Source organism: Lissotriton vulgaris, chromosome 7 (assembly GCF_964263255.1).
Source record: "Lissotriton vulgaris chromosome 7, aLisVul1.2, whole genome shotgun sequence".
Lineage (NCBI taxonomy): Eukaryota > Metazoa > Chordata > Amphibia > Caudata > Salamandridae > Lissotriton > Lissotriton vulgaris.
The window spans coordinates 1165978780-1166050868 of NC_141695.1; positions in this window are offsets into that span (position 1 = coordinate 1165978780).

Genomic DNA, 72089 nt, shown 5'->3' on the forward strand with positions numbered 1-72089 from the left:
AAGGTAATAAGGGCACGTTGGCTAAGACAGCTTTGCAGGAATCTTGGAACCTCCCATTGCCTACAGGCCTATAGAATCCTGAAATACAACACTGGCATGCCTATTGTTTATTCTGTATCCCGTTATCATTTTTCAATGTGGTGTGGTCGTCGTGCAGTCCTAAAGGCAGTACAAGTTTAAACTACCCCTTCTTTATACTTTCCATAGACCCCGACACCTCATTTTATTTACTCTGACCTCTTAATCCATTCGACTTTATATTTCATGTCTGAGATACACAATGCCTACTAAGCTTTTTAATATTTTATCCTTTTAATTTTTTAGAAGTTATTATATTTATGTGTATAGAAATATTTCTATATTGATACATTCTAATGGATTTTAAATGTTTTATGTTTGCTTTTATGGTCTTGTGAGGCCGAAATAAAGTATCTTTTGACTTGAGATAAAACAGACATGGACCTCTAATGGGGTGCAATGGCACAGCACTCTTTCTAGTGTCCAGTTTTACCAGCCTTTTCTTACATGCCACAATGACTCCCAGACATTCATCATGACTAGAATGCGTGCCCTGGAATCAGTATTGTGACATACCACAGCCCGTCATCCTTTCCCTATTGTCACAAGCAAGAAACAAAAAAACTTAAATCATGCAATGGGCCTACTCGCTCTCAGCTTCTTGCATGTGAGAATGTTCTTAAAAAAGATATCCAAGATATCAAATGTGGGTTCATACCATGGTTATCAATATGCACCATTCTTCATAACCATTGCACCTTAATTGGACACACATAGCACCGCACACAGACATTAAGGTAAGTGCAGTGTTGTATCCAAATTGGACTATGCATGCGTTTGTAAATCACAACATATATATATATACATAAGTAAAACGAAGGTCAAGTTGAATTGCTCTTTGTGTTTCAATGCACACACCACAGCAAAACTGAATGGTGAAAAAACCTAAGAGTCAATAGGTCTTACCTTATTGTGGGAAAGCGCCATGTGATATAAAAGGAGGGGGGCACGCCCCTCTAGTCACACACTAGAATGGCAATAGTAGGGACAGATTCAACCAGAGTCAGTCAAAGCACGCTTTATTCGATTTACAAAGAAACCATAAAAAGCACATACAATACATATACATTAAAATCACATTTCATAATTAAATAATACAACGAGATGACCTAAAATTTTACTAAGCTACATCATGTCTAATACTAATAAAAGATACCTTATTTACAATAAAATGTTCAGTGGAGCTCGTTTTTTTCTAAAATAGAAGGCTTCTGCCAGGAAACTGGCCACACTAAAAGTAATGTAAATATTGCCCAACATCTGGAGGTAAATTAAGGCAGGTCTAACTTGAGTAAAACCAGCCTCCCTCAGCACAGGTAATAGATGTTTTTTCCTGGCAGCAGTATAATACTCACAAAACATCGTAAAATGCATGGTATCCTGCTCAGAAAATTTATCACAGTCACAAGGGGGTGCATCTTTCGGGTGATTCCATGAAGGGTAATAACCGAGAGAGAATTGGATTAAATTAAACCTAAATCTTGTTAATAGAAATCTGTGAAGGGGTTTTGTAACAAAATTCAAATATGGTTCCAGGGTTGGGGTAGTAATTAACATGGCATGAGCTCTTATGGATGGTTTCATCATTTCCCTTCCCTCTCTACTAAGGCGGGCCCTATCTGTAAAATGGACTTTAATCCACCTTACGTCCTCTCTCTTGATGTTACGAGGCAGTAAGAAAAGTTCCTCTCTACCCAAAGCTGAAAAAGTGTTTTTAAAATACTTCAACCAGGGTATTTTTATGGCATGGTCCAAGGACATGACGTCCTCCAGAATAAGATGGTTTAAAGTTAATTCTGGGTTCAGCCATGTCCTTGCCCATAATAAAAGAGGGGCCAAGTTCAATTTGTCTGTGATGTAACTCAACCCTACTTCCTCATGGATAGAAAATGTGGGGGACGATTTTGGCACTGAAAGCAATGTTCTAATTAGCCTGTTTTCTACCCTTTGGATTTTTTCTTGATTAACATAACCCCACAGAGCGGCTCCATAGGAGGCAATAGGGATGCACTTAGTGTTATAAACCTTCAAAAGTGCTTCCATCGGCCTGGCCCCCAGCCTTTTGGCAAAACCCAGCAAAGCAGATGTTGAACGGGCTAGGGCTAAACTCTTTGCCTTTAGCTGTGGGGCCCACGACCCCCTTTCATCAAAAAGGACCCCCAAATATGGAAAAACCGGAACCCTGGAAACCACCTCCCCCTTACATTTGAAGATTTTAGATCTTAATTTCCCTTTCTGCTTCCCCACTACCATTGTGTGGGATTTTTTCGCATTTACTTTCAGGTCAAGTTTTTCCATAAAGAGGCCAAAACTATCCAATAATGTCTGCAGACCGATGCCTGTACGAGCAATCAGTACCGCATCATCAGCGTATAGGAGGGCCGGAATCGACTGTCCTCCCGCCCGCGGCACATCTGCGCCCCCCTCCTCCAGCTGTTTTTCCAACCCATTTATATAAATGGTGAAAAGGAGAGGGGCCAGAATGCACCCCTGGCGGACCCCTTTCTCTGACCTGAAGGTCCCCGTACATCTCCCCTCATTTGTGACCCTTACTTTGGCGAATAGCTCCTGTGTAGGGAGGCTAAAAAAGCAGTTACAACAACAGAAGGTATCCAGGAGTCCCGACTCAGTGTTTTAACTCGAGACTTACCACTATGTGACTTAGACTGTGTGTTTATTCAACTGTAAACCAACATTCAGTATGCAACTTGGGCAGGAATTTTTCCATCAGTTGCCGCTCTATACCACCATTATCACATCATTTGGGTCCTCCATACCCAGGAGTTTGTACACAGAACCGGTCACACTATGAATGGTGTGAGGACTATGTGAGTAAGGAGACCGATGTCATATGTGTTTGTTAGGTGGTGTCTTGAAAGTGATGTCGACAAGGTTTACACCTGAGGGAAGCAGTGCAGTGAGGAAAAAGTGAAGGTGAGTAAAATTAGGTGGACCTGAGTAGAAAAAGTGGTTTATTGGCTTCTCTCAGACCCCTAAGACTAAAAACAGGTGAAAAAAGTAGATTTAACAAAATATCTACAGGCAAGTGGTCAACATGTTTCTGCATTTAACAGGAGTGTTTCCTATGCATTCTTCAGGACCAAGATATTGCTACTGCTTGCTTACATAAGTGAGAATAAAATTAAAAAGGGAAAAATTCACCTGAATATCAGGTGTAGAATCTCCGCCACAGTCTAAAACAAGTCACATAAGAAGAAAAGAAAAGAGAAAAACAACATGGAATTATGGAATGCACTACATACATTGCGCTATTCCTGTGTTCACGTATATTCATTTAGCACGAACATGGTAACACTCACCCAATGCTTGTGGGGAAGGCGCCTCACCTCACCTGGCAGGAGCTCAGGTAAAATAGGAGCACCGCTCTGTTAGCAAAAGAACAATAACAGGGACACTCAACCGATTCGATAGGACAAAGCAAGAAAAAACTAGGTTTGTTAAAAGTATACTCGGTATCAGACCGAGATTAAGGATTTTACGTGTAACAATAGGGGCCGTAGCGGGATATTACAATGTACGCTGCCCGTATTACTACTCGAGAAGGACTACCACACGCACTCACCTCTCCGTCAGTGTCTCCAAACGTCCCTCTGGGCTCTTCTGGGGAGGCACCGAACAAGGGAAATGGGCGGGTATATCAGTGGAGATTATCGGGCGAGTGTGATGTATGATGGGAATTGTAGTTCCTCGATAGACGTTAAACAGTGGTATTGGTTTTTTGAGGAAGACTATGTAGTGTTTATAATGACATCCATGGTATAGGTTCGTTAAGACCATCCTTGTCACTATTCAATTTGTACACAAAAAAGCAACCATGGAAGAGTCTATCCCCATCTCAAGTAGGATTGCCCATAATTTGGACCTGTTTACCAAATCGAAGGCCGAGGAGAGGTCCATAAAGGCCAAACAAAGGGAACCCTCCCCGGCCACCGCATATTTGGCAATTAAAAGGTGCAAATTCAAACATTGGTCCAGGGTGCCTCGTTTCTCCCTAAAACCATATTATATGTTCGATAGCCCACCACAGGTCTCCAAATTTTCCCTGAGTTTAGCCAGCAAGACTCTGCCCAAGATCTTAATGGCAGAGTCAAGAAAGGGAAATGGGTCTATAACACCCCGGGTCATCGGGCTAGGAAGAGCACGAGAAATGCACGTTTCCAGCTCATCCATTTTTATATTCTCCACAGAGCCTACCTCACCCCGGGCAACATTCAGAAATATTTTGGGGCAGAGGAAGCCGCTTGCCCACGCTGTAATGCGTTGGGGGCGGATCTGCTTCACATGCTCAGAGAGTGCCCCCACCTACAAGATTATTGGAGAGATGTCGGCGACACCTTGAATGAGGCCGCAGACAGAGACCTTCATTATACCACTGCTGTCAGCATTCTCCACTGGTTTCCGCACACACCTAAAAATAAGATGTCGAGCAGGTTCGTCGATATGGGCCTCCTATTAGCCAAACGGGAATTAACGAGGGGGTGGAAATCGAAAACGAGCCCGACACATCGGCTATGGCTTGCGGAATTTTTTAAATGGGCGTCGAGCGAGAGCACGCTTAGGTATCAGTTGGCGCGTAGAAGAGCAGACGAGCGGGCCCTGGAGGCGGCTATGGAGTGGGAAATTTTGGTACAGGCACTACGCGACAGCACACTAGATGACGAGGAGGATGAACGAGATGTGACGCCCGACACTACTGCTGTTCAGGAGGCACCAGCACCACCACCAGTTACACACACACGATAGGTACCTAGGACCATCTGATTGCAATCATACAGACCCAATCCATGACCGGGAACGATTGATGACACTTGGGGGGGAGGGAGGGATGAGGGGATGTGGGGGGTTCCTTCACCTGTAGTGTAGTTGGGAGTTACAGTTGTAGGCACTACAGGGGGGGAGGGGGTTAGGACTAAAAACTGAAAAGCAGACAGTGGAACCCCCCACATGCGCTGTATACTGCCCCCCAACAGTGCAGACTGTATTGCTTTGCGACTACGCCGCCCGACCTCCGGGTTGTGGGCTGAACGGCTGTGTATACCTGTTGGGGACCTCAAACCGAGAGGGAGGATTTCACGCTGATGATACTTATGTGATTGACATATCCTATGTTTGGTTCTGCAATAAAAATCATTTAAAAAAAAGAAAAAACACCCCGGGTCATCACGTTTTCCTTTTTTAAAAATTGGCACTATGATAGAAATTGCCCAGGTATTTGGAAACACCTTATCATTTGCTGCCACAAAGACTTTGGTTAATATCTTGGACCAGATTTTCGGGGAATATCTATTTAAGTCCGCAGGTACACCATCGGCCCCTGGCGCCTTATTTTTTGATGTCTCCAATATGGCCTTTAAAACTTCCTCCTCTAAAAAGACTATCGGAGGAGCGGCCTGCGCTGTCAATTGGCAGTGCTGGACTATGCCATTCTTCTCACTGTAGATATCTTTAAAGTGACCCACCCACTTCTAGTCCGGGATAACACAGTCGGTGGTTACATTTGATTCATCTGCAAAAAAAGGATGGTTAATAATTTCCCAACATTTTTTGCTGTCACGCAGGACATCAACAGAAAGAAGTCTATCCCATGCATCACTTTTGATTTCATCTTTTCTTCCCTTTAGAGTATTTTTATATTCCCTCCTCAGGCTGGCAATAAGCAGCCTATCCCTTGGTTTAGCTTTCAGTGCATGCATTAAACGGGTATGTATCCATGAGCAATCAACATTAAACGATTTTGACATATTAGAAATTTTCTTAGAGGGCATAACAGTCAAGTCCATCTTGACTTGGGCACATATGGATTCAAAGGCTTGAACAATTGAGCTATTAGAGGCCTCTTGATCCAAACATACCTCTATTTCACCCTCAATTTTAGGCGATAAGATTGCCATAAAGTCATCTGGGATCACCTTGCCCCACTTGAGCCTTCTCCCTTGATCAGAGGGCACGGGTATTGCCTGCACCTGTTGGCGACCCAACCCCGCTCGTTTAAGCTCCCCCAACTCATCTTCATTACCACAGGGTTATGATCACTATAAGGTGACTGAGTTGTTCTGTAGTTTAGTACCTTTGATAGTAGCACCGGCGTGGCAAATATGTAGTCAATTATGGACCCTTGCGGAGATCCTTTGTATGTAGGGACTCTTTCCCTCCCATCTGTATTTAGGGGTTCATAAAGGTTAAAACTGGCCATTAGAACTTCCAGGGCCTCACCAGATTTTGTATGTTCAAAATGGGGTGTGAATGTTCCAGTTGGTCCCAAATGTTCACCCAAGTGACAGGGAAAATTGCATAAATGCGTATTAAAATCACCTAACACGATAAGCTCAAGTACAGTGTGCTTATTAAGACTGAAGTTATATAAAAATGTCTCTAGGTGTGCAATTTGGTCAGTATCCATTGCCCTCTCCCGGGAATTATAAAAATTAAGTAATAAAATTGAATGGGTCGAAGAAACAGTCCATTCTACAATCAAAAGGTTAGGGGAACCTGACTCTAACTGTTTAAAAGACCCTGCGAGGTTAAGGGAAAAAAGAAAAATTAAACCCCCTTTAGCTCTCCCAGCTTGACTGGGTATCGCTGGAACAAAAAAAGTAACAAAACCATCCAACCAAACATCGCATGAGGTTTCCCAAGATTCTTGTAATGCTATGACATCAAAGGAGGTGATAAAATTGGTCCATAGCGGATCATCCTTTTTGGCTCTTAGACCAGCTATGTTCCAACTAAGGAATTTACTTGGGTGCGTGTCGATATCCTGCATAGGCCCAGAAATAGAGGCAGTTGGGGAACTCAGTCCACTGCTTGACACTCGCCTCGGCTCAGGCCTATTGGCAGGGGGCCCCCACCGTCATTCACAATCGTCTAGCCCAGAGAATGCTTCGAACCTATTCGAGGTTTCAAAAGGGGTAAAGGGCAACAAATGATTCATTCCACCTACACTTTGTGGATGGTCCATACCTCTATAATTATTCCTGTTCTCCCTATGTGGTACAATATTCCATCCAAATGGATTTGGCATTTTATAATTTGGATCCTGCCACATATATTGGTTATTAAACATCCCGGGAGGGTTTTTAGGAGGACCAAGAGGTACGTACCCCAATGGGTGTTATTGCAGGCACCTGGGATCTAGGATAGAAATAGGTTAAATCACAGCGGACAATAAGTGAGCCAGAGGACCTTGGTATCCAATTAAGGATGTGTGTCACGGCCCTTGGATCTCTAAAATTTATAATTATTAAATCCCCGTCTCTATCTTTTACTCTACTCCCCAGCCAGGGGAGTCGCCTTACATGGACAATCTCGCTGTTGATGAAACATGGGAGCGGTCTGTGTTGCCCAAGCCAATGTATAGTTTTATTTTTTAGTTGGCTAAACCCTTCCCTCTTGTTGTCTGCCAACCTAGGGACCCCCGTAAGTACCACCACGTAGGGGACTGCCTCTGGTGGTAATTCAACATGGCGGACCCTCTGATTCCCTTCTTTACCTGAGTATACTTTCCCACCTACCTCCTGACTTTTTCTAGCAACCATTGTGCTGGCCCCTTTGTTGTTATCCTGCTTACTAGTTTGGGTGGGCTGATGAACTGCCTTGGATGGATTCACCCCTTGTTCAGTACTGCTCACAAGATTACTTTGAGGCTTTAAAATCTTTTGTATAAGGGCTGTGGGCGTAGAATTTACAGCTGTAGGCGTTAGAACTTGCTTTACAGGTACTGCCAACTGTCCTGTTTTTTTGGTAATCGTTGTTTCTATGACTCCCAAACGATCCTCTAACCTCTTCAACCTCTCTAATATGGGGGATGTGAATGCCCTCAATAGATGTTCAATATTTTCGAGGGAGAGTGTTGACAAATTATCAGAATGGGGGAGAAATATTACCAGGTATTAAGTTTGGTCCGACTTCAGGCAGTATAGAGGTATTTGAGGAGGATGCTAAGTCATGTGATGCGACCTGGGCCAGGTCAGAGGGTAGGTTCACAATATTTGTGGGTACGGGAACAGCTGTCACTAATCTTCCCTTACCAAAATCAGTATGGTTGATTTTGGCTCTTTGCTGAACCCCTCCCTTCCTCTGTCTCTTGTTTGGTGGCGGCCCAACAATTTGGCCAACCCCCTGTTTCCCAAGTTTCTTTTTCCCAGATGGTAATATTCGTGTGTTAGTAGGTATAGTTTCTTTTAAAATGGTATTATCCCTAGTTCCCACAGTGTTACTTCCTTCTATGGTGAGGCACACCAATTTGGATCACACAAAAGTGCTTTGCTTTCAGTTGTATATATCTTCGTTTATTTCATTTCAGTTATTTGTACTCATTTGAGGATAGTTGACTCGAATATTAAACAGCATATCCAACTGTCGTTATCCGTAACATTTAAACATTGACCTCCAATGCATTTCGGGCATAGGTGCCCTTGGTCACGGAGAGCTGAGGAGGAAGCAAAAAGGGGGCAGTGGTGAGAGACTGTGTCGCAGTGAAGAGAGTCGGGGAGTCTAATGGAGTGATATGGTGTATGGGCTGATGCGTTATTGCTAGTGCGCGAGGCTACAGTGAAGGGTAGGGAATGTGGAGGGAAAATTACCGCTGGTGAAAAGAACTAAATAAAGATATTAAAAACATAGTATCTCATCGTCTTACTTCAAAGTTACGCGTAGCGTCTTTAGACGTTCTCAGTCGGTCATCCGTTCGCTGTCCCGGACGCGTGTGAGACAGCCTGCTTAAAGATTACACGAACAGTGATGACGGACTAGCGCCCGAGAGTTACGGGGGCCATCTTGGAGTGGTGAATGCTAAGGGGAAATGCTAAAGGGAAAACGGGTGGTGCAGAGTGGATACTGTGTGTACGAAAGGGTAAAACTAATAAACAATAAACAAAGGTGAACGTATGTGATTAAAACAGAAATAGAGAGGAAGGTGAAGCAGCAACGTAGTATAATACAGATAATATTACAAATAGCAACTAAATTCTGTACGATCATTGAGCCCGTGGGGCTTGAGAGTTTGCAGAAGATAAATCCATTCAAGTTCTCTCTTGAGTAACAGTTTAGTGTTGTCTGTGCCTTCTTTCTTAGATACGATCTCTAGGACCAAGAATTTTAATTGAGCGATGGTGTGGCGTGCTTCCATGAAGTGGCAGGCAATGTTAGATTTCTCACTTTTTAGTCTGATATTAGACTTGTGTTCGTTTAGTCTGGTTTTGATTTTTCGTTCGGTCTTCCCTATGTATAGTTTGCCACATGGGCATTTGATGGCATAGATCAGATTGGTGGAATCGCAGGTGGCGTCTACATGGAGTTTAATATTGTGTCCTTTCATGGGGTGTTGTATTTCATTGCCCCTGATTACACTGTTGCAGTGGCCACAGTTCAGGCAAGGTTGGGTGCCACGGTGCCGTTTGGTTGACTCGGTAGGTTTAGCCAATATTTCTTTAATGTTTCGGCTCCTGGTGTGGGCAAAAATTGGCGGCTCATTGAAGATGCCTTGGAAGTCGGGTTCATTTTGTAATATAGGCCAGTGCTTCCAGATGATCTTTTTGTACGCTGCACTAGCAGTGGAAAATTTAGACACAAGGACCATGCGTTGTTCTGTGTTCTTGTGAGTCTTTGTCAGGCAGTCCTGTCTGGATGTGTTGGCGACGCGGGATTGTGCGTCTTGTAGAACAGTCGCATGGGTAGCCACGTGCTCGAAATCTGTTTGACATTTCCATCATTCGTTTGTCAACCATTGTCTCATCGGATACAATGCGCTTGACGCGCAGCATTTGGGAGTACGGGAGATGTTTTTTCAGGGAGCCTTGATGAAAACTGGTAAAATGGAGAGCATTATTTCGGTCTGTACTCTTTCTGTGAAGATCCGTGACGATTCCGTCAGCCGTGTTCTTGATGTGCACATCTAAGAAGGCGATATCTGTTTCACTGATTTGCCACGTGAGTTTAATCCGTGGGTCTTTTGTGTTGGTCTCCGTCAGGAGATTGTGAAGGGATTCTTTGGTGTCTGCCCATAAGAAAAATAGGTCATCAATGTACCGTAAGAATAGTTTCGTATGTTTTATGAAACTTGGATGAGTGTATAAGTGTTTAGTTTCAAAATTCTCCATGTAGGTATTGGCGTAGGACGGGGCAGCACAGTTTCCCATAGCCATTCCTGAAAGTTGCAAAAACCACTGATTGTTGACTGTAAAGTAGCTGTGATATAGGGTAAACATCATTAATTCCATTAGGAACGTTTGCATGTCAGGGTGAATGGTGCTTTTGAGAAGGGCCTGTTCTATAGCTTCAATGCCCCCCGCATGGGGTATTGATGTATATAGTGAGCTCACATCAGCTGTGCAGAACACTAGGGGTTCATTACAGGAAGTTTGGATGTGTGATAATTTGGTGAGAAACTCTGTTGTGTCTCTAATGTAACTGAATGATTGGGTGACCAGTGGTTGTAGATATTTGTCGAGGAATTTGCCGGTGGTTTCATGGATCGATCGTTTGGTGGATACCATCGGTCTGAATGGGGGGTCCATCAAATTTTTATGAATTTTTGGGCACATATGGATCGTTGGACTTTTAGGGTGTTCCACTATCAGGTATTTTTTGGTGCGTTCTTCTATGATTCCTGATTGGTGTGCTTTGTTTACAATTTCTTTGAGTTGGTTATGATACTCATTGGTAGGATTGTAATCCAGGGCCATGTAGGTATCGGTATCTTGAATGTGTTCCAACAGTTTGTTCGTGTACATTTCACTGTCAAGTATAACAAGGGCCCCACCTTTGTCTGCTTTGGTGAGTTTTATACTCGGATTGTTGGCTAAAGATTTCAACGTGTCCCGATCCTTGTTGGTCAAGTTGTAGGTTTTTCTGGGTGCCTTGAAATTGATGTTTGCTGAGTCTTTGCGAACCAGTGTTTCAAACAAATCAATACATTTATGGCTGATGGGTGCCTGGTAGGTGCTTGGAGGTCGTAGGCCCATGAGTTCGTCTGTTTTCTCTGTGGTGGATGGGGGTAATACATTATCAAAAAAGTGTCTCAATCTCAGTTTGCGAGTGAACTTGAAGGTACTGACCTCAAGTTCCAAGAGGTTGGTAGATGTCGTGGGAATAAATGACGTTCCTTTTTCTAAAAGGTTCATTTGGTGCTGGTTTATTTGGGTTTTTGAAATGTTGATTACGAGACTTGTTTCTTTGGTTTCTGGTCTTTCTTGGCTACTGTGCTCCTTGTGGCCGGTGGACTTATGTCTTGTTCTTTTGATCTTGCTCCGCCTGAGTCTTCTGAAGGGTCTGGGCCGATCTCTAAAAAAGGAGAAGAGCTTGCTGTGGTTTGTTCTTCACTGGTGTTGGAAGCGCTTACATTTGTGCTGGTACTGGCCTGTTGTTTGTCAGGCATATTTCTGGTGTTTGGGGGTCTTCTTGTTGGACGAGTGGTCGAGTCGGTGTCAGATGAAGAAGTATCCGTTTGAGGATTAAATGGTCGATTACGACGTCTTTGGGCGTAAACATCAGCCCACGAATAGACCTCATCAAGCTTATAGTCCAGCGTGTCACGCCGGAACTTTCTGACTTTGCGTTCGTGTATTTCCTTCTGATATTTGTCAAGTATAATTTTGGTTTCATCCAACATAGTAGCAAGTTCCTCCGATGTGAGTAGGTTCTTAATTTCGTTATCAATCTCTTTCATTTCCGACTCTAATTCTTTTAGTATGCCAGCTAGTTCTTCAACGATTAGTAATATGAGGTCAAGACTGCATTTATTCAATATTCCATTCCATTTCTTCAGAAAACTCTTAGAATTTTTGCAAAGAGACGGTTTTAGAGAGATACGTAATCCACGTGGGATTCTGAGTGCCCGGTGATAGCGCAAAAGTGTGCTCGCATGGAGCTTCTGATTTATGTGTCGTTTCGATAAGTAAATTAGCTGCTTTACACATTGCTCTTTATTCCTTGTGGTGGTGGAGGGGCTGATGTCTTCCTCGATCAGCGAGTAGATTCGTTCTTTCTCCGATTCGTCGTAGGCTAATGTATGTGCTCTAGCTTCTGTGCTCTTGCTGATGTCGTCAAATTGCATGGTTGAGTGTGTGCTACCCCGCCGTAGGCGGACTTACGAATGAACAAATAGTGGGAGAGGAGGGGTGCACAACGAAAAGGTGAGTAGGTTGGTCGATAGAAGCTTCTGAATTCTGGGTGCACTCATAGGGTAGTGTTATCCGTCTGAAACACTTTAAACTATTATTGTGGTTGTGTATGCGGAGCCCCGCAGATACATCCCCTGGTGAGGCACACCAATTTGGATCACACAAAAGTGCTTCGCTTTCAGTTGTATATATCTTCGTTTATTTCATTTCAGTTATTTGTACTCATTTGAGGATAGTTGACTCGAATATTAAACAGCATATCCAACTGTCGTTATCCGTAACATTTAAACATTGACCTCCAATGCATTTCGGGCATAGGTGCCCTTGGTCACGGAGAGCTGAGGAGGAAGCAAAAAGGGGGCAGTGGTGAGAGACTGTGTCGCAGTGAAGAGAGTCGGGGAGTCTAATGGAGTGATATGGTGTATGGGCTGATGCGTTATTGCTAGTGCGCGAGGCTACAGTGAAGGGTAGGGAATGTGGAGGGAAAATTACCGCTGGTGAAAAGAACTAAATAAAGATATTAAAAACATAGTATCTCATCGTCTTACTTCAAAGTTACGCGTAGCGTCTTTAGACGTTCTCAGTCGGTCATCCGTTCGCTGTCCCGGACGCGTGTGAGACAGCCTGCTTAAAGATTACACGAACAGTGATGACGGACTAGCGCCCGAGAGTTACGGGGGCCATCTTGGAGTGGTGAATGCTAAGGGGAAATGCTAAAGGGAAAACGGGTGGTGCAGAGTGGATACTGTGTGTACGAAAGGGTAAAACTAATAAACAATAAACAAAGGTGAACGTATGTGATTAAAACAGAAATAGAGAGGAAGGTGAAGCAGCAACGTAGTATAATACAGATAATATTACAAATAGCAACTAAATTCTGTACGATCATTGAGCCCGTGGGGCTTGAGAGTTTGCAGAAGATAAATCCATTCAAGTTCTCTCTTGAGTAACAGTTTAGTGTTGTCTGTGCCTTCTTTCTTAGATACGATCTCTAGGACCAAGAATTTTAATTGAGCGATGGTGTGGCGTGCTTCCATGAAGTGGCAGGCAATGTTAGATTTCTCACTTTTTAGTCTGATATTAGACTTGTGTTCGTTTAGTCTGGTTTTGATTTTTCGTTCGGTCTTCCCTATCTTCCCTATGTATAGTTTGCCACATGGGCATTTGATGGCATAGATCAGATTGGTGGAATCGCAGGTGGCGTCTACATGGAGTTTAATATTGTGTCCTTTCATGGGGTGTTGTATTTCATTGCCCCTGATTACACTGTTGCAGTGGCCACAGTTCAGGCAAGGAGCCGAAACATTAAAGAAATATTGGCTAAACCTACCGAGTCAACCAAACGGCACCGTGGCACCCAACCTTGCCTGAACTGTGGCCACTGCAACAGTGTAATCAGGGGCAATGAAATACAACACCCCATGAAAGGACACAATATTAAACTCCATGTAGACGCCACCTGCGATTCCACCAATCTGATCTATGCCATCAAATGCCCATGTGGCAAACTATACATAGGGAAGACCGAACGAAAAATCAAAACCAGACTAAACGAACACAAGTCTAATATCAGACTAAAAAGTGAGAAATCTAACATTGCCTGCCACTTCATTGAAGCACGCCACACCATCGCTCAATTAAAATTCTTGGTCCTAGAGATCGTATCTAAGAAAGAAGGCACAGACAACACTAAACTGTTACTCAAGAGAGAACTTGAATGGATTTATCTTCTGCAAACTCTCAAGCCCCACGGGCTCAATGATCGTACAGAATTTAGTTGCTATTTGTAATATTATCTGTATTATACTACGTTGCTGCTTCACCTTCCTCTCTATTTCTGTTTTAATCACATACGTTCACCTTTGTTTATTGTTTATTAGTTTTACCCTTTCGTACACACAGTATCCACTCTGCACCACCCGTTTTCCCTTTAGCATTTCCCCTTAGCATTCACCACTCCAAGATGGCCCCCGTAACTCTCGGGCGCTAGTCCGTCATCACTGTTCGTGTAATCTTTAAGCAGGCTGTCTCACACGCGTCCGGGACAGCGAACGGATGACCGACTGAGAACGTCTAAAGACGCTACGCGTAACTTTGAAGTAAGACGATGAGATACTATGTTTTTAATATCTTTATTTAGTTCTTTTCACCAGCGGTAATTTTCCCTCCACATTCCCTACCCTTCACTGTAGCCTCGCGCACTAGCAATAACGCATCAGCCCATACACCATATCACTCCATTAGACTCCCCGACTCTCTTCACTGCGACACAGTCTCTCACCACTGCCCCCTTTTTGCTTCCTCCTCAGCTCTCCGTGACCAAGGGCACCTATGCCCGAAATGCATTGGAGGTCAATGTTTAAATGTTACGGATAACGACAGTTGGATATGCTGTTTAATATTCGAGTCAACTATCCTCAAATGAGTACAAATAACTGAAATGAAATAAACAAAGATATATACAACTGAAAGCGAAGCACTTTTGTGTGATCCAAATTGGTGTGCCTCACCAGGGGATGTATCTGCGGGGCTCCGCATACACAACTACAATAATAGTTTAAAGTGTTTCAGACGGATAACACTACCCTATGAGTGCACCCAGAATTCAGAAGCTTCTATCGACCAACCTACTCACCTTTTCGTTGTGCACCCCTCCTCTCCCACTATTTGTTCATTCGTAAGTCCGCCTACGGCGGGGTAGCACACACTCAACCATGCAATTTGACGACATCAGCAAGAGCACAGAAGCTAGAGCACATACATTAGCCTACGACGAATCGGAGAAAGAACGAATCTACTCGCTGATCGAGGAAGACATCAGCCCCTCCACCACCACAAGGAATAAAGAGCAATGTGTAAAGCAGCTAATTTACTTATCGAAACGACACATAAATCAGAAGCTCCATGCGAGCACACTTTTGCGCTATCACCGGGCACTCAGAATCCCACGTGGATTACGTATCTCTCTAAAACCGTCTCTTTGCAAAAATTCTAAGAGTTTTCTGAAGAAATGGAATGGAATATTGAATAAATGCAGTCTTGACCTCATATTACTAATCATTGAAGAACTAGCTGGCATACTAAAAGAATTAGAGTCGGAAATGAAAGAGATTGATAACGAAATTAAGAACCTACTCACATCGGAGGAACTTGCTACTATGTTGGATGAAACCAAAATTATACTTGACAAATATCAGAAGGAAATACACGAACGCAAAGTCAGAAAGTTCCGGCGTGACACGCTGGACTATAAGCTTGATGAGGTCTATTCGTGGGCTGATGTTTACGCCCAAAGACGTCGTAATCGACCATTTAATCCTCAAACGGATACTTCTTCATCTGACACCGACTCGACCACTCGTCCAACAAGAAGACCCCCAAACACCAGAAATATGCCTGACAAACAACAGGCCAGTACCAGCACAAATGTAAGCGCTTCCAACACCAGTGAAGAACAAACCACAGCAAGCTCTTCTCCTTTTTTAGAGATCGGCCCAGACCCTTCAGAAGACTCAGGCGGAGCAAGATCAAAAGAACGAGACATAAGTCCACCGGCCACAAGGAGCACAGTAGCCAAGAAAGACCAGAAACCAAAGAAACAAGTCTCGTAATCAACATTTCAAAAACCCAAATAAACCAGCACCAAATGAACCTTTTAGAAAAAGGAACGTCATTTATTCCCACGACATCTACCAACCTCTTGGAACTTGAGGTCAGTACCTTCAAGTTCACTCGCAAACTGAGATTGAGACACTTTTTTGATAATGTATTACCCCCATCCACCACAGAGAAAACAGACGAACTCATGGGCCTACGACCTCCAAGCACCTACCAGGCACCCATCAGCCATAAATGTATTGATTTGTTTGAAACACTGGTTCGCAAAGACTCAGCAAACATCAATTTCAAGGCACCCAGAAAAACCTACAACTTGACCAACAAGGATCGGGACACGTTGAAATCTTTAGCCAACAATCCGAGTATAAAACTCACCAAAGCAGACAAAGGTGGGGCCCTTGTTATACTTGACAGTGAAATGTACACGAACAAACTGTTGGAACACATTCAAGATACCGATACCTACATGGCCCTGGATTACAATCCTACCAATGAGTATCATAACCAACTCAAAGAAATTGTAAACAAAGCACACCAATCAGGAATCATAGAAGAACGCACCAAAAAATACCTGATAGTGGAACACCCTAAAAGTCCAACGATCCATATGTGCCCAAAAATTCATAAAAATTTGATGGACCCCCCATTCAGACCGATAGTATCCACCAAACGATCGATCCATGAAACCACCGGCAAATTCCTCGACAAATATCTACAACCACTGGTCACCCAATCATTCAGTTACATTAGAGACACGACAGAGTTTCTCACCAAATTATCACGCATCCAAACTTCCTGTAATGAACCCCTAGTGTTCTGCACAGCTGATGTGAGCTCACTATATACATCAATACCCCATGCGGGGGGCATTGAAGCTATAGAACAGGCCCTTCTCAAAAGCACCATTCACCCTGACATGCAAACGTTCCTAATGGAATTAATGATGTTTACCCTATATCACAGCTACTTTACAGTCAACAATCAGTGGTTTTTGCAACTTTCAGGAATGGCTATGGGAAACTGTGCTGCCCCGTCCTACGCCAATACCTACATGGAGAATTTTGAAACTAAACACTTATACACTCATCCAAGTTTCATAAAACATACGAAACTATTCTTACGGTACATTGATGACCTATTTTTCTTATGGGCAGACACCAAAGAATCCCTTCACAATCTCCTGACGGAGACCAACACAAAAGACCCACGGATTAAACTCACGTGGCAAATCAGTGAAACAGATATCGCCTTCTTAGATGTGCACATCAAGAACACGGCTGACGGAATCGTCACGGATCTTCACAGAAAGAGTACAGACCGAAATAATGCTCTCCATTTTACCAGTTTTCATCAAGGCTCCCTGAAAAAACATCTCCCGTACTCCCAAATGCTGCGCGTCAAGCGCATTGTATCCGATGAGACAATGGTTGACAAACGAATGATGGAAATGTCAAACAGATTTCGAGCACGTGGCTACCCATGCGACTGTTCTACAAGACGCACAATCCCGCGTCGCCAACACATCCAGACAGGACTGCCTGACAAAGACTCACAAGAACACAGAACAACGCATGGTCCTTGTGTCTAAATTTTCCACTGCTAGTGCAGCGTACAAAAAGATCATCTGGAAGCACTGGCCTATATTACAAAATGAACCCGACTTCCAAGGCATCTTCAATGAGCCGCCAATTTTTGCCCACACCAGGAGCCGAAACATTAAAGAAATATTGGCTAAACCTACCGAGTCAACCAAACGGCACCGTGGCACCCAACCTTGCCTGAACTGTGGCCACTGCAACAGTGTAATCAGGGGCAATGAAATACAACACCCCATGAAAGGACACAATATTAAACTCCATGTAGACGCCACCTGCGATTCCACCAATCTGATCTATGCCATCAAATGCCCATGTGGCAAACTATACATAGGGAAGACCGAACGAAAAATCAAAACCAGACTAAACGAACACAAGTCTAATATCAGACTAAAAAGTGAGAAATCTAACATTGCCTGCCACTTCATGGAAGCACGCCACACCATCGCTCAATTAAAATTCTTGGTCCTAGAGATCGTATCTAAGAAAGAAGGCACAGACAACACTAAACTGTTACTCAAGAGAGAACTTGAATGGATTTATCTTCTGCAAACTCTCAAGCCCCACGGGCTCAATGATCGTACAGAATTTAGTTGCTATTTGTAATATTATCTGTATTATACTACGTTGCTGCTTCACCTTCCTCTCTATTTCTGTTTTAATCACATACGTTCACCTTTGTTTATTGTTTATTAGTTTTACCCTTTCGTACACACAGTATCCACTCTGCACCACCCGTTTTCCCTTTAGCATTTCCCCTTAGCATTCACCACTCCAAGATGGCCCCCGTAACTCTCGGGCGCTAGTCCGTCATCACTGTTCGTGTAATCTTTAAGCAGGCTGTCTCACACGCGTCCGGGACAGCGAACGGATGACCGACTGAGAACGTCTAAAGACGCTACGCGTAACTTTGAAGTAAGACGATGAGATACTATGTTTTTAATATCTTTATTTAGTTCTTTTCACCAGCGGTAATTTTCCCTCCACATTCCCTACCCTTCACTGTAGCCTCGCGCACTAGCAATAACGCATCAGCCCATACACCATATCACTCCATTAGACTCCCCGACTCTCTTCACTGCGACACAGTCTCTCACCACTGCCCCCTTTTTGCTTCCTCCTCAGCTCTCCGTGACCAAGGGCACCTATGCCCGAAATGCATTGGAGGTCAATGTTTAAATGTTACGGATAACGACAGTTGGATATGCTGTTTAATATTCGAGTCAACTATCCTCAAATGAGTACAAATAACTGAAATGAAATAAACGAAGATATATACAACTGAAAGCGAAGCACTTTTGTGTGATCCAAATTGGTGTGCCTCACCAGGGGATGTATCTGCGGGGCTCCGCATACACAACCACAATAATAGTTTAAAGTGTTTCAGACGGATAACACTACCCTATGAGTGCACCCAGAATTCAGAAGCTTCTATCGACCAACCTACTCACCTTTTCGTTGTGCACCCCTCCTCTCCCACTATTTGTTACTTCCTTCTATACCACTGATGACTAATGATGGTGGAGGGGTCATTTCTCGTAGGAGCATGGGATATCCCTGTGATAGTTGTGAATCTTCATTTACTTGTGTCAAACCCTCTACCCTTTGCACTAGACTGTTCTCCGGTGATACGCCCCTAATCGGTTTGTTTTTAATGGATTCAATGGAACGTCGGCGCTCTGCCCTTCGTTCTGCCAGATCACATTCCCTATCTATGTCACCACCGAGCTTTCTAAAGTACGTGTCCAAAGTCCCTTTGTTGTTTCCCCCAGGGTCGGGCGACGAAATTTTCCCATGCATGGTAGCCATTAAATGAAGCTAAGTCAATGTCTATGATAAAGGTGAGCAAACAAACGGCTTACTTGACAATGAGAATGGTGGAGCAGAAAAATAAATGTTGGAGGGCTGGCCCAGCCCGGCCTCCTTCGGCCCCCGAACGGCCACAAAACGGTCCCGCCCTTGTCCCGGGCTTCTCCCGCGCAGCGGCAAAGGGACCTCCTTCTTATCAATAGGGGAGAATGGAGGACGGGTGGGCGGGGCCGGCAGGGAGAGCAGCCCAGGTGTGTCCAATGGGGCTCGCAGGGACTCCTGGTAGCTGGAGTCCCTGCTTCGCAGCTCGCAGCCCTGCCGGTAACAACACACACCCCAATGACCTCTGCTCCTCACTGACAGCTGATCCAGGTGCAGGGCGCTGCGGGACCCGTGAAGCGGGTCCGGCGAGATGTTAAGCTCCTGCAGAGATTACCAGGGTTAGTGGCAGCACCAGGTTCGGACGGGCACAAATTCAATCAGCAGTTCCCCAGGAAAGGGTCCCGCATACAATAACTCCAGGCACCCTTTTCACTCCGTGGACGGGGGGGCGGGGCCGGCAGGCAGAGCAGCCCAGGTGTGTCCAATGGGGCTCGCAGGGACTCCTGGTAGAGTCAACCTTTTACTAAAACTGAACCACCCTCTCAGATCACGCCACCCAAACCCCCTGAAACCTGCCCTACCAGGGCAATGCCAATTGGTGGCAAGACAAAAACAAACTCATACCATACCGAGGTTCCCCAGGGGAAGACAAGGCGGATACTACACCAGCAATAAAGTACTACAAAAAAAGTTGGAAAAAACTGTACTTCAAAAACAGAGCTACAAACAGCAACAGCAGCTCAATACTTGAAAGAAGATGCATTTGGTGGCTCCCTTTCTTTAGGAAAGCAAGGGAGCTTTCTGGTTTTACGAGACGCCAATAAAACGACTGATGCTGCTGTGTGAAAGTACATTTATTTTTCCTGCGTTAGCATTGTGTACTGTTGGAAAGCCTCGGTCGCCAATGATGTATCAGGCGTTTGTTCGTGTGCTAAAAAACATTGAGCAGCCTTAATCCTCTGACCTCTGTCACCTTGGAGAACCCGCCGCTCGTCAGCCCAGACGGAAACTGCCCAGTCTGGAAATTAAATTATAAATATAGATGCAATCTATTTTTCATGAGGTCCAAGATTAAATGATTGCACGCCGCGCCCTCTGTAAGAGTAAAAAGTGCAGGACTGTTCTCTTGAAGGGCCTGTATCTTTAAATCATCAGTTTCTTCAGATTCGAACAAATATCTGCTTAGTTATGACAATTTGAATTGTTTCTTATTGTCTAAAAATAGGTTCGTTGTTGCCCAATGCAACTATATACTCATTTGAATGAGCTTGAGAGGATCAGAGACTGATTAAGCCAAATAAAATAAAGCTCTGAGGGCCACATGCATCATCCCGACCTTTTGCGAATTCCAAATTGCGAAAAATAGGGAATCGCAATTTGGAATTCGCAAAATGGGATGCAGGTATATTTTCGCAAAATATTGGCGATTCGGTAAAAATCGCAATTTTTACCGAATCGCAAATATTATGCGAATTCCAAAGTGCAAATTCGCAATTCCCATTGATTCCTATGGGCCAAAGGCCCATAGGGATCAATGGGAAGGCTTTAACAAATTGCAATGTTCTTTTTGAAAATCGCTATTTGTTAATGCATTCCAAGGGTGCAGAGGGGGGTCCAAAGGACCCCGCCCTGCACCCCAGAAATGTAATTTGAAGTGCATGTTTCACACACACATGTCCTAAGGACATGTGTGTCTGAAACATGAAAGTTTAAAAAATGCATTTTTGAGCATTTTCAAAACTTTTCGCAAATTACCACGAGGTTCAACCTCGTGGTAATTTGCACCTCCTAATTGCTAATTCGCGATTACAAAAACAATCATGCATTGCTTTTAAGGAATCGCAAATTTGCGATTCCTTAAAAGCAATCGCATTTTTGGAAATCGCTAAAAATAGCGAATTTCACAAAAATGCATGATGCATCCCAAAAACTTATTTAGGAAGTGCAAACGCCCGAATTTACCGATTCGCACCGTTTGCACTTCCAAAATAGGTTGATGCATGTGCCCCTGAGTCGGGTCACATCCAATTCCAACAAGCATTTGCGATGCAATAGGTATCGCTTTTGCAAGAGTTTAAGCTATTGGCATTCTAAAGGACAATGCCTTTTATTTATCTGTTTTGATAATTAACATATAAATAAAAGGCATTGTCATTTACAATGCCAACAGATCAAACTCTTGTTTTTAAAGTTTTATATAGCGCGAACTAGACCTGAGAAATCGGGTATCAGAGCGCTTTACATGAGCACCAGTTTCGTCAGTGGCGGCTCCTCAAGGGAATGCTGCGGGCAGTGGGGTGGGATTGGGAGGGGCAGGGTGGGTGTAGTAACCTCCGGCATAAGGCCGAACAGAGTTAAGTAAATAAATAAATAAAACGAATTACATTGCATGCGCTGCAATGCAAGGCAGAGCGTGCAAGGTCATTTATTTTATTTATTTCTTTACATAACTCTGTTGGGCCATATGCTGGAGTTTACTACTCCCCACCCTGCCCCTCCTCCACCCTGCCCCACCGCCCCGCAGCAGTCCCTCAGGGAACCGCCACTGAGTTTCGTTACAGATGGACACATTCATTTTTGTTAGGCACGGGCGATTACGTTATTTGCCCAGAATCACAGGATGTTGAGCGTTTTCGCCGTGATTCGAACCCGATTACCCAGCTTCGAGGTCAACCACTTTAGCCGTGAGGCTACATCCTCTCCCTTGTAAATGCGAGACCTATTTCACTTCAAAGAAGTGGCCGCCATTGTCCCAGGCTGCTTGGAAAGTGAAAGCGTGCATGGCACGCTGAATTTTGCAGAAAAGCATGCCGTGTCTGCAGTAGAAGAAACTTGTTTAAAGAAAATAGTGCTTACAGACATAAGACATTCAGAGGAACAACAAAAGTAAGAGGGCCAGTCCCCATGGGAGGTTACAAATGAAGACAAGGCGGTACTAAGGAGGGACTAACAAGCCTATTAACTAATCAGAAGCCAGCATTAACAAAGGACAATGATACAAACCAATGTAAAATATGGGCAGAGAGTGGGCGAAGCTTCAAGTTCATACTCGAATACAGCATGTCTCGCAGAGCAGCGCATGCGCTGCCCAGGCTCAAACTAAAAAGATTTGCTTGAAATGGAAATATAAAAGTGCAGGTCCCCCTTGTCCCAGAGTACGTTTTTGGTGCAGAGAAGTGCTGGTACTCTCTCATTAAAAGCACTGGAGCAGTGCTGAGTACTATCCCTTCCAAATAAAAGAAGTGCAGGTACTGAGTACCTCATAGTACCTACCAATTTAAAACACTGGTAAGGATGAAACATTCTGCAGAGCATAACTCAGAGTGATTTTTACCCCAGTTTCTTTTTTAAAAGATTAACATGGCCCTTTCTCTTCTACCTCACCTTTTCCTGTCCTTCAATCCATTCCCATTGCTGTGCCCTGGTCTGGTTCTCCTGATGATGCTTTAAAGATGGAGGTACTCTTTTTTGGTGTAAGAGCAGATGAGCCCTGTCAGTTCTTTTGGCCAGTGGATGCTCCTCCTCTACTACTCCACACTAGCTCTGTCATATATCTTAGCATTAAGTTTGATGCTTAGCTGTCTTTTCTGGCTTAGGTTAATGGAGTGGTACGTACCTGTTTTGATCTGTTATGTGCACTCAGGAGGTTCCTATATTTTCATTATTTTTCTGCTCGGAAACTGGTAGTACAGGCCTTAATCACATCTAGTCTTGACAAAGGCAATGCACTGCATCTGGGCCTGCCTGATTACTTGATTAGTAAGCTGCAGGCTGTCCAAAATGCTGCAGCCCATACTCTTCTAGGCCTGCCTCTGAGAACTCATGTATTCCCTTATCTTAGGGAGCTGCACCGGCTTCCCATTAGGAAGTGGATCCTGGTACACATGGTGCTCCATCAGTCTGGCGCTGGGTACCTCAGAGCAAAGATCTGCTTCTATGCTCCATCCAGGCATCTGCGTTCAGCCAACCTCTTTCTGGCCAAAATCCCAAGGATTCAGCGGTTCAGAATGGAGGGAGGTTCCTTTTCATTCTTAGGACCTTCAATGTGGAACAAACTCCTTTTGGAGTTATGAAGCATTTCAGCTACCTCCCAGTTTCAGAAGTAACTGAAAACATGGCTTTTTAAGCAGGATTAGAGGTTATCTCTTTCAGTCAGTTATCACCCAGGTGCAGGGTGCCAGGATACTCCTTGGAGTAATAGATCACTAAAGAAATGCTCTTCACATTATATTACATAAATCACACCAATGCCTTTCTGTTTGCCTTTCAACACACGCTGTAGGTTGTTGGCATTTGTTTTTCCACTTGCCTGCCTTCCAAGGCAGGATCGCGACTGTGATAAGCTAGCAATGTCCGCCATCTTGGCTCTTACAGACCTCCATTCTTCTGTCACATTTTTGCCCCCATACTTTTGTGCAGAGTGGCAATAAGAGACGGCATTAGGTGGAGCTGGTTCAACCCCTTGATACGTAAACATGGGTAGCTGGATATTAAGCCCTTAAGTGCTGCCGTCGGCCAACGGTCGTCGCGAGCACTACCTTGCCAATGCTGCGCACGACCGTTGGCCGATGGGCCAGCATTCGTTCTTGGAACGTTCAGCACTGGGCGCTGAACGTTCGACGCTCCTAGGAGGTTAATTCATACAATCTGAAGGATATCTGCCACTCTTAAGATGAAGGTTGGAATCAATCTGAACATTTAACCCATTTTCCTCTAGGGTACAGCATCACTCCTGTGGACAAAACAGTCATCTGTACCCCAGCCTTTGGAGCGGCTTGGAATCCCCCAGGCAGCGGCCTTACCATACTGCCTGGATTTGTTCTTCTACAGAAGGACAGTGGCTCAGATGAGTTTTGGACTCCACCTGCTGTCCAGATGAGGAATCCATGCACTCCAATACTGGTCCTGTCCTGTCTACGAGGACCAGGGTGCACACATCAAGAGGACAGCTCCATACAGGACCACAAATCTAATTTAGGGCCTCAATTCTTGGGCAATTCAGGACAGCCAGCTATGTTTAGGACTGAGCATGGCAGTGAACAGAGGACTGTTTGCTTGCCGCTGATTGGTTGGCACTGTCAGGTCCGTCTTGCAGAAAAGCAGATAATCACCACACTTTGGCGGTATGTAGTCAGCTGACCTCACGCCTGCAGCACGCAATAACTATGCAGCCGGGTCGCCACCCAATTTCCTCTGCTACGTAGTAGTTGCAATTGTCACCTGAGTTGCTCTGCATTGTGCCATCCATGTGATCTTTGCTTGTGCTGTACTCGTCAGGATGTTACATGCAGATCAAAACGCATTAGTGGGGTATATGTCCTAGTGGCCAGAACATGTATTGTTATCATCGTTGCTATTACCGTTGCTTAACCCCTTCCATGCTGATGACGAACCCCAGCCGTCATGCACTACGGTGCTCGTGTGCTGATGACGGCTGGGGTTCGTCACGGCCCGCCCCTGTTCGTGTTGGTTACAGCACACCAGGGGAATCGCGGCCGCATGGAAAGGGTTAAAGAAATAGACTGTTTACTTCTGACATTACTCATTCTTGTGATTTTATGGCACCTCAGCAGGCGCACCGTCGTAATTTTCCTGAAGATAATGCATTGTATTCTCCTTCACAAAACTTTGATGCAGATTCCGTCGCTGTAACATTGAGAAGCATTGTTGATTGTGCCAATAGATTGAAATACAATAAACAGATTTAAACAAAAAATGTAGTCAGCTGACCTCACAGAATCTTTCCAGAAAGATGGGTGATCCCCATACCTTTGGGAGAGAACTGAGGTGAGGTGTCTGGTCTGTGTGGATTGAGAAGCCAGGCTGTCTCTGGGAATGCTGCTAAGCCTTACAGTCACCTCTGGGAGAGGGACTCATATGAAGGACCTCCAGCCAAGTGCCCTCTCACTTTCTCTTCCTGCTAACTCGCACATGTAAATTGATACTTGTATAGCGCACTACTCACCTGCAAGGGTCTCAAGGCGCTTGTACAAATACCGCTGTGGAACCCATCCTGGCTTTCCCTGTGAGGCGTCCACTCCTGGGCACCCCCAAGGTGGAGGCCAGGCATCCTTAGCGTTGTGGGGACCGTTGTGGAGATTAAGCAAGCTATTGCCCAGAGTTGCAGAGTGGGACTCTATGATTAGAATAGGCACCGAGGTGAGAATTATCAGGTCCGTGGAATTTTTTGAGCCCAAGACCCGCCGAGGCAGGGAATTGAACCCTGGTCCCAGGCTAGACCTCTGCATCAGGGTCTGCCGCTCTAACCATTGAGCCACACTTCTCCACTAATAGTGGAGAAGCTAGTATCACTGGTGCTGTGTCTACAAAGCCGCCACCACTCGGTTTTACTCAGGTTTCCAGAGGCCTTGCACTGGAAGGACTGGACCTCTCAGACTGCAGAGGTCTCAGAGCACCTACTGCCTCCCAGAACCAGGAAACTAGTGAATGCTGATTCCTTGTATGCAGGGGCATTACCAAGCCCCTATGTTGTTTAGCTGGTGCCACACAACTGCAATAAACTAAATGCAGCTGCCATCAGGGAATGCCCAGGTGATAAATTCAGTTACCTTTCAGCCTTGCGTCTGATCACCCTTCTGGGATAATCTGTGCAGCCCAGACTGTTCCCTGTTTGTTCCCACAAATTCCTGTAAGCTCGCAGGCCAGCATCGGTGTTAACCAAGGTCGCGACTCTAGTTCACCATTGAGGTTTGTCCAGAAACTGACATTTGCTCTTTATTCATGCAGATTGCTGTGGGGGGAACGTGGTCCCAGAACCATCCCTTCAAAGACGACACTTGCCTGACATGCTCAATCTTCGAGCCTCTCGTACTCTTAATAGCATCCACCCATGGTACCTCATTTCTCCATCAAGACGGCTCCTCATTTCCCCACCCAGGCCATACCTCATTGCTCTACCACCACATAGACCTGCAAATACACATTCAAGCTGTAGCTGCCTCATATCTCATGAATAATGCACCTTCCCTACAATGGCCCAAACTTATGTGATAACCAATGTGCCAAAATATGGGGATACTACCCAAGCGGGAATGAAGTAACCTAGGGTTCCATCAGTGGACTTAAACTTTCACTACCCCATGCCTGCTTGTTGGTTAATATGTTGCTGAGAAAGAGGGGTCCCAGTAAACAAACAAAGAATTATACACAATCAATCAACAAAAATCAATTGACAACAGTCTGCTAACATTGTTTTTATTTAAAATGTAGCTCAGCCACTTATTCAGGCAATTAAAGTAACATTTATAGCTTTTATAAAGTGCCCCAGTAAAGGGGGAGGGGGATTAGTGCAGTGAGTGTAGGAAGGGTAAGTGACATAAAAACAGAGCCAAAGGCTACAATCAATCAAAGATTATTAAGCTAATTCCAATTATTAGTGACCATAGGTTCCAAATTATTATTGCAACATAACATGCTTCATACATGTGCTGAATATCGTTGTTCATGGAATGAAGCTGAGAGATACACAAAACAGTTGACGTTTCGACCCCTATTGTAAAGGCAGGCAGAAGTTGATCCCTTGCATTGGGGTCTTCATCAGGACGAGAAGAAGGGGGGCACAACCTTTTTAGTACAAAAGGATTTTCTCATTAGGAACCAATCCACAATTTCAAAATTAAACAAATAGGCACATCAAAAACTAAAACAACAAGACATACCATAGATGCTTGTTATCGTAGGCGGAATGGGAGTGGTTACTCCCACAAAGCAGAATAATTAGGCTAGGTAAGGCCTAAGTTGAAAGGCAAATGTCTGGTCTCAAAACCACTGAAGAGTACTGGAAAGAACGTCGTTCTGAATGGGGACAAAACATTGACATAAATATGATGGTACAAAGAGGTAACAAAAAATGATTCGGTAAGTGAACTTAATTTCAGAGCCAGTATTGGTTCCAAATCAATGGGGTCATTAATATCAAACTCCCTGTGGTTGGGTGCACACCAGACTGTAAGAGGATGGTCACCGCTCATTAAGCCCGATATTGTGAGATACGGCATGGCCATGCCAAGTTGGTAAACTAAGGTGAAACCATCTCAAAATCAGGCGTACCTGGTTAAACAAATCGGTATCTAATGTGGACAATGGTCTCGGTCCAGATATTTCGTGGAAGAATCAGCAAGTCTGTGGGAAAAGGGACACAAGAGTGGGCTATCACTACTTGTGCTCTATTACTTGAAGGGGTCATTCAGAGTGGTAGACAATAGTACTGCCCTGGCAAAATCAAGCGTACCTGGTTAGACACACAACGTAATCTCCTATGGACAATGGTCTCAGTAAGCATACTACGTAAAGAAGGAATCAGCAATTGAAAATCTGTAAAGAAACAACCACAAGAATAAACTACCACTACTTGTGCTGTGTTGTGTGAAAAAGGACATTTCAAAAAAACATATCAGTCACCTGTTCAAAGTGGTAGACTAACGTAATACCCTCTCAAAATCTGGCGTACCTGGTTAGACAAATTAGTATCTAATATGGAAAATGGTCTCGATACATATACTTCGTGGCTAAGGAATCAGCAGGTCTGTAGGAAAGCAACATAAGAGTAAGCTATCACTGCTTGTCCTATATTCCATGAAAGGGATATAAAAAGTGGTAGACAATTGTACTACCCTCACCAAATCTATTATTATTATAAACCATTTTATAGCGCGCTCTGCTACTGGGGAGTATTCTGGCGCGGGGGAAAGAAGAAAGACAGAAAGCAGACCCTCACCAAAATAAGAAACTCTTAAATAGCACTGTTAAACAGATATGTCTTCAGATGTTTTTTAAATGCGGCTACAGTGGGTGTGGAGCGCAGGTGAAAAGGAAGAGCATTCCAGGCGCGAGCCACGACCACCGCAATCGACTGACCCCCAAGTCTGGCACGTTTGAAACGGGGGAGGGATAGTTGAAACATAGTGGAGGATCTCAGAGTCCGTGCGGGAACGTAGCTGATGAATCTTTTTCTCAGGTACTGGGGGCCTTGATCATGGATAGCACGAAACGCCAGAACCAGTGACTTAAACCGGATGCGCTGTGCAACCGGGAGCCAATGAAGTGTGCGCATCTCCACACGAACGCTCTTCCATCTAGGAATGTTAAATAAAAGACGGACTGTCGCGTTCTGGATGATTTGCAGGCGTTTGACCAGGTAAGAAGGAATTCCACTGAACAATGCATTAGCATAGTCCAACCTGGACAGTATAAGCGCTCGCGCAACAGACTCCTTTGCTTCTCTAGGAAGCAAGGGAAAGAATTTGCGAAGCATTTTTAAGGTCGCAAAACAGGTGCCAGTAAGTTTTTTAATATGATGTTTAAATCTTAAGTCCTCATCAAACCAGATGCCCAGGTTTTTGGCAGGTCTCCCCATCTCTTTCGGGCCTGGGATGTCAGAGGGCCAAAGAGTGCTCATAAACGAGGGGGGAAAGGAGCCATAAAAAAGAACCTCGGATTTGTCCTCGTTGCACTTCAACTGGGCCTTCGTCAACCAGCGAAATACCGAGGACAAACATAGATGGACTATAGAGGTATCCAAGTTATCATCAGGCCAGGTGAACAGCAGTTGGGTATCGTCTGCGTAGCCAATAATCTTAGCCCCGAACTGTTCAGCTAGATAAATCAAAGGTGTAATGTAGGCATTGAACAGAAGGGGGCTGAGAGTGGAACCCTGCGGGACACCTGTAAGCAGAGGTTCAGGCTCGGAGGCAAATCTATCGTACCTGGGTAAACATAACGTAATTTCATTTGGACAATAGTCTCAGTAAATCTACTGACCGAAGAGGGGATCAGCAAATGAAAATCTAAAGAAAGAGAAACACAAGAGTAAACTGTTACTACTTGTGCAGTGTTATATGAAAGAGGACATTCAAAAAAACTATCAAAAAACATACCAGTCACCTATACAAGGGAGGAATCGGCGAGCTAATTCAGGCCATAGGTGTTCACAAGCGGCATCTGTTGTAACAGAAGCGAGGGTCGCTATTAGAAATCTTTGTAAATATCTGCCGGCTCGGTTAAGACGAGATAAGATAAACGGGGTACCTGCAATGAGAGGAATGAATCCGTGTATCGGCAGCCATCGCGTAGCAGAATTCACGTAGTGGGATCAACTCTCTGACAGTAAACTATCGTTCCAATCACGTGGTATGATCGTTATTGAAATAGAAAAAGGGGCGAGCATAAAAGCAGTAGAGATGATGCATCGAGCGGCCATGTTAGAATGGCTGGTTCGCAATGTAATATGGAGCTGAAGCCATACGAAACCTTAATGTGGACTAAATTGCTATGTGAGAAACAATTTCATGCCTATTGTTTAGCATGAATTATGTGCACATTATTACAAAAACAAAATTAAGCAACGCTTATAATTATACATGATCCGAATGGAATTTTTTACAGTTATCACTCTGGGTTAATGCAATTTACACAAGAACAAACACCGAATATTGGCGTACCTGTCACATGACGGTAAAAGCCAATTCAGTGTCGCACATAAATCTTTATGAAAGAGTGTTCCATCATGAAAAACAAAGCAATCTTACATAATTAATATGGGCGTACCTGTCACAAGATGGTAAAGACCCATTCAACAAGAACACGTTGTTGACAGTTAAAATCAATAACCCTATATACTCCATGAATCAGGTAAGGAGGGGTCCTTTAATATAGTACATTGCAGAGGGGAGGGGAAAACACACCTCATTCATCGAAGCAGCGCTAGCTGAGAAAAAGAACTATCGTATTCATTGAGGCCATTGTTGATCGAATTGAAACGGAACATCCATTTCAGCTCTCTTACATTTAAGATCTCTGCAATGTTACCACCTCTAGGGCCAAGTGCACCTGTTCTAGAATGAGCCACTTAAGGCTTTCAGGGGAATGAGCTGCAGACTTGAAATGTTGCACCAGAGGTGCGCCCTGAGCTTCACAGCTGATCCTACTCATATGTTGTAGAACACGGACTTTGGCTTTTTGTTGCGTCTGTCTGATATATATCAGGTCACATGGACATAGAATAGCATATATGATGTTGGAAGAGTTGCAATTTGTGTGGGATATCATAGATGTTTTAATGTTTCGATACTCAAAATCTTTCGTCTGGATGGTGCTGTCACAGGCCATGCAGTGCCCACAACGATAGTGACCCACAATTGGTGGTAGGTTCCACATGGAAGACAAAGTGGGGTCTTGGGGACTCTGTAGGAAGGAGCGAACCACCGAATCACGTACACTTTTACCCTTTTTGAATGCATGAAGTGGGAGTTCTGTCTGATGTATATCATCGGCCACCAGTGCCCAATGCTGGTTAATGGTTCATTTGATTAAATTACTCTTTGTATAAAAGGTAGTCACGCATACAATGCGATCATTAAGAGTGTCTGGTTTGGTACTGGGGACAAGTAGATCCTCCCAAGGATTAAACCACGCATGTTTCCTTGCCTGGCGGACCAGTCTTTTAGGATAGCCCCGTTCTGAGAGACGGATTGATAGGTCTTTCGATTGAGCCATGTAGTGATCTTTGAGAGAGCAATTTCTTCGGATCCGAAGAAATTGCCCGAAGGGTAGGTTGTCACGGAGAGCACGGGGATGATGGCTGGTATATTGTAACAATGAGTTACGTTCGGTGGATTTGTGATATACAGTTGTTTTGAGTAAACCACCGTCATCAAAGATGGTGATATCCAAAAAGTCTATTTTATGTTGATCAGAGTGTAAGGTGAATTGAAGATGGGGAGACTGTTCGTTCAACCAGGTATGAAAAGATGTTAATAGGTCAGAGGGGCCATTCCATAAGCAGAGAATGTCGTCGATATATCTCATCCAGTGACCCAAATGGTCTCTGAATGGATTGAGATGGTTTAAGACAACATTTTCCTCAAAAGTCGCCATATAGATAATGGCCACCTCTGGGGCAAATGGAGCCCCCATTGCGACCCCCTTCGTCTGAAGAAAGAATTGATCCTTAAAGATAAAGAAATTTTTGGTCATGGCAATTCTTAACAGGGCAATAATAAACTCTGTGGGAACTGCCATAGGGGCAGTGCGCTGGTTTAAAGCTCGGGTCATTACAGCCAATGCTTCTAGCTGTGGAATGGATGTATACAATGAGACCACATCACAAGTTACCAATATCTGTTTGTCAGCATCAAAGGGAAGATTCTCTACAAAGCCTATGGTGTGCATGGTGTCCCTTAAATAAGTATTGGTGGTTTCCGCAATGGGTTTAAGAAAATAGTCAACATATCTACCCAACGACTCTAGCATGGACCCACACCCCGAGACGATCGGTCTACCGGGGGGGTCTGACATGTTTTTATGAATTTTTGGCAACGTGTATATAGTGGGAGTTCTGGGGTTCTTTTGGTTAAGGTAGTTGAATTCATGTTCAGATAGAAAACCCAATTCGAGCCCTTCTTTGGTAATTTCCATTATTTCTAGTGCCAGGGATGCGGATGGATCGGAACGGAGTCGTTGGTAACTGACTCCATCGTTCAGTTGGCGGAGAATTTCATTTTCATACTTCCCCACGTCTTGGATGACAATGGCACCGCCTTTATCGGCGGGCTTGATGACCACTTTGTTGTTTGATGCAAGAGATTGTAAAGCCAATTTTTCAGATTTATTGGTGTTGAATTTGACATAGGTCCTTTTGTCTAATGTCTGACAGACATCCCTCCATACTACTTCCTCGTATGCCAAAATTTTGTGAGACATAGCATATGCTGGTGGGACAAAAGAGGATGGTAACCTAAGTCCGGTATCAGAGTGTTGTTGAGAGGGAACAGTATTCCTAATAAAATACTTGAGTCGGATCTTCCGGAAAAATTTGCATAGTTCAGTTTTGACAGCAAAATTGTCCGGTAAGTTCGTAGGAACGTAAGATAACCCCTTGTCAAGTATTTTCTGTTCATCATCGGTCAAAGTATAGCTGGATATATTGACCACTGGGTTGGTTGGGGGTGTTGATTCTACCATCGGTAAGTCTTGCGGCGTGTTGTACATTCCCCATGTTGTTCGGGTTGGAACTGAACCTGTTTGGGGGGTTGACCCTGGCCTGCCCCCCATGTTTGTGGGTTCTGAGTTTGACCACGTGTTTGGCCTCTGGACGAGTTGTTGCCCCTGCCTCGAGGTGGTCGCCATGGACCTGGGCCTTGGGCCAAAAAAGTACTGAATTGTTGAGGATAATAACCAAAGTCCTGGAATGAATATGTGTTGTTCGGACCAGGATATGTATGGCTTGGTCCTGCTTGGTCCTGCTCTCCTTCTGAACTGTACGAGGAGTCAGAGAAGGTGGGATAATTGCGTCGACCGCAAAAAGAACCATGGCCCCTGTTTGTGAATCTGCCTTGATTGTCTTGACGATAATAATCGTCCTGTAGGTACGGATAGGTCTTTTTCTTATCGTACAAACGCAGGTCACGGGCCAGTTTCTCTAATTTTTTGTTTTGGGTGGTTAGTTCAAAATCTTTCAGAGAGGTGTCCAAATTAGTAAGAGTTTCCTTGGCAGAGGCAAAACTGGCATGTGCAGAAATCTCAGCCTTCAGTTGGTCAATCTCAGAAGTAATTATTTTAATCTGTTCAGCCGCCGTCTCCACACCCAACACCATCCAATGGCGAGAGCAGTTGTTGGAGACGTGGCTGAAACCTTCCCTAAATTTGGGAACTTCAGTAAAGATCGCAGGTTCGATCTTGATTTGCAATCCAACAGGAATAATATTTTCTTTCAAATATTTAGTCAGTAGATGGCCATGCCACCGAGTTCTTATCAACTTCTTTTGAAGACATTCTAAACGTGAGATCTTGTCTTTCAAAGTGAAATCGATGTTGGGGATGTCAGATGAAAGGAAATTATTTTCAGGGTTGGCCAATAGTTGGTCAATGTATGCTTCAGAGTAGGAGAGAAGATCACTCTCCACCATGATGGGCTAAAACAAAAATGAGAATAAATAAATCAGAGTACCAAAAAAAAGAACCTCGCAAGCAGCGCCTGCTCGAAGTAAGTTGCAAAAAGGGGGGTTCACCCAATAAAGTCACTGGGACCTGGGTACATATGTTGCTGAGAAAGAGGGGTCCCAGTAAAAAGAATTATATACAATCAATCAACAAAAATCAATTGACAACAGTCTGCAAACATTGTTTTTATTTACAATGTAGCTCAGCCACTTATTCAGGCAATTAAAGTAACATTTATAGCTTTTATAAAGTGCCCAGGTAAAGGGGGAGGGGGATTAGTGCAGTGAGTGTAGGAAGGGTAAGTGACATAAAAACAGAGCCAAAGGCTACAATCAATCAAAGATTATTAAGCTAATTCAAATTATTAGTGACCAGAGGTTCCAAATTATCATTGCAACATAACATGCTTCATACATGTGCTGAATATCGTTGTTCATGGAATGAAGCTGAGAGACACACAAAACAGTCAACGTTTTGACCCCTATTGTAAAGGCAGGCAGAAGTTGATCCCTTGCATTGGGGTCTTCATCAGGACGAGAAGAAGGGGGGCGCAACCTATTTAGTACAAAAGGATTTTCTCATTAGGAACCAATTAACAATTTCAAAATTAAACAAATAGGCACATCAAAAGATAAAACAACAAGACATACCATAGATGCTTGTTATCGTAGGCGGAAAGGGAGTGGCTACTCCCACAAAGCAGAATAATTAGGCTAGGTAAGGCCTAAGTTGAAAGGCAAATGTCTGGTCTCAAAACCACTGAAGAGTACTGGAAAGAACGTCGTTCTGAATGGGGACAAAACATTGACATAAATATGATGGTACAAAGAGGTAACAACAAATGATTCGGTAAGTGAACTTAATTTCAGAGCCAGTATTGGTTCCAAATCAATTGGGTCATTAATATCAAACACCCTGTGGTTGGGTGTACACCAGACTGTAAGAGGATGGTCCCCGCTCATTAAGCCCGATATTGTGAGATACGGCGTGGCCATGCCAAGTTGGTAAACTAAGGTGAAACCTTCTCAAAATCAGGCGTACCTGGTTAAACAAATCGGTATCTAATGTGGACAATGGTCTCGGTCCAGATATTTTGTGGAAGAATCAGCAAGTCTGTGGGAAAAGGGACACAAATGTGGGCTATCACTACTTGTGCTCTATTACATGAAGGGGTCATTCAGAGTGGTAGACAATAGTACTGCCCTGGCAAAATCAAGCGTACCTGGTTAGACACACCGTAATCTCCTATGGACAATGGTCTCAGTAAACATACTACGTAAAGAAGGAATCAGCAATTGAAAATCTGTAAAGAAAGGACCACAAGAATAAACTACCACTACTAGTGCTGTGTTGTGTGAAAAAGGACATTTCAAAAAAACATATCAGTCACCTGTTCAAAGTGGTAGACTAACGTAATACCCTCTCAAAATCTGGCATACCTGGTTAGACAAATTAGTATCTAATATGGAAAATGGTCTCGATACATATACTTCGTGGCGAAGGAATCAGCAGGTCTGTAGGAAAGCAACATAAGAGTAAGCTATCACTGCTTGTCCTATATTCCATGAAGGGGGATATAAAAAGTGGTAGACAATTTTACTACCCTCACCAAATCTATCGTACCTGGTTAAACATAACGTAATCTCATTTGGACAATAGTCTCAGTCCCCAAGACCCCACTTTGTCTTCCATGTGGAACCTACCACCAATTGTGGGTCACTATCGTTGTGGGCACTGCAAGGCCTGTGACAGCACCATCCAGACGAAAGATTTTGAGTATCGAAACATTAAAACATCTATGATATCCCACACAAATTGCAACTCTTCCAATATCATATATGCTATTCTATGTCCATTTGATCTGATATATATCTGACAGACTCAACAAAAAGCCAAAGTCCGTGTTCTACAACATATGAGTAGGATCCGCTGTGAAGCTCAGGGAGCACCTCTGGTGCAACATTTCAAGTCTGCAGCTCATTCCCCTGAAAGCCTTAAGTGGCTCATTCTAGAACAGGTGACACTTGGCCCTAGAGGTGGTAACATTGCAGAGATCTTAAATGTAAGAGAGCTGAAATGGATGGTCTGTTTCAATTCGATCAACAATGGCCTCAATGAATACGATAGTTCTTTTTCTCAGCTAGCGCTGCTTCGATGAATGAGGTGTGTTTCCCCTCCCCTCTGCAATGTACTATATTAAAGGACCCCTCCTTACCTGATTCATGGAGTATATAGGGTTATTGATTTTAACTGTCAACAACGAGTTCTTGTTGAATGGGTCTTTACCATCTTGTGACAGGTTGGCCCATATTAATTATGTAAGATCGCTTTGTTTTTCAGGATGGATCACTCTTTCATAAAGATTTATGTGTGACACTGAATTGGCTTTTACCGTCATGTGACAGGTATGCCAATATTCGGTGTTTGTTCTTGTGTAAATTGCATTAACCCAGAGTGATAACTGTAAAAAATTCCATTCGGATCATGTATAATTATATGCGTTGCTTAATTTTGTTTTTGTAATAATGTGCACATAATTCATGCTAAACAATAGGCATGAAATTGTTTCTCACATAGCAATTTAGTCCACATTAAGGTGACGTATGGCTTTAGCTCCATATTACATTGCGAACCAGCCATTCTAACATGGCCGCTCGATGCAGCATCTCTACTGCTTTTACGCTCGCCCCTTTTTCTATTTCAATAACAATCATACCACGTGATCGGAACGATAGTTTACTGTTGGAGAGTTGATCCCACTACGTGAATTCTGCTACGCGACGGCTGCCGATACACGGATTCATTCCTCTCATTGCAGGTACCCCGTTTATCTTATCTCGTCTTAACCGAGCCAGCAGATATTTACATAGATTTCTAATAGCGACCCTCGTTTCTGTTACAACAGATGCCGCTTGTGAACACCTATGGGCTGAATTAGCTCGCCAATTCCTCCCTTGTATAGGTGACTGGTTTGTTTTTTGATTGTTTTTTTGAATGTCCTCTTTCATATAACACTGCACAAGTAGTAACAGTTTACTCTTGTGTTTCTCTTTCTTTAGATTTTCATTTGCTGATCCCCTCTTCGCGCAGTAGGTTTACTGAGACTATTGTCCAAATGAGATTACGTTATGTTTAACCAGGTACGATAGATTTGGTGAGGGTAGTACAATTGTCTACCACTTTTTATATCCCCTTCATGGAATATGGGACAAGCAGTGATAGCTTACTCTTATGTTGCTTTCCTACAGACCTGCTGATTCCTTCGCCTTGAAGTATATGTATTGAGACCATTTTCCATATTAGATACTAATTTGTCTAACCAGGTACGCCAGATTTTGAGAGGGTATTACGTTAGTCTACCACTTTGAACAGGTGACTGATATGTTTTTTTGAAATGTCCTTTTTCACACAACACAGCACAAGTAGTGGTAGTTTATTCTTGTGGTCCTTTCTTTACAGATTTTCAATTGCTGATTCCTTCTTTACGTAGTATGTTTACTGAGACCATTGTCCATAGGAGATTATGGTGTGTCTAACCAGGCACGCTTGATTTTGCCAGGGCAGTACTATTGTCTACCACTCTGAATGACCCCTTCATGTAATAGAGCACAAGTAGTGATAGCCCACTCTTGTGTCCCTTTTCCCACAGACTTGCTGATTCTTCCACGAAATATCTGGACCGAGACCATTGTCCGCATTAGATACCGATTTGTTTAACCAGGTACGCCTGATTTTGAGAAGGTTTCACCTTAGTTTACCAACTTGGCATGGCCACGCCGTATCTCACAATATCGGGCTTAATGAGCGGTGACCATCCTCTTACAGTCTGGTGTACACCCAACCACAGGGTGTTTGATATTAATGACCACATTGATTTGGAACCAATACTGGCTCTGAAATTAAGTTCACTTACCGAATCATTTTTTGTTACCTCTTTGTACCATCATATTTATGTCAATGTTTTGTCCTCATTCGGAACGACGTTCTTTCCAGTACTCTTCAGTGGTTTTGAGACCAGACATTTGCCTTTCAACTTAGGCCTTACCTAGCCTAATTATTCTGCTTTGTGGGAGTAACCACTCCCTTTCCGCCTACGATAACAAGCATCTATGGTATGTCTTGCTGTTTTATCTTTTGATGTGCCTATTTGTTTAATTTTGAAATTGTGGATTGGTTCCTAATGAGAAAATCCTTTTGTACTAAATAGGTTGTGCCCCCCTTCTTCTCGTCCTGATGAAGACCCCAATGCAAGGGATCAACGTCTGCCTGCCTTTACAATAGGGGTCGAAACGTCGACTGTTTTGTGTGTCTCTCAGCTTCATTCCATGAACAACGATATTCAGCACATGTATGAACCATGTTATGTTGCAATAATAATTTGGAACCTATGGTCACTAATAATTTGAATTAGCTTAATAATCTTTGATTGATTGTAGCCTTTGGCTCTGTTTTTATGTCACTTACCCTTCCTACACTCACTGCACTAATCCCCCTCCCCCTTTACCGGGGCACTTTATAAAAGCTATAAATGTTACTTTAATTGCCTGAATAAGTGGCTGAGCTACATTGTAAATAAAAACAATGTTAGCAGACTGTTGTCAATTGATTTTTGTTGATTGATTGTGTGTAATTCTTTGTTTGTTTACTGGGACCCCTCTTAGCAACATATGTACCCAGGTCCCAGTGACTTTATTGGGTGAACCCCCCTTTTTGCAACTTGCTTGTTGGTTAAGTCAAGAGACAATGTATGGTTGACTTAATTATTGTTTTTCTAAAAAATGTTGTGAGTTCCCTCTGAACTGCAGTGTGATCTCATATCCAGGCCCGGCATTAATGCTAGTGACTTAAGGTGCAACAATCTAGCTTGGCGTACCTCCCCAATGACATCCTTCCCAAAGGATTCCCTCACTACCACCCGCCAACACTGGTCGTCATCTCTCCATAGCCCATCTCTTACATGCATTTAATTTGCTTTATAGCACTAGTCATACTGGTGTAGAGTGTCACAGCACTTTACATCACACACTCGTTATATAGAGACAATGAATCGTACATGTGTAACCTAGTCGGTTTCATAAAGCAATGCGGATTACCAGGTGTGGGAATCACATGCCATTCTTCCTAGTAGGCAGTATACTTTTAAGAAAGTTTGGCCTGGTGAAGCACAAACTCGGGATTTAAAGCATACCACAGTGATTGGCATTGGATTTACTAATAAGAATGTATTTCTACCCAAACTAATCCTTTTTAACAACATTAGGATAGTAATAGAATGGGGTAAAAACATAACATTCGACCCTATACCATGCAGTTTGCATGCAGCTTTTTGATGACAGTTCATAGGTCACTGTGCAATATTAGTATTGTAACTTATGAACTCAAAGTAACAAGAGGATCTCTGTGACAAAAGTAGTGGCCCACTGAACTATCCACATAAAATACAGTTCTGTGATCTACATGGTACATGTCCTTTGAAGCTGGCATATTAACCCTCTGTGCTAATTTATGATGAGTCAAAACTGCCACTAGACAAACCTCCGATCCTTCTCCAGCAGGAGCATTAATCATCACAGTTATCTTGACACTTGTATTGTTGGCTGAAAACTGCAGGACAAACAAGGAGCTCTGCATCTGATGCTTTTGAACCTATACGTTGTTTCTAAACACAGCGCCTCCCCCTAAAGTCAGCGCCAGGCGCAGCTGCACCATTTGCACCGCCATAAATACGGCCCTGTTCATTTTCTCAGCCTCTCTACTTATCCTTAGGGGTCCTTCCATAGGTGGTGGGCAGTGCTTAATTTGAGCCAGTAGTTGATAATTTTTGGCGACCGGCACTTATTTTCCCCTATCAGATATTTATCGAGTGTAAGACAGTGAAAAAACGATAGGTCGGAAAAATTGAGAAAGCAAAAGACTGCCAAACCATCACAAACAGAAACCAGGGACCTGTACATGTGAAAAAAGGATCAGGTGGTATCCGGTAGTGGATTAAACACTGCCAGTTTTGGTATCCCACGCACCGACGTTTAATTGCACCAGCCACTAGCATCTGAGAGGAGTTCTGGGCACCAGCACTCTTTCTTTCACAAATTAAGCACTGGTGTGAGACACACTCACTTCATACATCCAAAGCCAGGTTTGAGAACCCTGCATAAACTCCCCTGGTGACATTAAATTTCCTATTTCCACAACTCAGGACGTCTATCTCTCTGGGTGTTGGTGTTAGCTACTAAATGCCTGGATACCAGCGAACTCCAACTACATCAATATTTGGAGCAGCCTTAAACCTCACTGGACACTGGAGATCACCTATGATGAGCAAAGAAGCATAACATTTTAAAATGCTATTTTTCGTAGATGATTAGTATTGTCACTAATGATGCCCTTTTGAATATCATGGAGCTTTTCTAGAATTCAGCAATGGCGCGGGTGCTTAGGGACAGCAAAATTAGACTTTATATTTCTCCAAGTAGCTTCACATTGAAGTCTGTTTTTTCTGGTCATTCAAAAGGGTGCAGTTTTCACTATTTGTTAAGTAGTATTTCGATATAGTTTGTAGACCTGTTCTTCCTTTGTAGTCGTAGTGAAATGATAACAGTTCTGAGTACACACAAAAAGGACAACACTGGGTGCTGTATACGGCAGACCCTTTTTCGAAGGTTAACTGTTTACCTTTGAGGTGAGAATGGCAATCATCAGGTGTTAAGCCTGTACTAAAGAGGTGGAACATTGGCACAGATAGAATTAATGCACATTGAAATTACAAAATAGTAAATACTGCCACAGACTTTGCCTCAGTACGTCACAGAGTTTGCCTTTTTAACTGCATAACTATTCAACCCTCCACATAATTCGGTTCTCCATTGCCACATATTTTGAGTGGCTATGTATTTACATTAGTTCAATCTGTGGGCATCTGCTGCAAAGCTGAAGTCTAGAGCTGACCTAAGTACTGGGTGTTCCTCATAAGGTGCTTACCAGTCTCTCTCAATCAATAGGGATCTATTGAAATTGTTAAATAATTATAACAGCAAGTACACTCATAAGTAACAATATTAATATTTTTCACAGACTCAATAATATTAATATTAACAGTTCTGCTAACTGCAGCCTAGCCAACGGGTTTCGTGTCAACGTGAGACTTCATCAGGGATTTTTTTATTGTTTCTAGTGATTCGTCCTGGGAAACTTACACCAGAAAAGAGAAGACGCTGAGTATCTATATCCCAGAGGGACCTGCAAAAATCATGTAGAAGGACGCAACATCCCATCCATGCGAGGCCTTCTCATCATGAGCCAATACTTTTTTTTTTTTTTTGGGATCCTTTATTATTACTTCAAGCAATTACAAGTATGGGCCTACAACCACCCCGGCCGGCCGCTAGTCAGAGCAGAAGTACAGCAAGCAATGTGGAAAGTTATAGCAGTTCGAAAACCGGGGTCATATAAATGTCAGGACATATCTTGTAGTCAGACGTACAGGTTTGAATTCAGGATTATAAAGGTTCATTTTATAATAAGGAAAATTAAAAAGAAGTGCCATACGGTCATACATGGTCCTACAATACTGAGCATAAGTCAGGATATCCGCAAAAGTACAAATACAAAGGAAGTATTGGGGGTAAGGCACGCAAGTCAGGATAAATGCAGGCACAAACCCGTTACGTAGCAAATCTGAACCCCACCCCTCAAAATGAAGCATGCTGTAGGAAACATGAAGGACGACGACACTAAAAAGGGGAAAAAGACTAAAGGGCCATAGAAACAAATAACGGACAATGTGACAAACACCATGCCCCTACCCCCCACCCTGCACCCCTGCAGAAGGCCATGGCCTACCCCCCCCAGCAGCGTGCCTGTCGCCCTAATGGAGACCCGAAATATAGAGAAAGAGGAGAAAGAAGAAGAAAGGAAAAAAAGTGGAGGAGGGCCCTCGATCTTGCCGCCCGGCCCCGCCCCTCACCCCCGCGCCCAGGAGACATCCCAAAAGCAAAATCAGAATATCCATGGAGAACATCAAACACCGACCACAGCAGCAATATAATCCCGGTCGAATGTCCCCAAAGCACCGTCAGCCAACAATAGGTCCACTAGACTCTGGACTGTATCATCCCTGGCCTTGTCTATCAATGGAACCGACATACGTCCACTTATCAATCGGTATACAGAACGGCGTGAAGGGTCCAAGTGATCCGGGCGGGCCAGGCCGAGGTGCCGCTGCATAAGAATTCAGCAACCCAAACCCATCCGAGCACGTACGGCGGAAATCCGGTAGTGTTGATGTTGACCCCGAGAGCATTCCAAAGTCCAAACACAGTCTCACCATCCAAGAAAGGAGAGTCACACAGTCCGGCAAGCGCCGAGACATCGCCGGGGCAGCCCAAAATATAAAGCGGCGTCGTTTCCTCAGCCGCCAATTGGACATGTGCCCCGCAGAGACACTCGTATGTACAACCGTGCTGTCCAGAGCGGTCACAGGAGCTGGGTCTTGCGGCGGCTCCCGGAACCTAGGCGTAGCTGGAGCTCTCTTCATGGACATATTAGCGGGCACGTCGGCACTCCGTTGAGATCGAACTGTGCCCGTTTGGGACGGCGGGACAGTAATGGCGGCCATCCTTCTACCCAAGTCCCGAGCATTACAGATCAGGGTCTCGTGCAGGATCGTTAGAGCAGCCAATTCATCCTTGGACGTGGGCTCCCGTTCACGCCGCCAATACCCCGATCTCATCCGCATAGCAGCTGTTCGACCTGGACATGGTCCGCAGAGGAGGGCGCCGGCCTCCATCTTAGCCAGTCCGGCCTCGGCCCTCTTCACCTCACCTCAGGGACCGGGCCCCAAACCAGGGCGCTACAGGATTAACAACCGGGACTCAAAACTGCAAGGCAGGCTCCCCGGAGAAGAGTCACCAAAGGGCTAAACAAAATCTCTGCCGCTCCCCGGGAGCCGCCCACCAATTCCGGGGGCAATCCTTGGTTATGCCCGGTCACAGAAACTGGGGAGGGGGCCAGATATCGTGCACCCCCCTCGACCCTGCTTTGCCACGCAGCCCCTCAAAGCACTCCGCTAAGTGGACTGGGCCGTCACTGCCGCCATCGGCCCATCAAGTCACCGGCACCCTCCGACCGACTCCTCACCGCCACCAGTGTCCGCTGTTGTTGCAGTCGCGGCCGGCTGTTCGTCTCAGTCGACACCCCGGTCTCAGCACCGCGAGGGCCTCAGAACAGTCGGGGACATTTCTCCGGGTCTGCCGCACGTAGAAGCCTCAGGAGCAGACGGTAAGTGATCGTTCCCCTCCTCCTACTTAAATATGCCGACGCAGCTCAGGATAAGTGCCAGGATGTATGCGCGGGGCGAGAGGGCTCACGGAGCCGAGCGTCTATGCGGCCATCTCAGTTGCTGGCTTGGCTCATCCATCATGAGCCAATACTGTTCTTTTTGAAGGTATAAACAGTTCTGCTTCATTAAACAGGTGCCTAAAAATGATTCAATGTTACTTTCTGATGAAAGGAAAAATTCCTTTCAACTGGAGGTATATTTTATGCGGTAAGAAAATGCAGAAAATAGAGATTGTATACACAATTTTCGCATATCTGTTGTGCAAAAAAATCAAATATTCCAGAGACAACACTCATTGGCAAATCCAGTTGGTCTGATTTTAATGTGCCAATACATTTATAAATAGGCATTCATAAAGCAGCTTTCATGCATTGCCTGAATATATGCTGTTCATCAGATTAAAGCTTGCCTTGTTGACTTTGTCAGTACTAGGAAAAAGTAGTCAAAATGATTGGTTGATCTGAAGAACGCTGCAGGAGATAATCTATTTATTGTGACAAACATTAATGCATGAAGACTGGGTGTGCTTTTCAGATGCTTTAGAGTCCCTCATTCATTCCAAAGAAAGCGCTTCCTGGAATGCAGGTGGACTAATGTGCCAAATAGCAAATAACATCTCGTTGCAGGGTAGTAATCCTCTGGGTGGAGCCAAAGCCCACTATGTGTTCAACAGTACACCTCGCAGACAGCTGTGTTGTCAAGCCAGACCTAAAACTGTGTGAAGTTGATCTTGCCGCATGTTGTTCCTCCATTATTGCATGCTGTAAAACTTTGCAACTTTGAAGACTAGGGGCCAGATATGTGAAGATACTAGTTGCAAAATGTGATCGCAATATGTGAACAGTCTTCCTGTGACTATTAGTGCATTTTGCAAATCGACCTATGTACTAATGAACTAATGTATGCACTAATAGGGCAGTTCGCAAAATTCCAAATCCCAGTGGGCCACAGTCCTACCTAACTTATTAATATTCATTAAGTTGATCGCAAATTGTGGCTCACTCCGATTTGTCACATTTGCAGGGATGGTGGCTAGCAACAGTCACAAAATCACTGTACCTGGAGCTGTTTTTAAATAAAGCTAACTTTTTTTTTAAGCAGGCTGATTTCCTTAAATGAAAAAAAACCCTTTTATCCTATTTCATAAAGGGGGAGTAGTCAAAAGGGGACCTCTTCTCTTCTGCAAATAAGTTAACACCTCAAATTGGGAGTTTGTGACTTTTCATACTTATTCGGTGTTTGGAAGGGACACCAAAACAGGCCTCTTCCAAATACTGAATGGTTATCTTAAACCCTTTTTATGAGCCAGTAAACTTTTACAACGGGTTTTGTACATCGATATAAACATTTTTGCTCTCGGAACTTCCGAATTGAAGAGCTTGCATCACAAAAAGGTTTGTTGGTTCTCTTATTTTACACATCCCTGTGTTAAAGAAGAGAAGGGGCAAAGGCATACAATTAATTCTCTACACTACAGCAACAAGGTGAAGTCCCAGTGTTTTGGTTGCCAGACTGAGAGGTCTAAAGGCTGTTGAAGCATCTTAAACCACTGTGAGAAATGTCTGTGTCACTTCACTCTACATGTGGGAATCCCCCCAAAAAAACTCCTCAGAGGCAAAGCATTTGCACATTTCTTGAGTAGTTCCCGGTTTGGTTATATATCTGCCCCATCATGAATGAAGCAATTGTGACTTTCAACCTTTTATGTGCAGCCTGGCCTACTCACCACACACAGACTGACCTCTGTCAAGCCACATTCCCTGACCCCTGCTGGGCACTGGTTTACAGTCTACAGGGTCAGGGTGACCTCATCATGCGTTTTATTCATCGAAAAACGGAATGCCCCTAGAATCTGTGACTGAGACATTGTAGTCTTTTTCTGTCAAGGTTCGTGCTTGGACAGCCCTGACATAAAATAAATTTTTTTTTTTAAATTTAAATATATCAAATGTATTGCTGGAGCCTCCAAATCGGTAACAAACGAGTAAGCATGCTGTTTTACGTTTGATGGAGTCTGCCACCCACGAATCTGATTGGCTGTGAAGGATACTGGATGAATATTGGCGATGACTCGCATCTGCCTGGATTCGAACGCTGTAAAGGATCAGGCAGAAGAGTGATCTGCGAGGGTATCTAGCACCCTTCCAATAAGTTAGTACACAGCAGCCCTCAGCGGCGAGGAACTACTGATTTTAAACTCCCGCCCACCAGCCTCAAATCAATGGGAGCCGGAAACTGCAGTTAAAACGGACACAATGTTGAGTGAGCGGAGCCCTCCTTGCTCACAGTCCCCTCTCCTTCCTCCCATAGACGTCACTTCACCAAAATGACAGGGGTAGCAGGCGTGACATCACAGGCACCTTGACCTCCACTTTGACTCACACACATGCTTACACATTCACACCAATTAACATTTTCTGTCACACATTTACATTTTCTGGCACACGCAAGCACGCACACAACATGCACAACATGCATTTAAAATTATATTTTACTTACATCAGCTGCCAGGAACGGTCATGTTCCAGCTAATCGTATTCCAATTTGATTATATTAATAGTGAATTATATTAATAGTGAATACTGTAATGTTATTCACTATTACTGGAGTTTAAAAGTGACAGAAAACAAAAGAAGTGGAGCCCCGACCGATGTCCATAAAAACAAGCTGCCACTGTGGTCTTGCACTGTCTTTGGGCAACTCTGAGGCCAGGGGGGTCGCAAAGGCAGTGACAGGGGTCGCACGGGTCCTGTGACCCTTGGTGGTCCCTAAATGGCATCCATGCATTTTTCCAGTTGAAAGTAGTTTTTGAAGTGACCAAGCAGCTGGATCTGTTAGGTACAATAGGCACAAACTATTATGAGTGGGAGTCCCCCCCCCTCGTGTGTGTCAGCCCGGGCGGAGACAGATTTGCGGGCTGGCAAGCATCTACTGGCGAGCATCTAATTGCAGCCGTACCCGAGTACTTAACAGGTCTTTAAAAGACCATGTAAATGAGGCTTTTGTTGTGTGTTCACCCCTTCTTACAGCCACTCTGTCTGTGGTTGGAAGAATTAGCCCCCCCCGAAATATTTTTCAGCCAATAACCCCCCCCCCCAAAAAAATTTGGCCCTAGTTGCCCGCCTGGTCCCTCTACAAATATCGCTTCAGTTACTAGTGTGGGGGGATTCCAAAGGCGATGCCTTTACACTTTTTTCCATCAACTCCTCGTCCTTCATTCCTCTGACCTTTCTTTCTAGTTCTAGATTTTTGCTTGGTATTTTCCTACTTATTTCACTTCTAACATAAACCTTTTCCATTCTGCTTTTTCTCTGTTCTGCTCTCTCTCCATTCTTTCTATCTATTTGGCTACTTTATATATGATGGCGAAGATGGGGGCGTTATTCTATTTTTATGTAAGCGTAATCTTGCGTAGAACCAACCTTATGAGTAGCCAGTGGTTTGTGGAGTTATTGTCATTTTTGACACTTATGCAGCTGCTTAATTGTGTTGTGCATCAATTGTTTAGTTCTCATATATATATTTTGTCCCAAAGAAGTGGTGTGGCACCTACATTGTACCTGCAGCGTTTTCGTTGCCATGCTTTGTATTTTAATGGATTAATATTAATTAAAATACAAAACATGGCATTGTCTTTCTTCCTTGTCAAAAGTAACAGCTTTCCACCAGGGAACACTTGTTATAACCTACATCTCACTCAATTTCTTTATTTCTATTCCCTAGTACATGTTTTCCATGTGACATACTAGATTTTATCAGTGAAAAGGTGTACAAGGTTCCATTTTGACACAAAATAATTGCAAAATTTCAAATATTGCAGTAGAAACAACACCTAATCACAATTTTCACGCAAAATATACATTTCACGTATTATGTATAATGCTATTAGTTCTTGTGTGAACTATGGTATTCAGATCAGAATAGGAAAACACTGTGCAACTTCACGCGACTCCATTGCTGACACTACACTTTTTACTTTCCTTAAGAAAACTAATCCAATTGCTGGCCACTCTGGAGTTCTGACTCTCTTTCCCCAGCACCCCATTCCTATTCCCATCTTAATAATTATTTTTCATCTTTCTCTCTCCTTTCCTGGCCGAGATGGGCAATGGAAACTGACCTCTAATTTCACCCAATTACATTTCTACTTAAAACAACACTTCCTCCACAGTGCCGTCAGAGGGGTTTAATCACGGTGGAATCATAGTATTCTCTGCCGTGATAAAACCTATGGTCCACCCGCATCTAAATCAGGTTGGTGGGCCATTATCCTGGTAGTAAGCATACTCCGTTGCTATTACGATCCAGTATGCTAACTGGCGAGATATAAATCAGGCTCAAAATCACCCGCCCATCTGAATTATCGGGCCACTCGTAATTGGCTCCTGTTCTCTTCATGTCTCCTACTTAAATGCATCCATTACCTAGTTCTTCGTTACCTGTCTTCACTCATCGAGCAACTTGTACACCCTCACTCTCTTTGACACCTGGGGAGATGTGGCTAACGGCCAGAGCTGCTGCCTTTAAGACTGGAGGGCTAAGTTCAAGTCCTGCAAATCACTTAACTTCCTTGTGCTTGGAACAAAAATGGTCTGACTGGTGTAAAGCACTGCAATGCCCCTGGGCCAAGTACGCACTATATAAAACTGAAAAAATAAAATACCTCCAAGTAAATCTCGTCCAATCCCCTACCTTGGTCTCCCTTTGCTCATGTTGTGGGCAGTGCTCAATTTGAGCTGGTGGTTTCCGGTGCTCAGCACCGGCACTTAGGGGCTGATTACGATGGTAGTGAACCCACCACCGGCAGGCTGCCAGTGGCGGGGATCACTGCCATTGCAAGGCCAATTACCGGCCTCCAGATTAGGATGGCGGGTGGTGTGCCTGGTGGGGGGAGAGCCCGTCCACCACGGGTCCGACAGGCAATTATTATGTTTGCTTGTGGGACCGCGCCACAGCCACAGAATGATAGTGGTGCCTAGCAGGCACGGTCCGCCAGATCAGGAGGCATAATCCCCGCCAGCCTTTCCATGGCGGTTCAACTACCATGGAAAGGCTGGTGGGGATGTACTTTAGGGACCCATTGTGGCCCCTCTTGTGCAGGGGCAGTTGGTGTGTGCACTTGGGGAACACCTATGGTGCTCCCCTACATTTGCAAAAACAACATTTGATGGACGGAATGTTGCACAAAGGCAAAACATTCACCCCCAGTCACAGATCTGGGTTTAATCCATCGTTATTTTTCTCACCACACCACCCCAGCTAAGACATGGCCATATGCAAATCAGTCGTGACCCTGTGCCTCATGTGAACAGTCCAGCCTGAACTGCCAAGCCATGTCTTCCCTGGACCGGAATCAAGCATCCTAGAACCGGTTTCTGGCTATCAGCCCTCATCAGCCAGGATAGCGTGACTCCAGTGGCATGGAGAGCACGGGACTCACGTCTGAGCCTACCCGTCCCACTCGGGGTGCCAAATGCAAAAACAACAATTGATGTACGGAATGTTGCACAATGGCAAAACATTCACCCCCAGTCACAGATCTGGGTTTAATCCATCGTTATTTTGCTCACCACACCACCCCAGTTCAGACATGGCCATATGCAAATCAGTCTTGACCGTGTGCCTCATGGGAACAGTCCAGCACCCTACACTTTCCCTGCACCATGTGGCAGGCACCGCATGGTGCCTGCCACGTACTGCAGGGAAATGTAAACAGTGCTTTTTTAACATTGCGGTGGGTGCTGCAGCCAGCAGCACCCGCCGCAATATTAAACATGCTGTTTACGGCCGCTGTGGTGGTGGTTGCATCCTAATTTTATTCGCTGTACCACCGCCTTGTAGGCGAGTGGTCCTCATCCCCAGGACAATGTTAGGCGGACTGAAGTCCATCCGTCATCATAATGACCCCCTTCATTATCAACACCGCCACTTATGACAGTCTGCTGCATGGTTGTGCTGTTTGTCTTATTTAGAGATGTGCATAACCACAGCTGTTTATTAATTCAATGAACCTTAAAAATGAATAATGCGGCCACCATAGCCATTCTTATGGCTTTGGGGGTCTGGAATAATCGCAATTGTCACACTTATAGGTGTGTGATGGTTAGTAGTTATGCTGTTTCTATTAATGGCAGCACTGACAGCAGCAATGGGCAGTGTAAGCAGAAGTGGCCTCCTGAAGAGGGCCCTGGCAATTCTATTTTTACAAATGAAGTACTAGTTGTGGGGTGCACTCACCCACTTACACTGTCAACATTCTATACTCCTTTAGATCGAGCATTCAAGACCTCTTGTATATACTTTAGTATATACTTTAGTATACACTTATATATACTTATATGTGTATGTACTTTATGGGCTCTGGAGATCAGCCTTAGGACTTGTCTGCTTCTGCTTAGGGACTTTTTTCTGTTCAACTGCCTCTATTGAACTGTCTCTATAGAAAACGACCAGCAGAGGTCAGTAAAATACCAGAATTGCTTTCTGCTGAGGTATTTTCTTTTTTTTTCTTTTTCTGGCAAATGCCTCTATTTAATTTTTTTGATAGAAAACGACCAGCAGCGGTCAATAAAATACCAGAATCACTTTAACATTCTCTAGATTCCATTCCATAAAAATTGTCTTCTACGAGCACCCGTAGACACTATTATTTTTTTCAAATCTTGTATTTTCAGTGATATGACCACCTAAAGCCCAGATTTTAAGTTAAAAACAGAGCTTTGGACTATACCATTTCCAGCTGAAAGGCAATATTTCTCTCCGTGTCTTCCCATACCTGGTGTGTCACGCAGTTTGGTGCTTACTTTCCCTTCATGTTAAAGAAAAGTAAATGTTTCAGCACCCAGGCTAATGTGCTGCATAGCTAAATACATCAAAGGCCCCAAAGGCCAGACTGATTGCATTGCAAATGCTTGTTTTTGTTGCAGATTCATATAGGGCGAACTCGACCCGAACATATAGGAGTGCTTTACTTGAGCACCAGTTAAGTTACACAAGGACACATTCATTTTTTGGTAGCCATGGGTAGACAAGTGATTTCCCCAGAATCGCAGGAAGCTGAGCCAACGCCCACACTCGGACCCGGTTCCCGAGCTCCAAAGTCAGCAGCTCTGGCCGTAAGACCACAACCTCTCCCCAACCCCTCCATCTCTGTAATACCTTGTTGGGTGCCACCTATGTCTCTCACTGCAGGCCTAGTTACATAATGAATTATCCGACCTGCTTCGTAGAGTCTGAATAACACTTCTTTCCATGGAGTGAGTGCGGAATGCTGGCGCGAGCGGCCCACTGTCGCCTCCTATTAACGTCACAGGCCCTTTGCTCTGTGTGGCCCAGTTAAAGTCAGGATTTACCGCTCCATATACCTGCTCAGCGAGGAGTCTGACTCTCAGGGCAGACTTGTTGGTTTGACTGAGCCATTATAAAAGCCTGTTCCCTTTTATCACAACAAGCTGTCATCTTTCCAACCCACCGGCAGCGCCCTGAGTGGCACCTCGGCCTGCTGGGCCCTGTGGTAAAGACTGCAGTGTTCCTGTTCGGTGTGAGCGGGAGGGAGAGAGCCGGGGTTAAAAGGATTGGCCCTGACATGTGTGTTAAAAACGTCTCACTAACTTTAGCCGTCTGCCGGCTCCAGCCCGACTCCATCCTGCTGTTAATAGAGGACACGCCGACCACTTACAGCTTCCTCTGCAGCCCATAACAAACAGTGAGCAGCCGGTCCCCCGGGCCTTCCTGTATCCCACACAGACCCCCAGCCACGCGCTCCCGCCTGCAAACAGACTTCGGAAGGGCAGCTGCCCAAGGCAGGCCTGAACTTAAGAGGCATTGTGCAGGCCCGGCAGCGAGCTGGGCAAATGCACATTTCCAGGAGGCCTGAGCTCTAATACTGGCTTTTCCACTTGACCAAACCTGTGTGGTCATGGCAAAGCACCCCATGCCTCAGTAATCTTGACTGTCCAAAGCGCTGGGCGCCCTTAGAAGCATACGAAAGCTCAGGGATTCATTTGTAAAATGATAAGTGCCCAGGTCCAAGGAATTTACAGGTCACTTCACGCGTTAGGGATAACTCCCCCCTAGTGAACACCTTTTCTTATTTATGAGCTCTGCTCCGATTTAGACAGCACCACCATGTGGTGGACTGTCATAAATAAATGCTGGTGCTTAGAAACAAGTGCTGCTGCTAAGCACCGGCAAGCACCATCACAAATTAAGCGCTGGTAATGCTGTATATCAGGTAAAAGTGTAAACACAATGGTGAGTATTTACTTACTTTTCACACAACGTAGGGCAGCTAGCAAAGGTGCTGTGCTGCTTTGCTTAAAAAAAGGAAGACAACAGAAATGCACCATATCAACTAAGATATGGTGCACTTCTGCTGTCTCCAAGCGCTGATGCACGGTGTGCTGGCAGGTGCCGATGCATGCACCCTCGTGCCATAGTGCAAGGCATGCATTTTCCTCTTTCTATATGTGCTGCAGAATGCATCACTCATAGGAAGAGGAAGTAACAAGGATAAATAAAGATATTTCTCCTTGTTACGTCTAGTTCAGGAAGGCATAACATTGGTAGGCATTCCCCCGTTTACTAGCTTAAGTAAATGTGCGAATGCATCAAAATCCATGGATGGGTTGCTATGAACACCCATGCTCCACCCATGGAATGCCTCCATAATGCAAAGTAACACAAGGCAGGGCAATGGGCTGCCACGTGTTACTGTTTGGGAAAAATCCCACGCAAAAGCCACACAAATCTGATTTGCCTAGCTATGGAAATCATAAATAACCAGTGCCAAATTTAAGCTGGTGGTTTCTGGTGCTGGGCACTGGCACATAATTGCCTGAACCTGCACTTATGTGAGCTGCCACATGGTGGCGCTGTTTGTGTAATTTAAAGATGAACAGGAAAACAGTTGTTTGTTAGTTCAATATACATTAATAACAACCAATACCTGCCACCCAAGTTATTCTTAAAGTTTTGGCAGCCTCGAACAGTCTGAATTGTCACAATCCTATGTGATGGTTAGTAGTTGTATAAGTACAGTGGCAAGGTGTTGTGAAAACTGCGGTGGCCTCCTGACGAGGCCCTCAGCACTTATTTTTTGTACAAATTAAGCACTGCAAATAACATTTAAAAGACGTCAAAAAAGTGTCACATCCACAATGCACAATGTGAGTAATTCTGCCCCAGGTTTATCTCAATATTAGTTTAAATTTGTGTGTCCAGCTGTTCTGCCATTCTTGAAAAGCACATTGGCTCTTTTAACCACTCTGTTAGACCAAGTTTACCAGTGCCAAAGATTTTTGACCCTTTTATGGGGAAAATATTTTTTTGCCCTTACACAATACAGTTACAGCATGAGCAACAGAAGTACATATTTCAGCAACACCAGGCAATTGGCAAGAAAAGAAGTACAAGGCGTGCGCATTTGTGCACACGCGCACAAACACACACACACACATCTAGGGCAGCTAGGCCGTCTGCCTCCTGGAGTCTGCAGAGCAAGAAAGGGGTAATCTAGAGTTTGTCAATCTGGATAGCAAACTGGCAATTTTGGTTGGGGTATAGTATAAGGAGAATTTTTTTTATAGCATTGTGCTTGGAGCTTTATAGACATCAAGCACATTTGGGATAGTTCATAGGCGAGAGGAGGAATTACAGGCTGAACTCCTAATTTGACCTGCCATACAGCAGACTGTTTGTCCATATCATCTGGGAAAACTAAGTTCAGAGCTTCGTATATTACACCAATCTTGAGTGTGTTTTCCTTAGAAAGATTATCTATGAGTTGACTATTCTTGAATTTGAATCGCCCACCACATTTCTTTGATAAAAAGTCTCTTATCTGTAAAAATTTTAAAAAGTCCCTATGGCAGATATTATATTCATTATGTAGGTCTTCAAACATCATTAAACCACTCGGTGTGTAAAAACAGCCCAGCTGCCGCACCCCGATCATGACCCATATATTTATACAGCTATCATGGAAAATCTCTGGTAAGTCATTATTATTGCTCACGGGAGTATAATATGAATATCGCCCAAGCCCTAATAACTTCCGAACATTACACCACACATTATATATACTAGTAAAGTTCTTGAATTTAACTTTCTTGAGATAGCTGTCGTTAACATGTCGCCAGAAGCAGCCTGCACAGTCCTCTCCCAGTATGATTTCTTGTGGGGCCGGGATAACTTGGCTGCTGGTATCATTAGAAATAAGTATTGCACAATACCTTAACACGGTAGCCCAGTAATAGAGTTTAAAGTTGGGCAGGGATAACCCCCCTCTTTCCTTTGGTAGCATAATCCATCTGAGGGCTCGCCTGGGTTTCTTAAATCCCCAGATGAACCTTGAGAACATTGAGTCTATAGTTCTAAAAAGTTGGGGAGAAAACTCCAAACTGATAGCCGGGAAAAAATACACGAATCTGGGTAGAAAAAGCATCTTAACTACATTGCATCTGCCATCGATAGTCAAGTGTAGGTTATTCAATCGAGCCAGCTCTTTTTTAGTGTGCGATATCAATGGGTTCATATTATTGCTAACAATATTTTCTATTTTGGCACTTATATTAACACCTAAATATACTGCCTTCTCTGCCACTCTTGCGTCCCTCATCGTAATTTTGTTGTTGAGGACAATCTGGGTTTTGCTAGAGTTTAGTTTGTAGCCAGAAACTAGTCCAAACTATTGCGCCTTCTCTTTTATCACAGTTATAGCTCTATTGGGGTCATTGGTGACAAGCACAATGTCGTCGGGATATGCTAAAATTTTGGTGTTATGATTACGTATTTGGATCGGTGGTATCATCACATGATTATCTAGCCAACGAACAAATGAGTCAATATAGATTGCGAATAGAAGAGGGGAGCAAGGGCACCCCTGCCTAGTCCCCCTAGTAATAGTAAAATTCTCTGATAAAAGCCCATTGACCAAGACTTTGGCCATTGGCTTATTATATAGCCTTTGAGTGGCCTTAATGAAGCTATCAGCAATTCCACAATGGGACATGGCTGCCCATAGAAATCTCCAGGAGACCCTATCGAACGCTTTCTCCGCATCAAGCAGGATAAGTTCCATAGGGTCTCCTGTCGTCTCTGTATAGTCAAATAGGGAGATTACCCTCTGTATATGATCAATTGTTGATCTCCTTGGGATGAACCCATGTTGGTAATTTGACACGATTTTATTAATGATTGGTGCAAGTCGAGCGGCTAAGAGTTTAGAATATATTTTAGAGTCCCCATTAATCAGTGTTATAGGGCGGTATGATCCCAATTCTAGAGGGTCTTTATTTTTTTTCAGGAAAACCACAATCTTTGCTTCTGACCATGAGGCGGGTTAATTCCCCCCCCTGAAATATATGAATGAAGAGTTATAACATAATTATTTTCAGTTGGTCTGTAAACTTAGCGTAGAACTCTGTTGGAATCCCGTCCATCCCTGCTGCCTTTCCACTGGCAAATGAGTTTAGGGAGAGGAGAATTTCATCCCAATAAAGCGGATCATTCAGCTTATCTTGGTCTTCCTTCTTGAATCTAATCCCTGTGATTGCATCTAAATATGGGACGGGATCCTCCTGCCCCACAGCTGGTTCTGTGTATAACTCCTGATAAAATCTCTGAAAAGATGCCCTTTAATTCTGATGGTTCTGATCTTAAACCTAGATTAGGATCCTGAATTTCTTTTACAATATTAGCTGACATCTCCTCTCTAGTACGGACTGCCAGCTGATGCCCCACTTGCTCACTTAGCCCGTATACTTTCTCTCTATAGATCAATGCTTTTGCAATGGCCTTTTCCATTAATATCTCCGAAATAAGGTTTCTAGCGATGGCTACCTGAGCCAATACATTATCTATCGTCTGTCCCTCTTGTACAGCTTTAATCTGATCTTCTTCTGCTCTACCCAGATTGTGTAGTAGTGTTGCCAGATGCAGTTTCCCTTCCTTATTGGACCTGATTGAGAATTGCAGTGTTTCACCTCTGATGCCAGCTTTCAGGGTGTCCCAGACTACCGGAATAGGTGCAATGCCCAGATTGTCCGTTAAGAAAGTCGGGATCCACTCCCTCATGTGTTGGCAGTATTTTTCGCTCCTCAGTAAAGCCCTCTCAAACGTCCAGGTCCTTATTGTGTGATTATTTTGGGTATGTGCAAGACTTAGTGCCAATGGGTTATGGTCCAATAGTACCCGCGGAAGCCTTTCTAATGTACATGTGGATTTCAGGGAATTTGAAATAAACATATAATCTAAGCGTACGTGCCGGGAATGTGGATGAGAATAATACGTGAATCCGGGATCCCCTAAGTGTTTATGTTGCCAACTGTCAATCAGCCCATGTGCTACACACAAATCTTTTAGTGCTCGGAACACCCTTGGTTTCCTACACTGATATCTGAACTCAGGGCCGGCCGACCAATCTCCTGGGAGGTGTAAATTAAAATCCCCACATACGATCAAGGGTAGGGGCCAATGTGCTTGTTCATTAGAAACGGTAATCAACACCTCTGGATCGTCACTGATACTGCCATAGTTGATACAGAGTGTTATCTTGTTTAGTCCATTATTGTAATTGCATTCAGTGATCGCCCATCGACCAAATTTATCGGCCATTGATCTGATGTATTGGAGCCCCCCCCCCCCTTTTGCAAGAACCGCCACCCCCCAGGTTCGGGCACCCTGTGTTGAGGCAATAATAAGTTTATACCCCAGTGTTTTGAGCAAATATTGTTGAGATCCTTCAATATGTGTCTCCTGCATACATATAATGTTACCCTCCATTAGTTGAAATCCTACTGCTACCTTCTGTCTTTTCTTAATATTGTTAAGGCCACAAATATTGAGTGAAACATTTTTATCTTTGCCATATTATTATTAGGACTGTCATCGGTTGCTTAAAGACTGGTACCTTGTGTGCTTTCCCTGTCATTTTCTTAATTCCTTGACCCCCCCTATACAGCACCTTTCCGACCCCTCACATACTCAAGATCCCTTGGTGTTCCCAACCCCACCCCCCACCCCCTCCAACTTGTAAGCCGCCAGGCTCAATCCTGAGCCTGTACGATAGCGTCTAACTGACCTCACCCACTCTCCGGAACCCACCGCCCTCCAATCAGTGCTAACAGTGCCTATGCAAACCGGATGACAGTGAAAAAATACAAAAAATACAACAACAAAAAAGTAGACTGAATAGTAGGAATATCAACAAAAAAGGTAAAAGAGAGGAGACATACCTAACAATCTACATAACAATTTACTTAATATTGCAAAATCAGCTATTACTCCCTGCACCCCTAGTTTGTCCTGCGATGATGTCTTTCAAGGTTTGTTCTGCCTGTATCTCTGAAGTGAAAAACCAAGTTTGGCCCTGCGATACCACTTTCAATTTAGCAGGGTTCTGAAGGACAAAAGAAAGGGCCCCAGCTTACTGAAAAGGTGTAATCAGCTGTCATAGCCTCCATCGCCTCTCCACCGTGGCATGTGCAAAGTCTGGTTTTGCAAAAAATGTGAAAGTTTCCGAGGACCTTTTTTTTCCAGACGGGCAAGGTCATATATCGCTTGTCGGAGTAAGAAGTTCCCGAAAAAAATCAATATGACTCAGGGAAAAATTTGATCAGTGCGTGGTCGTTTGGGTAATGAAAGCGGAAATCTGTGAACACGCTGAAATTCTTTGTCCCAGTCGCATTGTGCCAGCTCGGGGAATGCATTCTTGAAAAGGTTGATGATGACGGCCCATATATCACTCCCATTGCTGTTTTCGGGAATCCCGAGAATCCGGAGGTTATTTCGGCGCTGACGATTTTCCGCCTCTTCCAACTTCCACATGATGTCTGTGACTGTATGTCCATGCGCAGTCACCTGGGTTCTAAGGGCATCAACAGTGTTTTCCAATACCTCTGTTCGATTTTCTACCATGCTCATTCTCTCAGCGATTTCTGTGCAGGTCTTACCAATTTTCCGTACGGAGCCCTGTAGCTTCTTCCCAGCCATACAGGCGAGTCTATTCTCTGATTTGACCTCACTCTGGAATGCATTTAGTGATTGCAGGATCGTTGCTAGTGAAGGTTCGGTGATTGTGCAGAGCCCTTCCGCGTATGTGCAGCCTCTTGGGATCTCCTGTCCGTGCTGGTCGAGCCATGAACCCCCAGTAGGGAGAGTGGTTGTGTATCCAAGTAATCCCACCGAGAACATGTTCTTCCTCCGTGTCTGCCTTCTGGGCGCGTCTCCTCCCTTCTGAGGCCCTTTTAGATTTCCTCCGAGTTTTGCCCTCATAATGGCTGCAATCACTTGGCGAGGTATCCACTCCCTCGTCCCTGCAACTGTCACTAAGAGATTCTGAGATTTGCGAGCCATCAGATTCCTCATTTAGTGAGAAAAAGTTATCGGTAGGATCCGGGTACAAGTACCTCTGTGCAATGTTATCTGGGGGAGGTATTAGCATGCACCTTGATTGCTGATCTAGAGATAGGTCCTCTTTCCCGGTCCTACCCGTGTCGGTTTCCTCTCCTGCAACTTCAACAGTGGGAATGTCTTGTAGCCCATTTTTGTCCCCCCCCCTGTTTCATTAGTAAGGAGTCATTAGCGGGTAACACCGTTATCTCGCTACTTGACCCCCAAGACAATCGTGTATCCTCAATTTCAGGTAAATGCACAGGGGGCAGTTGTTGTTTCTTCTCTTCCGGCCCTAATTTCCCATTGTCACCAGTTAATATAGGTAGATCGGCTTTCTTTTGAAACACGTTGGTGAGGACAGTTTGTTTCTTACCCCCAGCTGTGGAATGGTCATTAATGGGGGGGGATTTAGCGATATTTCCACAGAGATTTTTACCAGTCTTACCGGAATTCCAGCCGGGTTTTGCTTTCGCTGCGTCCTTTTTCTTCTCCGTTTTCTCATCATACTTGATCCCGGACTGCTGTGGGTTTGCTGAGGGAGGGGGCACAGTGGACACAGGGGGCACAGTGGAGCGGGCTTTACTCCGTGCTCCGCCGCGAGCTGCTGCCATTGTTTGCCCCGTGTGCGCTTCCTCCTTCGCATCGTGGTTGCTAGGCGACTCGTTTCTGGATCTGCTCGCGTCGGTTTCGCTTCATCCAGCGGACACAGCCAGTAACCGCTGAGTCAGCTTTTCCCAGCGAGAGATGCGAACTTTGTCGTTTCGGTGAACAGCCTGGGAATTGTCTGGAATTATGCAAGATTTTTGGCCGTAATGTCCTTGTTGCCACCGGATCCAACATCGATTGCCAGGGCGCATTTCCACGGGTGAATATTCCTCGGAGGGTCAGAGCATTACGGAGGTGAGTACTGAGGTCTCACTCAGCCGCCATCTTGGCTATGGTCACAGGAACGTACTTTTTTAGTACAGGCAACACATTTTCAATTGAAATGACCATGGTATTTGCACAGTCATACAGTTTTACTGATAAAAGAATACAGCACACAAAGGAAAATGTGTGGAAATATTATCAGCTAGTGTATCGATTTGTTCTGATCACATTAAAATATTTATTTCCACCACACTTCAGAATTACAAACTAATGTGCTTCATTTGTGCTTTCCTAATTCTGATATATTATGAAATATCTGCACAGTTAATTTGCTGACATTTAAACTGTGTTGTGTGCTAGAAAAAAGCCCTTCTTGTCACAGCACGATTGCCACATAAATCCTCTCACTTTGAAGTCATAGAAAGAAAAGTAAACACCAAGCTCAATGCACAGCAAATGTGACAAGATAAGAACAAGATTTAAAGGCCTGTTTACAGAAATTGAGTACTCATGGAAGAATACAGTAAATAGGCCATGCTCCACAGGAGGGGTAAACTCAAGTTGGACAGCCTAAAACAAATAAAGCCAACAAATAGAAAGCAAGCAAATGGGAGTTACGAAACACAAAGCCAATGGTAAGCAATGGGTGAAATGCATTCCCAGGAAAGCTTTCAGAATGTCCCCAAGAAGTTATTAGCTAACCAGATAGCTGCACTGTCTGGTAGGCTTCGACCTAAAAATTGCACCAAACCAAGCAAAAGCACTTCTTTGAGTAACTTTCTACATGTATGCTAAGTTTGTTTGTTTTCTAATTCTTTTCAGCCTTTTTTCCATGCCAAGGAGCAAAGAATCCAATGGGAGTTTAAATGGGAAATGTCACTCATGGAACATCCACTTTTTTTGGCTCCCGCTAGACACATCTGCGTGACACTTGCCATGAGGAAGCTAATCTGGATCCACTTTGTTTTGTTCAGTTTGCAAAAGAAAAACAAGCAGCATCCCCCAAAATGAAGAAGAGAATCTGTACCACAGCACAAACATGAATACAATTGGAAATGTGTTGTTATCCTTCCACGTAACCTGCAGGTTTAATGAAATCCAAAAGAAGATAGGGATAGGCTCTCAACCAGACTGGTACCTGCTGCTCCTCGCACTGCCAGGCTGTAACAATACAGCAAATTGCAGGTCATCTTCTGTGACCAAAAGATGTCTTCAAGATTTCTGCTAGACTGAGATGTGGGGTTTCTTATGAAATATTGTGCAAAGTGTGGCAAAGTCGATAATATTAACATTCAAATGAAAGGACCTGCTTTTCATCCATTTATGTTTGTTCTATGAAGAACGACACATCTGTTTCATAATTTTGAAGATAATTTTTCATGATTGAATCACACTCGGTTTACTCATATTTTTTGCTTTCATGTTTAGTGCAAGATAGGATAGTAGGTCATTTGTATATTATGCATTTCAATCTTATTAAACTGTCGGAGGGACGGTCGGAAACAGAAGCGAGGAGGCCGTATGGGATCTATACTGTGGTATTTATTGAGGGTGAGAGTCACAGAGATGTCGGGCGGGGGATAAACAAAATAAAAGTCCAGTTATTTCAGCACAGATAAAGGGGTAAAACGCAAAGTCAGCAGGCTTCGGTGGCAAAGTCAGGATGGCGGGGTTAAAAAAAAAAATGGTTTTGTTGAGACAGCACAGGAACTGGAGTGCAACACACTCTGGTCGGGTTCCAACAGGGGTCTGTGGTCCTGGGCGTCAAAAGGAATCTTCGTTGATTCGGAGGAGGTCCGGTCGGGTCCCAAAGTTCCAGCTCCCCAACAAAAGAGAGCAAAAAGCAGCGGTCAGTACTCAGGTCCTGCTTGATCGTTATAACTTCCACCACACCACTTGAGGGACTGGCCAAAGGAGTGAGGAAAAAGGGGGGAAAAGTATAGGGAAAAGCAACAAGAAGAGAAGATCAGCCGACTGTTAGCTCACAGTTAGCTCACTGTAGGGTGACCGGTAATACCTGCAGTACCCAAAACACTCTACTTTGGTGTGGGTGCTGGGTGTAGAACATGCACTTGGTGAGGCAAGTTGAATTAAAAGACCAGCGAGAAAGATTCTCCTTCCATCCCGCTCCCGTCTCCCTCTGCCCAGGTCACGTACCGCTGTCAGCCGCAACTCTCCTGAGTTGCCGCAGCTCAGGCGCTTCCTCTGGATCCACCAGTCCTCGGTCCAGTCCTCAGGAACCTCCGGATCTCCGTCTCTGTCGTCTTCGGGTCGGCTGTCAGGAATGGCCTCCATACTCGTTTCCGGTCCTCCAGTGCTTGCTCTGCTCTCCCGCTCTCTCCGTCTCCTAGCAGCTCGAAGTTGCCACGCCTCCCTCTGCCTTTTTCTGCAGAGCCTCACTTTCTCCTTGCGTCCCAGATTGGTTATCCTGTTCTCCTGCCCGCCTTCCCAAGGATTGGCTGTTTTCAGGTCATTTCCTCTGGGCTGCGAGACGAGGGAAAAGTCCTTAGTTAATGTTGGTGTTTCTTCGTCTTCGTCCTGGCTAGAACAGTAAGGTACCCATAAGGGTTTTACCGAGGGGGTTTTTCCGGGTAGTGGTAGCGTCCCCATGGGTTTCCTCACATAATCACATTGAACACAGTGTAAAATGTAACTCTGGGAAGTTTATTATGCACTAAGCACTGCCCTTTACTATAAACCTAGAGACAGGAGGTAAATAAAATGACAGTGTCTTAGACTGTTAGACAGAAAAACTCTTCTGAAATTCTGACTTCCATGCTAGGTAAAATTGAGTGATCATGGGCCATCATGTATGGTGTTAGTGTAACTCATTGTCCTTGACTGTCAAGTTTGAGAATTCCTACAAGTAAAACAACTACTAGCCCTAATTACAAATAGGGAACAGTTATTTTCACATTTTAAGGAAGCTTGCCGTAATTTTACCTGTGATGTGTTGTGCGATTACATGGGTCAGTTGACGGCCAAGCCAAACCCAGGGCTTGGAAGAGCCACTCCTTATGTCTTTGGTGGTTTATCTTTAGCAGCAAGGGCACATTGTTCCTTACATGATGTTTCATCAAGGATCAGGTACTGTAGTCCACTTAACAGGGTGTCTCCTTTGTCTCCACCTAGGTTTTAGGTCAAAGATAATTAGCCAGGACACGCTCCTGGTGAGAAAACACTACCTTAAATAGTTTAGAAATCCACAACTCTTCAGCCATGAGCCTCGACAGAAATGTTGCAGTCTGTAGGCTACATAACTTGAGATTGCCAACATGGCAATCACACTGGTGTTGCCGATAAAAATCGACAACAGACTATCTCTTCCAGCAGTAGAGGTCACAGGGTGTCTGAGGGATGACCAAACATGTATTTGTTTTATTGTTGCAGTTTTATATAGCATGAACAGACCCAAAAGGATATCTGAGTATTATGCATAAGAAGAACATTTATTGTAGCATGCTACCAGTTTACAGGAGAACAGTTGCATAGGTTTATTTATTTATTTTTGTTGCATAACAAGGGTGTACACAGTTACATCAGTTTAAACAACACATGATGAATATGCGCCAATGTGACACCAGCCAATCAAGGCTGAATCTACCCTAGCTCTTGTACACTGGTTAGGCCTCCTTCTCTTCCTCTGGGTTCCCTGATTGACCATCTTTCAGTGCCGTCCCAAGCCAGCGAGCAGAATTTAGGTGAAGAAGGCGTAATAACCTCACTTTATGTTTCTATACGTGATATTTTTACCTTACACATAAGATATGCTAACCCTGTTACATGTTATTCTTCGTATTGTTCTTCTTGAAAATCAATAAAGTCCTTTGAAATAAAAAAAGAAGGACCCCAGACAATCCCCCATGATTTGGCGAGTGTACCGGAGAGCACAATGGTGCCACACGGCAACAGCCAGGGGGTGAGGGAGGGGAGGGTAAAGTCCCAGCTGCCACCCGCATGTCATCATATAAAAGAGGTAGAATACCACTACAATTTACAAGTGTCAAATACAGCGAAAAGAGTACCAAAAATAATAGATATGTCCAGACATATATATATATATATATATATATATATATATATATATATATATATATATGTATATATATATATATATATATATATATATATATAAAAATAATGTCAGTAATGAGCAGGGAAGTCCCGATGGCTCATTCAATGTCCCAATCCTCTTGCAGAGGTCTGGGATATCATTAGACACCTTTAAAGCAGCACACGTTCTTAATTCTCATTCGTAGTTAACTTTTGATTTGTGACCTTACTGGCTCCTCAGAGGGAACCTAGAAAGCTGTGCTAGCCCAAAGTTAACACAGCCGAGAGCAGCATATTTTGTTTGTAAGCAGTGCAAGTCTCTTCCATGCCCAGCATTTATCACCAGGCATGTGTGCAGACCCGGAAGTAGAAATAATAAATAACCAGTGGCATATAAAATACAAAGGCATCCATAACAGCTTCATCCAGGCATCAGCGAAGGGCTTATTTGGTCTTACTCGTTATCAATGTAAGCTTTTTGAAACTCTTGTAGACATAACTACATTTTTCCTGTTTCTTGATATGGGAAGCAGTCTTTCTGTGGGAACCTGGGGATTGCTGCTGTAGCAATCTGACAGGAGCCGGCATATATTTAGCTTGTTTTCCTAAAAACAACAGAGACGCACGGAGTTACGTGCTTCTCTGGAGAGGCCCGGAGGTTGTAAGGTCAAAAGGGTGAATAGTACCGGCTCCGGGCCTTTCTGACGACTCGATTGCGAGTGGGGCCCATTTAGGTGCGGCAGATAGGCGCCCAGAATGAATGTTTCCAGACGGTAGTTCTGTATCTAAATCTACTGTCCACAGTTTTTGTCCCAGAATGGGGAATTACATACGGACCTAGAATTACTAGCTCCGAATCTATCTTGAGGACTGGTGTAAGCTGGGTTGAATGGGGAGCAGGGTTGTTTGTCCCGGGAACGCGTAGCTTGCTTGGAGTGGGGTTTATCGGTGAGAGCGGCTGGTGCCAGGCAGAGGGGATCACCCTGTCCTCCGCGTGCATTGGAGTGCAGGCCAGGCGAGTTCGAAGGGCAGGGGCCACGTGGCCTAATCTGCATGTGATTTTAACGGACAGGGGACCCTTGTTCCCACACCCAGTGGTTTAAATGGGAAAAAATAGTGCAGGTACTCATCTAAATGTGCACCTGGGCGGGGCTAGGGGCGTGTCCAAAGGCAAGACAATGCATACTTATTGACTTCTATACTAGTTGTAGCACATACCAAAACACATGAGAAATGGTTTCTATGAACAAAATAGGTTAAATCGTTACACAAAGCAAAAGACAAACGCTGTGATATTTGAACAATTCCTTGTTTTGTAATATTTGCAGCTGGAATACTGCTATTTGCTGTTACCTGGCACAATACTATATATTCTCGAGCACGCAGACACACACAGAAACAAGCGAACAGATGTGCACACACAAAGCATTCCACACATTTCCTTTAATATTCCACCAATAGAGTCTCGATGTCCTCCCTTTTTTTCTCTCACACAAAAAACACACACAGGTAACAGACACACATAAACAGACACTCGAACAAAAGAATCGGGTGGGATTAAAACCATTTTAACCGCCGTACCTCCCATGGCTTTCTCACTTGCCCTGTCACCGGGCTGCCTCGATTCCTTTCAACACAGCATGATGGTGAACACCCGGATATCATGCAAATGAGCCCACGTTGAATAGTTCCGCGGGGGCTCGGCTCAGGGCTACAAAGTGTTTTGACTGTCAGAGAAAGGTTACCAGCCCTAGCAGCAATGCGCCTATCCTTTAATGAGTACCGGAACGCTCCTCAGCAGTAGTGAAGTGCCGTACTCAGAGTGATAAAACTAAGAAGTGCCAGTACTCAGTACCTGTGAGTGCCAGCCCATTTAAAGTACTGCCCACACCTGAGAAATACATGTTTTGTAACATTTGGGTCATTTTACTCAGGCAGAGGGGTATTCCATGTGGGCTACTGCTCACCCAAGCCGTAGTCAGACCCTTAGCAGTGCTAAGAAATGAATGTGTAATAATTTTTTAATAACGAGAGCCAATGTAGTGGGAGAATTAATAAGGATAGCCTGTTAACCATTTTATGGAAGCACAATGACAGTCATGCGAGTAGAACATCTCGATAACCATGATAGAGCGCGCAGGTCACCCGGCTCACCGAATTTCTTTTCCACGCACTGGGCCCTGGCGTGTAAAAAAATGTTTATTCAATTTCAATGATAACGTTTTTACTGCGGTGAACCAGGTGATTTTCCAAATAACACGCTCTTATGAGTAATCGATGGGGTGACTCTTACACCACTTACTATTCATGTACCTGACTTACCACAGGCACATTACTCCTGACGGATCAGGAGCTAGCAGTGGACAGGTGATAAGGGTTTTCCTAAAAGGGAGAAAATTCTACTTTACACATTTAATACCTTTAATATCGCTTAATGTTTAATGACCACAGACACCTTGATGGTTTTAAGGGTTTTATATAGTTATAAGTTTAAAATGAAAATGCCATTACAAGGAGGCAAATGCAAAGCAATACATCAATGATTAAAATCAGAACCAGGATGTAACTATGAATAAGTGTGAGTATCATAGAGTAGAAGGGAACACTATAGGGCATGAATCACAATAAACATATTAACTAATATGGTTTAGACTAGGGCAAGGACGTGAGGAGGACCTAATGTGTGACCTAATAATTTTATACTAATTCCTAAACCTTATGCTATCTTTACTAACTTCACGGCAACCATACTAAGCGAAAGGGAATAAGTGGAACAATCTAGATAAACAGTTGGGTTTAACAATGTCCTATAGGAAGGGTAAAAGTGGAACATTTACTAATAATCAATTGCATGAAATTACATTCAAAGGAGATATGGAGAATATCACAGGCAGAGGAAAATTAAGGGTATAGTATAGACAGACACCTATGCCAATATTTACCTAAGTGAGAATGAGGACTAACCCTGCCCACGGGTCAGTTGGGAAAGAACGGGACAAGGACCCTCAAGGATTCAGGAATACCAGAAGGTGAGCAAGTACAGCTCATGGACAGTCAGGACAGGATACCCCTCAGGTCTGGGTCAGGACTGGGTTCACCAAGGCACGACCAACCCCTCACAGCTTCGGATGCAACACCAGCGTTACCCCCTCTTCTGCACGGAATCCGCCAATAACCCCGATTGGGTTTTCGAATCTCCCAGCAAAGTGCTTCGCTTAGCACTTAGGACTAATTTCCACCCCTTGGAGTTTGTGGAAAGTTTCAGGCAGAATGCTCCGCAGCACTCTGTATCAGGCACCTATAGAGTTCGTAGGGTCAGTGACAGGTCTGCTACTCGGACAAGTCGGACAATTTCTCCAAGCTAAGCTAGGCTATATATACAGTTTTAAGTTCCCAAGACCACCCATAAATGTTGCAAAATGACAAAGTCCCATCTTCTGATTGGTCAAGGGAGGTGGTTTAAGACATTTGTCACCACCTATATTTCTATTACGTATTTCACGTGACATTACCCTCCCCCTAGCATCTGGGTTCCCAGGCATACGTGTGGGAAAGTACAATAGTAAAGTAAAGGTTTGAAACATTGTTGCACATTCAGAGTAAAAATAGCATGTCTTCAAGGGCGAAGGTGCGCTTGGAAAGGACAGTCCCATTTTCAATGGCCAACTGGCCAGGTTCCATTGCTGCACGTCCCAGTTCTCAGGTCACGTGAGTGGGGTAACGTCAGCTTCAATATGGTTCCCATCCCTACTTCCAGGCCTTCATTTACGCGGTACATGAAAAGTAAGCGAAAACAAATTAATAACACAGAATAAAATGAATACACTGTACACCATGACCAACTACTCTTAATCCCTTATTTTATAATACTTATAGCATTAAGAGTTAGTGCAGAAAAGATGCATATACAAAAGCGGCTTAAGATAGCATGAAGCATGATTAAAGACAAGCGGCCATTTTAGCAACAATGCGCATGAGCGAACTTTTCCCTCCAGATTGCGAGTGCGTCACATCACATGGGTATGACCGACGCATGCGCAGACTGAATTTCTGCAAAGCGGCCATTTTATTAATGTGCAAGCGTGATTATGATGAAAAAAACACATAGGCAAGCCTCCTAGGGACACCCGTGTGTTGGGGAAAAACAAATAAAATGACAAACAATCGGAGTTAGTACAGTTATGATTTAGGCGAGGTTCATGAAAGAGAGCAAGTCGCGTTACGTGCGAATCCTTGCTCCATCAATCCCCTCTTTGATGATATTTACTATCATCACTACACATGAAAACAGATGCCAACTTCATTCTTCCATTTCATCCATGTCAATCTCGATGAACTTACTGTTGAGCTTTCTCTCCGCCTCTCTGTGAGAATGATTGTTCTTTGCTTTCTTATATATCTGGTTTCTTAATTCTTCTAATTCTAAGTCTTCAGCCTTTCGCTTTCCTCTTTTATTCACTATATATTTTCTGCATTTCTGGCATTTGCAACAGATGAATATGATCAGAACAATCACACCTATTCCAACTATTGGCATCAGTATTTTCCATAGAAGACTTCTACCTAAGTTAGAAAACCAACTACCTACAGAGGAGAGACCATCAGTCAGTCTCTTCCAGGCACTGTCAACCTCTAATGGTTTGAGTTCTTTTTCCAAATTAGTAATATTTCTTACATACCTTTTAATTTCGACGCTTTTATCAGGAATGTAAGTGCAACAATGTTGTGCCCTCAGCATCCTGCAGACTCCGCCCTCTTTTGCCAATAAGGTATCAAGAGCAAGGCGATTCTGTAAAACCATTGATCTGATCGCAACCATTTCAGTATTGATCATCAGGAATCCAGCAGCAGTGTCAGTAGATAACCGATCCACTACTGTAGATAATTTGCAGATTCTATGAGTATTCAGAACTACCCCCATTCCAGGTATCAGTGCACTAAAAATATCACCTACAATTTCTCCTACACTCTCACGTTTGCTACGCACTAAGCCATTAGTAATCTCATTGCTTCCAGCTGCATTGTTCACATGGTATATTTTCGGAAAGACAATGCCAAAGTAGCAGCTTCCATACCAGTGATCCGGCAATTTGAAATAAGCCTTGTTTCCACATATATAATAAATTCCTGGAAACACAGGTTCTGACCCATTTTTGAAACCCCAACCTCCAATTACCTTGTAATTATGTTCACACTCGCTGGAACCAATGAATACATTGTTATAATAACTAGTCTTTTCTCTATGAAGACAGAGTTTCCCTTTCCGTTCAAAATCCAGCAACAGAGCAGGAGTAACTTCGCTTTGTGAGGTGTTATCCATGTTTTCTGCCCATCTAGGTGTTCTGTCCTTCTCGTCATTTGCCTTTTTCTGAAACTTTTCCCTTCTCTTCTCTGCCATTTTCAAGAACATTTTCTCTTGTGCATGTAAAGAACAAGTCAAGTTAGCTTTTCTAGCTTCATTTAAGTCTATGTCACCTATAGTCAGGAAATATTCCCCCATGTAGCGAGTCACTCCACCAAGTGTATGTACAAGGTTCAGATTCCCTCTAATAGGAAGTTCTGAAAAGATAACATCAGTGTTTGAGTAATAGTACTGTAAAGTGCTTCTATAGAACAAGCTAGCTAAAATACTACAGGAGATTCCATAGGTCAGGGGTAAATGGTGGTATGTCACGCCTTCAGCCACTGAAGTAGGTAGCATCATGCAGACATAGCAATCTTCTATTTCCATAGCTTCTACATAGTGCACTAAAAGATTAGCGAAAACATTTAAGTGTGTCCTGTTCTTCATTTGGTGATAATGTAGTTCACCCTCATCTGATGCTTCTAAGTCAGGTCGTGTATGTCTCAGACTCACTGAATTGTCACGTCTTTCTACTCTTCGTGGTGTTTCTTCAGTATGTACAACTTCTGCGTCTGGCGTCATCGAGTCCGTAGGATATATGTTAGGGTCTTTGCTTATCATAAAAGGTATAAACACTGTTAATCCTATCCATATCACTATCATTAGTACTATATTACAGATGCATATTTTACAGCAAGTTCTGCAACAGCTAAATCTGGACCTTCCAGTGACATTTGAATCAGACATTTTATCTTACAGGTGGCTTTCTCAACCCCTCTTTGTTTCTTTTCAGCAGAGGTTTTACTTCGCTTCACCTCAAGGAGGGTCTTCGTCAGAACTCCGATCAGCAATGGACTCTTCGTCGCTTTTGCCACTGGCTTCAGGCTCATCAATTTCTTCCAACACCAAATAAGTCCATTCAGGGGACCGATACAGTTTGTTCTGTTTCTTTACTCTGCCGCCCTTTCGGATGGACTTTCCTCGGGCTTCTTTTCCTTCACTTTCAGCCCTTTTTCGGTCCTTTAGTTTTTTCTTCGACTGTTTTTATTCTTAGCCTTAGTTTCTTCACGTACCGGGGTTCACCCTTCTTTTCGATCCTTTTTGTGGTCGAGGAAACTTGACCTTCTTCGTGAGCTCTTTTATTTTCTCTTCTTGGCCGCACTATTGCTTCAGCAGTGTCTTTTTCCATTCCTGTCTGACTAGTTCCAGGTCTTTCATCTATTTCTTCTGCCTGGCCCTTAATCTGACCTAGTTCAGGTTTAGATTGTATATGATCTTTGTTTGTGAGTGATTCACTAGACTCTTCTTCCTGAACACGTTCATCTATTTCTAACTGGCCCTGTTCATGCTCTTCGATCTCTTGATTTTCTTCCGCATGAACTTCTGCTTTGACTACTATCTGTCCCTTTCCAGTCTCCCCTGTCTCAGAAGGAGTGTCGATGACTTGTTCTGTCCCTACTTGGCCTATTCCCTGATCAGATTTTATGATGGCTTTGATGATCTGACCTTCTCCTTCTTGTTCTGACTCACCTGCATTGTCCCACTCACTACCTAGGTAAGAGTATTTTCTGGTTCTTATTGGGTCAAGAACTTGGTCGTCGGCAGGAAACCATTCAACGTCTTGACTTGTGCTCGGTAGTTCGCCATCAGCGAGATCCGGACCCTCTTCTGGAGCCTCCTCAGCTGGGCTACCTTCAGCTTCAGTCGCGTTTTCTCCGGTTACCCGCTTCGTGTGACTGGCATGGATCCACTTTGGTACACCAGCACACTTCACAGCAGTTGTGGTGACAAGGATCACTTGTCGAGGCTTGCCCCACTTCGGTCCAAGGCAACTCTTCCGGGTGTGTTTCTTTAACACCACCCAATCACCTGGTCTCAGTTTGTGTGCTGGAGTTGTAGGCCATTCGACAGCAGTCTCTCCAATCTGGTGAGAGATAGAACGCACTTGGTCACCCAACTGCCTGCAGTATTCTAGCACCATATCATCAGTAATACTTAGCAGTTTGTGTCCAGGTACCCATGCCTGTCGCATCACTCTTCCCATCAGAACTTCATGGGGGCTCAGGCCTGTCTTTCTGTTTGGAATACTCCTTAAGCTCATCAGCACCATGGGCAAAGCTTCTATCCAGTTCATTTTTGTGGAGTCACACAATTTCGCCAGCCTGGACTTGAGAGTGCCGTTTATTTGCTCGACTATCCCAGAAGCCTCTGGATGATAGGCACAGTGCAGCCTTTGCTCCATTTTAAATGCTCTGCAGAGTTCCTTTAGGACCTCGTTTGAAAAATGTCCACCTTGGTCTGTTTCAATTGTCTCTGGAATTCCAAAGCGGGGTATCAGTTCCCTAAGTAATAATTTAGCTACAGTCAGGGCATCATTCTTCTTTGCTGGGTAAGCCTCCACCCACCGGGAAAACAAGCAAACTATGACCAGGACATATCTATATCCTTTGCACAGGGGCATTGTTATGAAGTCTGCCTGCATCCTAATGAAGGGACCTTCTGCTCTCCCAATGGTACTTTGCTCCACTACTGTCTTCTTTCCTGCATTGAATTGTTGACACACTAAGCACCTCTGGCAAAGTTTGTCTGCTGTGCTCCTGAATTTTGGACTGTAGAACACCTTTTCAAACATTCGGCACATGGCATCCCTCCCAATATGTGTGTGTTCATGTATTATCCGGGCCATTGCGGTAACCAGTCGTTCGGGGAGTACAGGCATACCAGTTACATGGACCACAACACCATCGTTTTCCCTTGGTCGACATTCATCCTGCCTCCACCTGTTCCTTTCTTCCCTGTCTGTCGTCTGTTGTAGTTCTCTCAATTCATCCCATGTTCCCAACCTTTCAAACAACATCAGTTGGCAGCTGCTTCCACCTCCCCATAGTTTAATTAGGAGGGACATTTTGTGTCGGGCGCAGTACTGGGCAATTTGGTCAGCATATCTGTTTCCGGCTGTCACCTCGTCATTTCCAGATCGGTGAGCCGCACACTTGACCACAGCCAATTCTTTGGGCAATTGGATGGCTTCCAGTAAGTTTTGTACTGGTTTCCCATTTCGGATGGGAGAACCTGAGGAGGTCATGAATTCTCTTTGCAACCATAGCTGGCCGAAGTCATGAACAACCCCATAACAGTACTGACTGTCAGTATAAACAGTTACTCTTTTGTTTTTCCCAATTTTACAAGCTCTTGTTAGGGCGATGAGCTCCGCTACTTGAGCAGATTTAACTTCGCAAAGATAGGAAGCTTCCAGGGTCTTTTCCAAAGTGACTACAGCATAGGCAGCACTCAAACCTCCATCCTCATGTCTCAAACATGAACCATCCACAAACATTTTGAGGTCTTCATCAACCAAGGCCACTTCTCTGATATCAGGACGGGGTTTTGTGCTAAATTCAGTTAAGTCTATGCAGCTATGTTCAATTTCATCTCCTGCCTCTACATCAATGGGAAGGGGCAATAGAGTTGCAGGGTTTAGAATGTTACATCGGGAAATTATTACATTTTCTGCACCAATGAGAATCCTCTCATACTTAGTCAGCCGACTAGGGTGAGATACTGTGTCTTTGTTCGGGTAAGTAAGATCACAACTGAATGTGGAACAAATACAGTGACAGGATGTCCCATCACAATGTTCTCACTTTGCTCTAGACTAGTACAGGTAGCAGCTACTGCTTTCAGGCATCCAGGTAATCCAGCAGCCACTGGATCTAGGGCGGCCGAAAAGTAGGCCACGGGACGTCTAATCAGACCATGTTCCTGGGTTAAGACCGAGAGCGCACAATTGTCTCTCGTGTCACAGAACAGTTCAAAGTTCTTGGAATAGTCAGGCATTCCTAAGGCTGGAGCTGTGCACAGACAATTTCGCAATGTTACCCAAGCAGTCATGCATTCATCATTCCAACAAACTGGGTCTTCTGCTCCTTTCTTTGTCATGTTAATCAAGGGTTTAGCTATAGCCGCGAAACCCACGATCCACTGTCTGCAGTACCCAACAACTCCTAGGAACATTCTTACTTCTTTCTGGGTTACTGGTAGTGACATTTCTCGAATTATTTTAATTCTTTCTGTAGTGACTTTCCGGATCCCTTTCTCTATCTGGTGCCCTAGATATTTTACTGAGGTTTTGCAGAACTGCAGCTTGTCTGGTGAAACCTTATGTCCTCCCTTTCCTAGGTGATTCAGCAAGGCAATGGTATCAGTGACACAGTCGTCTTGACTTCTAGACGCTACCAGCAGGTCATCTATGTACTGCACCAGGACAGACTCTTTAGGCAGTACTAGAGATTCAAGGCATTTCTTTAGAATCTGGTTGAAAATCGATGGACTTTCGGTGTACCCCTGGGGGACACGATTCCAGACATAGATCTGGCTGTTGAATTCAAAACTGAAAAGGAATTTGCTTTCAGGATGCAATGGGATGGAAAAGAATGCATGGCACAGGTCAATGACAGTGAACCATTCCGCATTCCAAGGAATTTGATACAGTATTACTGCAGGGTTTGGTACTATGGGACAGCAAGGTACTACAATTTGGTTTACCTTGCGCAGGTCCTGCACTACCCTATACTTTCCACTAGGCTTCTTAATTCCAAGTATGGGTGAATTACAGGGACTGCTCATCACTTCCTGAATGATGCTTGCTTTGAGCAATCTGTTTAGTTCCTTTGCGACTCCTTCTTTCACTTCTGCACTCATTTTATACTGTTTGGTATTTGGGTATACCGCATTTGCTTTTATAGCTATATTAACTGGGTCTACATTTGCCATTAAGCCTACATCTTATC